Source organism: Mustela erminea, chromosome 8 (genome assembly GCF_009829155.1).
Source record: "Mustela erminea isolate mMusErm1 chromosome 8, mMusErm1.Pri, whole genome shotgun sequence".
Lineage (NCBI taxonomy): Eukaryota > Metazoa > Chordata > Mammalia > Carnivora > Mustelidae > Mustela > Mustela erminea.
In genome coordinates this window covers 31,240,009-31,312,097 of record NC_045621.1, presented here as the reverse complement: position 1 = coordinate 31,312,097, position 72,089 = coordinate 31,240,009, and the positions used below count along the sequence as shown (strand labels likewise).

General features: G+C 38.9%; 1 protein-coding gene and 2 long non-coding RNA genes across 3 annotated transcripts in view; 1 reads left to right on the top strand and 2 right to left on the bottom strand.

Annotated features, from left to right (window-relative positions):
- LOC116597047 (centrosomal protein of 57 kDa-like) overlaps nucleotides 1-8,282 on the bottom strand; it is a 16,050-nt gene extending 7,768 nt beyond the window's left edge. The window contains exon 1 of the mRNA XM_032354322.1: nucleotides 8,171-8,282. Coding sequence (XP_032210213.1) covers nucleotides 8,171-8,282 — 112 coding nt within the window. The remainder of the gene's footprint in view (nucleotides 1-8,170) is intronic.
- A 24,148-nt stretch (nucleotides 8,283-32,430) lies between these two features.
- LOC116597632 lies at nucleotides 32,431-49,290 on the bottom strand. The gene is made up of 4 exons (XR_004288701.1): nucleotides 49,001-49,290; nucleotides 38,125-38,166; nucleotides 35,796-36,253; nucleotides 32,431-33,039 (listed from the first exon to the last, which is right to left on the bottom strand). It is a non-coding gene; the product is annotated as an uncharacterized LOC116597632 (long non-coding RNA).
- LOC116597633 lies at nucleotides 48,194-66,511 on the top strand. Its single transcript, XR_004288702.1, has 3 exons — nucleotides 48,194-48,252; nucleotides 63,743-63,889; nucleotides 66,462-66,511. It is a non-coding gene; the product is annotated as an uncharacterized LOC116597633 (long non-coding RNA).
- The last annotated feature ends 5,578 nt before the right edge of the window (nucleotides 66,512-72,089 follow it).

Here is a 72,089-nt window from a genome sequence, read left to right as displayed (position 1 = left end):
TGCAGCATCTTTTGCTCCACTGTAGTGACTCTGTATGGATCCTTATCAATCTCTGATGGACTGGCTGTTATCCTCTATCATTAGTCATGTACTGATAGCTGAGAGTTTTCATTCCCTGGTGTGCAAAGCAAGGGTCTTGAACCTGTCAAGATCTATCAACTATATTTATTTTGTGCTAATGCTCTTGGCCCTACCATTATTGAATAGTTTCTTCTAACACATACAGGGTCTACCAACCTCCCCATTAAAATGAATGCTTGAAAACTGCCTTCTGTTACTAAGCGGTAGGGTGTTTTATGAGATTATCTTATTTCAGTGCTTTTTGCTTAGACAACCTTTCTTCTGTTTGCTTCCATCTTCAGACTCTTTGAAGTCCCCATTGGCTATAGCAGCTGGAGTCAAATCCAGCTTGTCTCCTTGGGTTTCCTCTTAAAATTTACTTACACTTGGATGACGTTTATATAGAGATTCCCTTTGACAAGTGTCACATTGCTGAAATAGTTGTCTCTGCACACCCCAGGGGACAGGATAGCCCATTAATTATTAATTTGGTTACCTCTAATCAGGAGTGTGATGCGTAGTGAAGGAGCATGGAGATTGGATGTAGGTAAACTGGGTTTAAATTTTTACTTTGCCACTTCCTAGGTTTCTGACCTCGGACACTTGACATAATATCTCTGAAACCTAGTCTCCTCACTTATAATATGGAGATAATCTTACCTCACCAGGTTAATGTGAATATTAAATAAGATAGTAGTTCTAAAGTGCAAAGTCCTCAGTAGATAGTTATAATTATGAAGAATGCCATCATCAGGGATTCAATGAACACCTTGGCATGGAGGCCTCCCTGTTGGAAGTTATCTCACTCCCCTTATACTGATGGGTTTTCTGGATTCATCCTTGAGCTATCTATCTCACTCCTCAAAGGATTGCCTTAAATGGTGTAAATGTTGCAACCATGCTACATCTATTTTTTTCAAAAGTAAAACCCCACTAAATCTAACAACTCGTTTTCTTCTGTGACTTGAAATGAATTTTTGTATTTAGCGAGGAAGACACTTCTAAAACATTGTCTTGTTGGATAATTGAAAAAGTCCAATATTGAATACTGAATATTAGAAATATTGATTCAAATATCTTATCTATGTTCCATGAAGACCAGCATTTTTCCACATTAATGCCCACATCTAATGCTGTGGGCATTAGATTCTGTAACATCACTAGCCTGGATGTCTCAATAGAGCTTTAATTTTCATTGTCTCATGACATATAACAGGGACTTCTAAATAATTCACTTGTGCTTGAGATCTCCATCATGGAGAGAGCTTTCATTCATGAAGCTGTTAAAAAGCTTAACAGAAATGGGTGAATATTTCTATTTTCTCACACTTTCCTCCTTATAAAAATGAAAAAAAAGTGTCTGGGACAAAAATCTGCCTTTAAAGGATAAAACATTATATCAGATACGTGGAAATATTAGTACATCATTTAGGAATGAATGTTATATTACAGTTCCCACCAAGCATTATTCAAATAATGGTTTATTCTGTCAAGCAGGCATAACATGGACCCCTTTGTATCACAACATGTAAAGACCTTGGCAAGAACAGAGAGTTTATAATACCAGGACCTTCAACTTTTAGAACTAATTTTGCTGACATAAAATTGCTGGTATAAATGTTGGCACTTCCTTAACTGAAGTTGTGATAACAAGTGTTGCTATAATGAAAACAAATGAGATTAATGGTCTTTTCCAGGTTTTTATCTGGCAGCGTCTTGCGAGATTGAAATTCCTTTTGCTTTGCCTCAGACGTGGTTACTCCCTCCACATGCAAGGCCCCCCCACCCAAGTATAAATGAGGTAATACAAAATCTACCTGCTTGTGTTCTTTAGAAAATACACATAGTCTTAGGAGTGCCATAGTATGTATTCATGTTGAGAAGAACTGTACAAATGTAAGGTAATCTTAAAAAAAAAAAAAGGAGCTAACAAATTCAATGGGAAAAAAAAAAGGCATAGATTTTTTCTTATAGAATGAGTATGACTTAATGTGAAGAATAAATTGATAAAAAATTTTTAATCCATTTCTCTAAATATGGTGTGTACTATAGCCAGCATAATTCAGAGTTTTAATGTCAAAGCATAAAATTATTTTAGAAATGTATGTTGACCGACAAATCTTTTTTTTTCAGTAACATAGAGGATATAGATGATAAAATAACAGTGTACAACCGATGTCATAGCTTAATTAAATAATTGTACTTTGGGTATTACAGTGTTGCTTATTTGCAGTAATTAATGCATCACTGCAGCTAATTCAGGTATTAGGTATTAATTAACTTCTAAACTAAGCAGTAGAATTTGCCTACCTGAAAGGTGTGCTTAAACAGAGTTTTCATTAAATAATGGAGAGATCATACGTAATGAAGATATTTTCTCCCATACTAAGAAATGGTACAATCCTTTGTTTTCTTCCAAGAGTGTATCATGAAATAACAAAAATTTTCATTACTGTATTCAAGAACAATATTGAAGAGTAAATATTTGCACTAATATGTTGCCATTTTAGGGTTTCCTGAGGTGTTTGGAGTCTCAAAAGGTAAATAATTAAAGGATCTGCCTTCTTGGGTAGCACAAGGCAGTGCTTGATATAGGTTTGATGATTTCACTTGTCTCTTTGATAATCCATAACTGTCTACTGCAATTATTTTCATCATCCAGCCAGGCAAAGATAAAAGATGGAACGTACTCTTTTTGCCTACTCCCAAGGAAATTCCATCATCCTTGAAAGGCCATGTGACTGCACAAAGCCCAATGAGAGTCGAAATAGGCAATCCACAAGGACAGCCTTAGTGTGAGCTGAAAATGAAGTTGTTACCAGACAGCAAACTACAATCCTCGCTTCTTATGAATATTTGAATGAGTAACTAAAAACAGCTCAGTAAACTCCAAGCAACTATGACAGCTGAAACTGTTTGGAAACTAGGAGTCCACCAGGACCATTATGAAAAGATCGACAGTTACCTTGTGCCTCATCCCCAGACTGGGTCTACAGAGGGGGCAGTATCAGATCTATTTTACTCAGATAAAAGTTATGAAGAATCTGATTTATTGTTGCACATTCAGAAGCTAAGCATCCCCCAATCTCTTGTGTTATTTTGACTTCATTAAATGCAATGATTCCTAACAATATTTTCAAGACAAGAGAATGCCGTGTTTTTGCAGACTCTGAAATATTGATGTTGTTGTTGTTCTTACTCATAGAAAATCGGCCCTAGTCAGTCTTCCATGAGTATCTTTTAGCTTGTTCTATGTGGGAAGAAAGACAATGAGAACAGAGTCCTGAAAGGCAAAGTTCTCTGAATAATTCTTCCAAAAGCTCTAATAAAAAATGTTACCGGGTACACAGCCTGACTTATTTATTCCCACACTAGTTGTTGCTTTCCTTTTTTAAAAAAATCAGATAAATAACTCTTTTTTGTTGAAGGAGAAAACTCAGAACAGATTTTGTCACATGGAAGAGTTCTAGAAAGTATTTGTAGAAGAAAAATTTCAAAAGACAATGAAAAATGGATTTATTTTTATTTGACCTCCTTGAATATGTAAACAAAAGATGTGTGCCTCAGTTATCATCTGCGGCATACTGGGAAAGTAGTACATAATTTTCAAAGCAGTGACTTTAACTGGAGGGAGAGAGCTAGTTATTTAGCTCCTCTAAGTGTGTATCGTCAATTCTACTTAAATCCACTTAGTTTTGTGCATTTTGATGAACAGTGTAAGTAAAATAGAGCCCTCTCATAGTCCATGAATTCCATATAAAGAAAGAAACTATGCAGGATGTATATCTAACATAGAAAGTGCTGCAATTCAAATCTAGTAGCTAACTGGAAATAAAATGAAATTGAGGGGAACCTCGAGGAAGATGCCATTCATTCAGTGGTTACTTATAAAATCTTTGTGAAATGTGGATTTTCAGTGGGAAAGCCCCTTTAGAAAGTTCCAAAATATATTGGTCACTGCCTTCATTGCCAAAGAGTTTGAGAATACTTTCAACGACAGTGGGGTTTACTGTGCTTGTCGAAGAGGCCACTGCTGGGACCCTCTCCTCACCAATGGAAATGAGAGCCATATTTCCATCTTGATTTTTAAAATACAATTCCAGCTTCTTGGTGTATCTGGACAATTGCAGACATTCCATGGCTCTTTGCTGTGTCCTTTTTCTTTAGCCCTGTGTAGATTTAAGATTGGTATTAGATATTGCCAGATTTTCAATTTTGCTGTAAACATGTTAAGAGACATGCAAAATGCCATTCTGATCTGTGGTTGGCCAGTGGAGAGAAGGAAGGAAGTAGATTGAATTTGCTCACACCCACATGGGAAGCCCAACCCCTCAAGGTGAACAGAAACACAGTCCCTCTGGGGCAGCATGAGAGGATAGAGATCCATTTTAAATATTCAGAATTAGTCAGATTTAGTGCCAGTTGCAAAAGCTCACTAAATCCATCAGAGCTGTGGGAAGAATCTTGAATCAGAGGTCAGAAGTATAGTTAGCTATACGGCCTTCAGAAAGTCACTTCTATGCGCTGGACCCTTCTCTTAGCTGTGTGGGGTGATGAGACCAGAATGCAACAGAATGAGCATAGCTTTTAGAGTCAGAAGATAGGGGATCACATCCCCTATCCGTCACTCACTAGTTATGGTGACTTCCCGAATAATCTAGGTTTCCATTTAGGAGACACGAATGGCTCCCCTCTTGTACAATTGCTTGAGAAAACCAATGATATGAGACAGGGAGAACTCTGTCAGTTTTTCCTCTCTCCTCATGCTCAAGTTTTTCTCCAGTTTTAAATTCTGCAGAATATTAATTGAATAAGATAAAGTCCTTTCTGCAGTGTATTTGAATAGAATTGGGGTTCGGTTTGTCACTGCTGGTGTCTTGGTATATCCTACCCACGGCACATGTGAGAGATTTAAAATTTAGTGGTTGGGATGCCTGGGAAATGTCAAGAGAGGAGTAGATGGTGAAGAAGGACAAGGTCAGTTGAAATCACTAAATATAATAATTTTGATACTTTCCAAACCTTTCATCTTATGGCCTGTGGTACAAAACTGTTATATATCAAATGTAATATTTTAATTTCAAAGGTCATAACTGGGTCAGTTTAAAATGGAAGTATCTCCAAAGACTTACACAGTAAATAAGTATTTGGGCAATAAATATGCATTGACATGTACTCATTTTTTCTTGCATTATAGTGATTTTCAAAATTAATGGAAAAAAAGAAGCAACGTTATAATCAAGTGATCTTAAAAGTGGTCTCAGAAGACGAGAGCTTTCGTCCAGCAGGAGTGCAATCAGAACTAGCAGTAGCAGATTCTTCAAACTTTTACTTGAATTCATGGGAAAAATCTCCACCTAAAAAAAACCCTATTTTAAGTCCTGTTAATTCTCAAATATAAGACCCAGTAATCCTACTTTTAGATATTTGGCCTGAAGAAATACCACTATAATACAAGGAGTGGAGTTTACACAGTTACGGCAGCATTTTCTCTTAGAATAACTAATTGGAAATGCCCTACTTTTCTCTCCATGGGGGAATAAATAATAGTTCGTACATACCATAAAATACGATATTGTTATTAAAAAGGATGAAGCAGATCTATGCATTTAGCTATGAGAAGGTACCTACAATTTATTGTTGCGTGAAAAGAGAGCAAATTACTGGGCAATATACTTAGTATGTACCCATCTGAAACAAGAAATATATATATGTATTATACAAATGTGTATATGTGTGTGTATTAAGTTAACAGAGAAAAATTCTCGGTATGTGTGTAACTGTTTACAGTGTCTACCCCTGGGTTAAAATTTTTTTTTTTTAATGCAATTCTGTTGTGGTGTAACATGCCACCACAAATGTAATACTTACACAATTAAAAACTAAATTTAAATATGAGTCTAAGTATTAAAATAACTTGAAAAATCAACCTATTCCTTCTGACCTTTTCTTCCCCAGCAACTTAACAGTAATATGCTTTAAAAACCTGAGGTCCGGGGGTGCCTGGGTGGCTCAGTGGGTTAAAGCCTCTGCTTTCAGCTCAGGTCATGATCCCAGGATCCTGGGATCGAGCCCCATATTGGGCTCTCTGCTCAGCGGGGAGCCTGCTCTCTCCTCTCTCTCTGCCTGCCTCTCTGCCTACTTGTGATCTCAGTCTGTCAAATAAATAAATAAAATCTTAAAAAAACCCAAAAAACAAAAAACAACCTGAGGTCTGTATGTGAAATGAATTAGTTGCTGACGTTGGGTCTGTGTTTTTCTGCCCCAAATCTAATCTTAACTCTTCCATTAGATTTCTGTGAATCTCAGAAAAGCTGGTTCATCCTCAGCTTCCTCATCAATAAAACAAAAATATTTGAAATAAATGTAGGGGTTGAGCAGGTCCGAGATATGGTGTTTTTGCTGAAATGAATTTAATGGTCTTTTGTGGTATCATACTTTTGTTCCAGAAGCTTCATCTTTTACTGCAAATAGCCTGTTACTTATTGGAGAAATGGTCAACAAGGATTTCATAATACTCTATTTAGTCCTGATTTTCTGTTCTGAATAAGCTGAGTGTCAATCCAGGGATCAGGAAGATCTTCAGACCTTCATGGTCTTCACGTTAGAATAGTTGAGGACTGACCTTCCATTTAGAAAATGGCGGCCAAGAGCACCCCAGGTGTGGAGTGACAGGTATCGAGGTTACACTATTCTCCCTGGAAATCTTTTGGGTTGCTTGCCTTTCAGGCTTCCAGCCTTTTCTCTCCTCCACAGAGGGCTGTGGTAGGCAGATTTTTGTGGAACACTGTGTCACGAACCCTTGTTGATTTTATTGTTCATCTGGTCCACAGCATGTATGTGCAGTGAGCCGGCCTTTGGAGAGAATGCATTCTGAATAAAGGCCACCACAATTTGTTTGACACCATTGAAGTTACTTTGTTTTTTCTGACCACAGTGAGATCATGAATTATTCTCCTTCTCCGAAGACCCAAGTAAACATGACTCCAAGGATCATCCGCTGTGTACAGGGGAATGAGAGGCACAGGAGTCATTGTGCCTGCCCTTGGAAGTTTAAATTTGTACTGAGGGAGACAGAAGGAAAACAAAATAAATCCACAACATAGAACACAATGTGCTGCTTAAAAAAAAAAAAAAAAAAGAAAGAAAGAAAAGAAAAAAAAAAACACCAAAGATAAGTGTTCTGAACAAAGAGATAAGGAACTATGCTTCAAGGAAGTCCTGAAGTGGCCTCTTGAGAGCTTGATAGCACTTTACCTAGAAACATGTAAGAGAGAAAAGTCAGAGATTTTTTTATTATATCACTATTATAAAGGGATTTCTATGACAATTTTTTTTAAAGATATCTTGGGCCACAGTGGATGGATTTGTACTTACCAAGCTAAAGTAAGGTTATCACTTTTATATTTCCAGTGGATTAGTATTAGATAGGAACTCAGACAGATAGAAATTGAAGAGGTGCTCTCCATGGCAGGTGTCCTCAAGTGGGGTCGGCGCAGGACCATCTGCTGGAATAAAGAACTGAAAATACTCCATCTTTATAAGTTCCTTTTTAATTTTATTCTTTAAAATACTCTACCTTTGTTTTTGTTTTGTAATAGTGTGACATACCAGGTAAGTATTGCCAAGAAGGTAATTTATAAATAAATATTCATGGTTGGGGCTGCTTAATTAGACATTTTACTTCTTGAAGTACAGATTTGTTCAATTCTACTTTAACTCAGTCATTTTGTACATTTTGGTGACTAGTTCATATGATGTTTATAGGAATATATTAGTCCACCAAATCTAGAAATCAATGCTTTTGAGAAAACAGAAAAACTAATTCAGTTTGTATTATAAATTGTAGATTTCTTTTACAAGGAAACTTATGAAAAGCAAATCTAGTGTTTCTTCTGGATTTCTTACATACCAGTGAAAATGTTCAGTTTGAGCAAGTTGGTAGGAAGATCAGTGATTAATAGATAGCTTTCACTCCTCTCAGATACTCCTCTGGCTTTTGAGCTAAGCCATTAGGGATTTTCGTGTGGGTAAAGAGTTCCCAAGGTAAGAGGCTTGTCTTTTGTTCTTATGGTTTGAAGGCAAAGCTTTCAGGGTTTCTGTGATTTACCAGCAGTAAAGTAACTGTGGTAGGCTAAGGTGATTGACACTTCCTTGTCATTGTACTGGTAGGAATGCAGTGGAGTCCTCTCTGACTTCTGAGTCCCTCCCCCGCCCGCCATGTAGACTGCGGTCACTGTGTCACCAGCTTTGTCTCCTTATTCTGTCAGATGCCCTGCCTCGTTCTGCAGGTGGATTACTCTTGTTGATTTTCCACCTAATTATGTCACATTTCTTGAGCACCAATATGACTTTTTTTTTTTTTTTTAAAGATTTTATTTATTTGACAAAGAGAGAGCACAAGCAGTGGGAATAGCAGGGAGAAGGACAGGGAGAAGCAGACTCCCCGCTGAGCAGGGAGCCTGATGGAGGGTTCAATCCCAGGACTCTGGGATCATGACCTGAGCCGAAGGCAGACTCCCAACTGACTGAGTCACCCAGGTACCCCAACATTTGGTTTTGATCGAGGGATTATCTGCTGACTGTGTGGCTCATGGGAGGGAGGACTGAGATATCTGTTTTATTTTAAAAGTACCCATAAACAAGGAAGAGTAAGTAGGGGTATGGAAAAGCCATTGCAGTTATAAACTGGCACAACCTTTGATTTATAAAATGACTTTTTTCTCCATTAAATAAAAAGTAAGAATAGAATTTTATCAATAAAATAAGCATGGTTCAGGAGATTCTTAATAGTTGTATTAGACTATTAGGTCTCTTAGGTCTATTAGGTCTCTAGAAAAACAGGACCAATAGAAGATATCTATATTTATATTGGTATAGATATAGATATATCAGTCTTTTTTATATTAAGGCCCTTGTCCTAGTGGTTAAAGCTCACCCACATTTTGGAGGGTAATCTGCTTTATTCAAAGTCTACTGATTTAAATATTAATCTCATCCAAAAATATATATCTTCACAGAAACATCTAGAATAATATTTGACCAAATATCTGGGTACAGTAGTCTAGCCAAGTTGACACATAAAATGAACCATTACAATATGCTAACAAGGTCTTGGACTACTTGATGAATTACTACTCTACTGTACATATTTTACAAAATGCTTCCTCATGCACTGTGTGTGCTAGAAATAATTATAGTTCCGTGATGTCACTTTCAACAAAAGCACTGGAGCTATTTCCTTTGCAGAGAAGTCAGAAATAAGCTCTGGTTACTGAAGGCATGAACCCACTGCCTAAAACTGAATTGTTAATCAGGTCCTGTCTAAAGAGTCAAAAAGCATGATACAGGTTAAAATGTTGGTGTGGTACCCAGAAAAGGGCATCAAGCCAGTGGAAGTTGCCCCTAAGAATGTTCCTGTGAAGAAAGTAATCATTCTACTTTGACTAGATCTACACATTTCCCCCAACAATACATTTTTGTAAATGTTAGCTCTTTTTATTTTTTTAAATTTTTGAAAAATATTTTATTTATTTATTTATTTATTTGACAGAGAGAGAGAGTGAGCACAAGTAGACAGAGCAGCACGCAGAGGGAGAGGGAGAAGCAGTCTCTCTGCTGAGCCGGGACCCTGATGTGGGGCTCAACTCCAGGACCCTGGGATCATGACCTGAGCTGAAGGCAGCCGCTTAACCGACTGAGCCACCCAGGCGCCCCTGAATTTTTAAAAAATATTTATTTATTTATTTAGTAATCACTACACAACATGGGTCATGAACTCTTGACCCCAAGATCAAGTCGCATGCTTTACTGACAGCCGGGTAATCCAATGTTAGCCCTTTTTAAATCAGAAAGCACTTGACTTCTGTGAGAAATCAATATTATTAAAGTCGTTACTGACACTTGCCTCCAAAATACCTTCAAGAGTTCACCTCCCAAATTGCATCTCCCAAAGGGCTCACATTTCCCTTCCCTGAATTGGATGTGTCTTAACATAAGCAGAGAAAGAATAGTTCCTTTATTTAACATCACTAGGATAAAACGTCCTTACCCTCAAGTTGCTTTGCTGATGTGCCTAGAAGTGCCAAATGCTGTTCTATTCTTCTGCTGGAGTTAGTCAAGCGTCAACTGCCCACTTTGTACAGTGGTCACCTCCCCTCGTATGTGTTGGGGAATCTAGTAGTGAATTCTCGCCTCTCCTGAGTCGTCTCCTGGGAGCTGCTTATCCACACTTCATTCACTAACTCGTGGCTCCCAGCTCTGCAGGGGGGTTGCTGCCTGGTTCTGTCTACTTCTTGGCTCAGAACGGCCATCTGGGTCCTGCCAGTGACCCTTGGGGAGGGCTGCTTTCCTTCTTGGGTCTAGCAGAGAGGGGAATAGGCGGGTAGAACCTACTTGCCTTTCCTGTCTTCCTCTTCTTTCCTCATGTTGCACTATGCGCAGACGGTTACATGGCTCTTTCGTATGCTGTTTGGCAGGGGAAAGTCAAAAGGAATGAAGACACGGGTGGGGAAAATGGTGAGGGAAACTGAGTCCCTACCAAAACAAAGCCAGCGTGTAGGTCCGCCAGAGTTCCCAGCTTTCCTGTCTCCCCAGTGCCTGGTTTTCCTCTGGAAGAGAGGAAAGAAAGCTTTCTTGAGCTTCATCCATTTTTGGAAACGCCTCTCTTAACCAACGATTGATCTCACTCCAGGATTTCCTCCCTCATCAGTCTTTTCCTCAAGTTAGAGCTAACGAGTCTAAAATAATGTCCTGGAGGCTCCACTAGGACTGATCAAGGATCTTTGATACTCTGGTCTCGTGCCATGGTACAGGTGCGTGTGGATGTTTAAGTTTCGTCTCTTCTAAAGTTTCCACCTGTGTGAGTTGCAAATATATTTCCTAATTCTTCTGGCATCAAGTGGGTAACTGTTGGCAGGCATGTGAGCACACACTCACTTGCACTCGTATCAAGGACCAACTTAATTCTCACAGATAGTGAAATCTAAATATACATAGAAATGACATTTTTCTAGCTGTTTCATACTAAAGCTTGGCTCAGAAATGATGCCAACTTTTTTCTTCCATATTTTTCAGAACAGACACAGTTACTCTTTATTTTCCATTTCACACCCTGCCCTTGTGCTTCCTGAGCCTTGGGATTGGCTAAAAGATTGTGGCCAGAACTGAGTCATTTTCCTATTGAGAATGCTTCTTAGCACAAAAAGCCCAGTTTTGAAATTACCCCTGGTTTTAAGCTAGGCCAAATCAAATTTCTAAAAAATGCATTGCCATTCCATTTCCTCTGGTTAGTGGAAGAAATATGATAGAAGACTATATGACCATCTCTTACTAAAATGCCATAATGGTATGGGGGTGTTGGGGGAGACTCATCATGTTTTTTCTACCTGCACGGAAAAACGAGGGATTACATTGAGAATCTCAATGTTTTATCTGAAAGAGCTTAGTATTTCAGAGTTTCTTTATATAAGGAAGTTACAAACACATTTTACTGACTGGAAATTTCTTCCCCCCAAGGAAAAGATTATATTTATTTGGAGAAATGCCTTGATAAACTGATCGGGAGTGGAAAGTTAGGCTTTTAGTAACAGATTGGAGGGAGGCAATAGAAACACAGTTACACTTCCTAATTTTTTTTTTAAAGATTTCTATTTATTTATTTGAGAATGAGAGAGAGAGAAAGAGAGAGAGAGAGCACAAGCAGGGGAAGGAACAGAGACACAGGGAGAAGCAGGCTTTCTGCTGAGCAAGGAGCCTGATGCAGGGCTTGATCCCAGGATCCCGGGATCATGACCTGAGCCAAAGGCAGATGCTTAACTGACTGAGCCCTCCAGATGACCCCACAACTAGACTTCCTTTCAAAGAAACGAATTGGTGGGGAGAGAGTCCATGGAGAGCTGATGAGCTATAGTGGTGTAGGAAGGGAAACAAGGGTTTACTGGATCAGTTTGTGAAAATTTGGATCCCAAGTAGACAACAATTATTTTATTTTTTAAAGATTTATTTATTCATTAGAGACAGAGAGAGAAGCAGACTTTCTGCTCATCATGGAACCTGACACAGGGTTTGATCTAACAACCCCGAGACCATGACCTGAGCCAAAATCAAGAGTCAGACGCCTAACCGACTGAGCCACCTAGGAGCCCCTCAAATTGGCAACAAGTATTAAAGAATTGGTTAACAAATAGAAAAGAGAAACGCCGAATTGTAAATTGTCTGCTGAATATTTCCATAGCGTAATTCCCTCTTCCTCAGCAAGTGTCTATCTCTGGAGCCATCTCGTATGAGTAGGATGGGTTTGTATTTGAATGGAGAGGACGGGAGTGAAGTAAAGAGAGGCCCCCAGGAAAAGGAAAAAGTCATGGTCCCAGGCACAAAACACAGAGAGAAAAATGAGCAGAGGCTGAACATTGGAATCAGAGGTGACTAAGGACTAATGGAACTCCTGTAATTTTTAAGTATTCCCTGTGAGAACTTTGGATTTCCTACAGCATGTGAGACAGTGGTTGAAAATCATCTTAAAGATTTTAAATGGCAGGGTGACCCCACGATACCTTGTTTACAGTTAGCAAAGACTGAGTTTTTGTCACTGAGAAGGAATAATTCAGGAGCACTCATTAAAAGAAATGCAAAATCTCATGAGCATAATAGGACAAAACAGGTGGTGTGAAGCAGTGACTGGGGTGTGCATTTTGTGTGTTTCATTTGGTTGAATGGAGCAGAGGTGTATTCCAGTAATCATAGGTCAGTGTTTTCCAAAATCTTCATTTAATTACTGTTAATTACAACAGAGAGGAAATGTCCTCTCTCAGGAATCTGGAATTCAGCCTCCTGCAGACAATTGCAGTCCCTTCTCCTCCCCAAGCCTTTGAAGGCTCATGTTTTATCCTGAACAGTCATTAGATATTTGTATAATGCTCTATCATACTTCCTTTAGTTTTCACATGAAAAGTCCCCCACCCCCGCACACAGCATTTATGGTAAAACCAACGCTAAGAAAATTTCCCATCCTTGGGTGGAAAAAATTAGCCCCCTTTCCAGCTTTAAAATTATTATTATTATTATTATTATTTTATCTAGTTATTTATTGACTGTCTCCTTAGGTAGAATGCAAAGTTTGGAAGAACAAAAAGCCTTTTTAAAATTTGTTTATCAGAAGTTTAATACAGATCAGAAGTTTAATACACATTTATTGAACATATGAGTAATGTGGCATCCATACCCCCAGGTGTGCTTTGCTTGATATCCCCTAAAATGTATATAAAGTAGTCAGAGAAGTCTCAGGGAGGGGAGTTTATGGAGAAAAATCTCAGGTCTTCTGTTCTAGTTCTCAGTCATTCTGTAATCTCTCCTAGGCCATAGCTGGCATAGAAGGAGTCTTGGTACAAATTAGAAAAACTCTGTCACTAAACAGGTGAATTTTTGGAGGTGTCTCTTTGTCTAGGCTGATGAAACTGCTGCTAGGTCCTGTGGCTTGGCAGAATGAGCTAGGTGTGCGTGTCACTTGAGAGTCTGGGTTCTCTCTGCACCCCTCCAGGTGTCCTGCATGGTCTCTGCCCCCTGTCTCCAGTATCCTCAAACGAGGAGGACTCTGACTGGTTCACTCAGCCACGACTCGATGTGACACTGCTGTACTGGGCTGTCCCTGACTTAGACTCCTCTGGTCCTGTCAAGGAAGACCTCTTGGTAGGATTGCCTGGTTTCCTCAAAAAAGGACGGTAGCTATCTATGTGATTTACAGGATGGATCTACGGTGGCTTTGTGGTGGATAGAGCTTTGGGATATAAACCCAGGTCAATAGGTGAGAGAAAAAACCATGGTGCCCTCAGATGTTGCCAAAGATAAGGAAAAAATTGTCATGGAATTATTAGCCAAAAGAGGCTGGAAGCTTACTTTGGACTGGCTTGCCTTCGACTACTTTCATTTTTGTTCACAAACACTGTGTTGTGGCATTATCCCTATTTGGTGGCTAATGAAACAGGCCCAGAAAGGGTCAATGTACCTCAAGTCACATAGCTATCAAATAGACTCAACAGTTAGACCCAGGCATCTTGCTTTCTCATTTCCGTCTGTTTTTGTATTTCACCATAGTGCTTTCATTCCAAGAACAGCCCCACTGGGTAAAGATGTTAGAGATCATGACAGAAATGATCCATTTTTCTTGTATCTACAAAGGTGTGTTTATTTTTAAAACACCTGATCAACTGCCTATAATTACTTAACACCACTTGCGTGCTTCGAATTCAGATATTCATTTATTTTTATTCTTTAGTACTCACTGAATTCCCTCATTGTGACAGACCGACCTTGCAAAGACTTTTCCAAAACCATTAGATTTGTTAAAGAGAGAGAGAGAGAAAATCTCTTCTGGGAGAAAACAAAACAAAACAAAACAAAAACCATTTTAAACCTGATGACATTTATTTATTCTGTCACTCTACCATCTTTTCCTCCTTTTCTGCCCCTAATATCAAAGCAACAAATACATAGAAATACTCTCCAAGGTCTTCCTTAATTTTTGTTCTCAAGAAGAAAAGTGAAGTAAATGTGACTGATATATGTTTTAAAGATTTGTTGATGGGTTCTCAGTACTGCCATAGAAATATCTTTATATCCTGGATACAGAAGTCTAGCTCTTCATTTAAAGCAATTTTCTATGTGGCACAGAATAAAATGGTCACAGGAAATGCTTAAAGCCCTATAGCTTTCAACTCCTCAGATATGATGGGCATATCACATTTGCAATATGCACATCATATATCTTTTTGGTTTTATTTTTAATAAAAATAATTAGCTTATTTATAAATTTGTTCATTAGCTGCTTTCATATTGTCATTTTGACCATTTTTATTAGCTTCAGAGGTAGAATTTAATGACTCATCAGTTGCATATAACACGCAGTGCTCATTCTATCACGTGCCCTCCTTAATGCCCATCACCCAATTATCCCTTCTCCCCACCCACCACCCCTTCAGCAACCTTCAGTTTATCTCCTAGGGCTCAGCATGACCATTTTCCAACCTAAAAAAATGTCCTTTTATCCTAAGGATTCGACATAATGGAAGGCCCACCCCACTGAGACAGCCAACTGCATTCTCCTTCAGATTTACCTGATTCAGTTCTTCTGTCCTCCACTTAACTGGCAGGAAAGTTGTAAAGATAAAGGAGACAGTGTTTCTAAAATGCTTTTAGATCTTCTGAAGGCAGATCTGTGAGATACACAGTGATGATGATGATGTGTTAATGATTATACTGAAGAAGGAAGAAAGTGGCTTAAAAATAAGTTAATAACCTTAGATAACACTGACAGACAAAAGAAAAGTACTATTTCTTATAAAACTGTATAATATAATATTTCCTCACAATTGCTAAACACTGTGTCTTCATTTTTGGGAAGTCAAGAGATCTCCTGCTTGTGAAGGGACCACCATTTTAGGAAATGGATAGTTTAGGTGGCTCAATAAAACCAATAAAAAATTGACCAATGCCTCCTGTTTCCCCTCAGCTGACTTTTGCAGTTGAATGGAAATGAATTTGGAGTCTGAGAGGGTAAGGGAACTCAGGTTTGTTGAGAATCCGAATTATAGAGAGAATATTTGTGTCCCCTCAAAATTCGTATGTTGATGCCCTAATCCCCATTGTAGCTGTATTTGGGGATGTGGCCTCTAAGGGTTAATTGGGACCATAAAAGTAGAGTCCTGATCCAAGAGAGTGAGTGGCCCTGTAAGGAGAGACACCGGAGAGCTTTCTGTCCGTCTCCTTTGTGCAGAGAGGAAAGGCCGTGTGGAGACAGAGTGAGAAGGAGACAATCTAAAATCAGGAGGAGAGCCTCACCAGATCCTGAACCCTGCTGGAAACTGGTCCTGGACTTTCTAGCTTCCAGAATGGCAAGAAAATACATTTCTGTTGTTTCAGCCCCCTAGTTTGGAATTTTGTGAAGGTGGCCCAAGCAGACTACCACGGTCTGCTGTTGTCAATACTTGCAAACAAAAGTGAGGTGTCCTCAAGAACTTAGGGATGATAGAAACAAGACTGTGCCTATGGCTTCCAGGCCACCAACACCAGATTAAACAGTGTCAATAATGTCAGTGACACAGTTATTCTATTTACTTAACACCTATTAGATGCCAGGCACGAGCATGGCACTTCACAAGTGTTCAATCATTTAATCATTCCAAGCTTCTATTAATAAGTCTCTTTTTTGATTTGCTCCTTTTAAATATAGTCATAGAGTCTTAGAGTGATTAGGTCACACTCAAAGTCATAGAGTCTTAGAGTGATTATGTCACACTCAAAGTCACTCAGAGAAGAAGGGATTAAAGCCTGGGCTGTCTAATCCCCAACGTCAAGGGCTTAATCTTGTTCACACTGCCACTCAAAGGATGCCTTTAATACTTAAGGAAAGAGTGTGGCTATCAGAAGAGTAGTTAGTTAGCAGGAAAGCACAGGAAATGAAAATTATAGACTAAAAGCTGGCATAATTCATCTTGGAACATCTGAGATCTCTGTCTTCTCAAATGAGTTTCCAAAACTGTGAAAATCAAGCGTAAGCTTATAATTAACAAAAGTCAGTCTGCCCTCTATTCTACTTTACTCACATTTGTTGTGTATCTTCAACTAGCTAATGAGCTTTTAAGACCTAGAGCTAGGATGTGATTTGGACTTCTTCAGGATTGTCCTTAGCTGAAAGCAATGTTGAGAAAAAGCAAGTGCTCAATAGATGCTGATTGAATCCTACCAATCTGACCGCTCACAACATCAGGTCTACTGGAGAGATCCAGAGACTTCCTTGGTTACTGCTTCTTGCTCTTCAAGCCCCACTCCCTGGTCTGTAGCTCAGCCCAGTCATGCCAACACTTCCTACTCTATTCTGAAGATTTTCTGGATTTCTGTAGGCATTCTGCAAGTAAGAAACAAGCAATTTTTGTCCCTGAGGCCCTTGGAAAACAGTGTCTTGTACGTCCTATTTCTATGGAGCATCAAAATTTCACAAACTTATTGAAAATTATAATAAAATAAATTTCAATTTTGAAAAATACGTATTCACAAAGATTTCTTTTGACATCATGTTTTTACCCCTCTTTTATCAGCCTGTACCTTCTAAATGACCCTTCCTCTTTATTTCTTCACTCTGAGCCAGAATAAGTGTCCCAAAGGCATTACCTTGCTGAAATTTTCCATTTTTAAAGGTCAAATGCATGTATTTCTTTTATTCATTAGGCTTTTAAGTAAATATGCCCATGACTTGATTCTGGTAAGAGAAGTGAGTCTTTGAAAGATACGCCAGAAGTATGCAAAGCGATCTCAAAAATGGGAGGTTTACTATGTCAAAAAAATTTGAAGATGGTCCATATTCATTTTTATGGATTCATTTTTATGGAAGCTTGATCATGCGGATGGAAAGGAAAATTATCCAGTACTTACAGATTGGAGTGCAGTCTAGAATATTAATATCACAATGATTATTTGCTATCACCTTATAGATTTAGAGTTTATGAGGCAAATATTTGAGCAAACTTTATCTCTTAGATATTGGGTCTGCCATTTTAGTAGACTCCCGTTGTGGATTCAAGTTCCCAGTGCAAACAGTGGGTATTTTATTGGTTAAACTAATAGGGTAGAAGAGATTGTACACAGTTTTTTTTTTTTTATTGACTATATTCCCTATGCCGTTTGTTTTATCTCTGTGACTTATTTATTTTATACCTGAAAGTTTGTACCTCTTAATCCCCATCATCTATTTCACTCATCTCTCCCATCACCTGACCTTCCCTCTGGCAGTCACCAGGTTAGACTCTGTATTTAAAAGTTGATATTTTTTCCCTTTGTTTGTTTGTTCATTTGTTTTGTTTTCTAGATTCCACATGTAAGTGAAATCATATGGTATTTGTCTTTGTCTGACTTATTTCCTTAGCATATACATAGATTTCTGATGAATGTTTTCTCTAACAGTTGTTAAGTGTTTATCCATATCCTCTTGGCCTACTTCTAAGTTCATTGGTGGCTGTGGTGGGCAGTTTCTGTACACACTGTTTTCTATTGGAAGCTCTCCAGTGTGACAGGAGATGCTCATTTCTCATGAAGGCAAAGCCACCTATGGTGTGGGGTGGGGGGAGTCGATGTTCTTCAGTGGGAGAATTCTGCAAAGTGAAACTCAAGGTAGCTCAGGTCCTAGAGCATTAAGCCTCAGTTTCCTGCAGTTGTATCACACTCAGTAATATACCCTTAATTAGGTTTTCTCTCTTGAAGATTAGATAAAGCAATAGAGATAACACATGCCTGATTTTGATCTTTGTTCTGTCTCTAACGGGAATTTTGTCAATGTCTTAACAAATGTGACCATTTTGTTCTTTGCTTCTGTTACTCTTTGTATTCTTCTTTGGAAATACATCTTCCCCTTAAGACTGCCCTTGGATGGATAAAGAAGTTGTGAGATATATATATATATACACACACAGACACATATATGTATATATGCAATGGAATATTACTCAGCCATCAAAAAGAATGAAATGTTGCCATTTGCAGGGATGTGGATGGAACTATAGTATATTATACTAAGAGAATTAAGTCAGAGAAAGATAAATACCATGTTTTTTCACTCATTTGTGGAATTTAGGAAAGAAATAAGCTGAACATGTGAGAAGGGGAAAAAAGAGAGAGAGAAAGAGAGAGGGAGAGGCAAACCATTGCCTATTAAGAGACAAACTCTTAACAAAAGAGAAAAAAACTGAGGATTGATGGTGAGGAGGAGGGGGGAGGATGGGCTAGATGGGCGATGGGCATTAAGGAGGATACTTGTTATGATGAGCACTGTGTGTGGTATGTTAAGTGCAGAATCCCTAAATTCTATTCCTGAAACCAATACTACACTATTGGTGTAGTAATTACTACACCATTACTAATGTTATTTAACTAGAATTTAAATAAAAATTTGGACCAAAAAAAAAAAAAAAAGACTGCTATTGGGGGCAGGAGCCATAGCTATTTTGTTTGTGTCTGTATTTCCAGCAAGTAACAAAAGACTTAGCACATGGTGAGCCCTTAATAAGTATGCTTCATGTGGAAACTTATGTATGTAGGTGTTATGGAATTATTTTTTTTGTAAAATTCAATAGGTTTTATTATATTCATAAAGTTGTACAGTCATTTCCTAATTATAGAACATTTCTGTCACCCTCCCAAAACCCTATACCACCAAATTCCTTCCTTCCCTAATACTCTGGCAACCACTGATTTACTTTCTGTCTCAGTGGATTTCCTTATTGTGGACATTTATTATAAATGGAATCATAAAGTATGTGGCCTCTTGTGTTTGGCTTCAGGGTTTGTTCAAGATGTAGTATAGATTAGTACTTCATTCCTTTTTAAAGCTGAATAATAGTCCCTTGCATGTATATACCACATTTGTTTATCGATTACTCAGTTAATGGACATTTGGGTTGCTTCTACTTTTTGGTTATTATGAATAATGCTGCTAAGAATATTCATGCACAAGCAGCTGTATCATTTTATATTTCCATCAGCAAAGCATGAAGGTGCAAAGACATCTACATCCTCACCACTTGTTATAATTTTCATGTTTCTTATAGCCTTCCCAGTGCCAGATTAAATTTGATTTGGAAAGAGTGGTCTTTGGAGGACTTCTTAGCATTCCTTTTTTATCTGGTTATTTACTTTCCTGTGAGACTTCTCCCATTTTGCAGCAGCACAGAAAAGAAACTCCACAAAGCAGCCAAAATTGTTGACTTGTAAGAAGGCTGTGATTATTTTTCAACATTGAACTTTTTCCCTGGCAGCTTCCTTTCCAAATCTAATAAAATCACAAGTAGTTCAGCATCATATAAAGTGCACCTCTGAGCCTATCAGGTTGTGTGGCCAAGGAAAAGTCACTTTCCTCTCCGGACCTCAGGTATTTTACCTGTATACTGAATAAGATGTGTTCAGTGTCTTTTTTTTTTTTAATTTATTTTCAGCATAACAATATTCATTATTTTTGCACCACACCCAGTGCTCCATGCAATCCGTGCCCTCTCTAATACGCACCATCTGGTTCTCCCAACCTCCCACCCTCCCGCCACTTCAAACCCTTCAGATTGTTTTTCAGAGTCCATAGTCTCTCATGGTTCACCTCCCCTTCCAATTTCCCCCAACTCCCTTCTCCTCTCTAACTCCCCATGTCCTCCATACTATTTGTTATGCTCCACAAATAAGTGAAACCATATGATAATTGACTCTCTCTGCTTGACTTACTTCACTCAGCATAATCTCTTCCAGTCCCGTCCATGTTGCTACAAAAGTTGGGTATTCATCCTTTCTGATGGAGGCATAATACTCCATAGTGTATATGGACCACATCTTCCTTATCCATTCATCCTTTGAAGGGCATCTTGGTTCTTTCTACAGTTTGGTGACTGTGGCCTTTGCTGCTATAAACATTGGGGTACAGATGGCCCTTCTTTTCAACATCTGTATCTTTGGGGTAAATACCCAGTAGTGCAATTGCAGGGTCATAGGGAGTACTATTTTTAAGTTCTTGAGGAATCTCCACACTGTTCTCCAAAGAGGCTGCACCAACTTGCATTCTCACCAACAGTGTAAGAGGGTTCCCCTTTCTCCACATCCCCTCCAACACATGTTGTTTCCTGTCTTGCTAATTTTGGCCATTCTAACTGGTGTAAGGTGATATCTCAATGTAGTTTTAATTTGAATCTCCCTGATGGCTAGTGATGATGAACATTTTTTCATGTGTCTGATAGCCATTTGTATGTCTTCATTGGAGAAGTGTCTGTTCATGTCTTCTGCCCATTTTTTGATATGATTATCTGTTTTGTGTGTGTTGGGTTTGAGGAGTTCTTTATAGATCCTGGATATCAACCTTTTGTCTGTACTGTCATTTGCAAATATCTTCTCCCATTCCGTGTGTTGCCTCTTTGTTTTCTTGACTGTTTCGTTTGCTGTGCAGAAGCTTTTGATTTTGATGAAGTGTCAAAAGTTCATCTTCACTTTTGTTTCCTTTGCCTTTGGAGACATATCTTGAAAGAAGTTGCTGTGGCTGATATCGAAGAGATTACTGCCTACATTCTCCCCTAGGATTCTGATGGATTCCTGTCTCATGTTGAGGTCTTTTATCCATTTTGAGTTTATCTTTGTGTACGGTGTAAGAGAATGGTCGAGTTTCATTCTTCTACATACAGCTGCCCAGTTTTTTCAGCACCATTTATTGAAAAGAGTGTTCAGTGTCTTACTGGAATGTTGGAATAAACCCTCTCAGAGCTTTTAGTTTTGAAATTCAACACAAGGCAGTAATAGATGTCTGCTTAATTTTTACACCATAATTCTTATCCCTTTCTTTTGGGAATTATTCCTCATTTCTGGCAACTGATTCTTTTGGGAATCTCAGAGTCAATAACCCTCATTCCAGGAGTGGACCTAGCTAAATACTTCTTCCTGGAAAAGTGATCAGTTCAAGCATAGGTATAGGGTGCAAGCTAGGGAAACTGGAGTCTTTCCTGGGATCTCTGAGCTCAAGCTATCAAGGTGGATGCCATCTGCTGCTGTGAATACTAGCTAAAGGAATATATCTCCTGTGCTGCTGGTGGCTTTCATGCCCTCCACATGGAACATAGAAATGATGGGAGAGATTGTGCCTTTTGAGGTCCTTGATCCATCTGGGCCTGCAGTCAGATCAACCTCTACATTTTCTGTTCTTTCTTTCATGTGTGTGTGTAACTTATTTTAAGTTGGATTTCAGTCACTTCTATAAATCAAAAGTGTCTGACTTACAGTTATGCAAACATTTATTGTCTATCCTGGATATTCTGGAGTAAACAAAGAAATATACGTTCATATTCTCAGGGAGTTTACAGGCTAGTTTAATGGCCCAGAGGCAGAAATAGGAAAGCCAGCTGAACAATCAACCTTTTCTATCTGAGGAAAGTTGCTTCGGCTGTCCACTTTACTGATCAGTATTTTAACTAATGTGCCATTTCAGTGATTACCATTTAATGGCACATAGTCCCACATAGTTTTAGGATCTGATGGTCCTGAGTGCTCTACCACATATTAGCTACATAACTTTGGACATGTTTTCTTCCCCCACCCCTTTTTTTGCTGTGTTGTTTTTAATCATTTATTTATTTATTTATTTTTTACATGTTTTCTAATGCTCAGAGCCTCATTTTCTTTTTGTCATTCACAAAGTAGGGATAATATTATTTAGCTCATGCGCTGTCTTGAAAATGAAATAAAACAATTCAGCTAACACAGTTCCCAATACCTAATACATCTTCACAACTTTACTCCCTTTCTCTGTCCAGAACCCCCTCCAGTCTTGAAAAATCAAACTGTCAGAATTGGTCTTTAAAAAATACCTTTAAACAAGAGAAAGCTTTTTTTTGAAGCAGTGATAAAAAATAGTTATTCATATACATCTTAAAATAGTAAGCGTTTATTTGGGATAATGAATTCACAAACACATTTAAACAACATAGTTTAATGGTTTGCCCAGGTGTTGGCAGAGTTCAGGAAAGCTAGCATGCAGAGACTGATATTCCCCAAATGTAACTATCCCTCATACAGAATGAAGAGGATTACTAGAAATTAAACAACAACCAAAAGGTACTTAGTAAGAATTATTTTGCATGAAAGTCATGGGTTTTCAGATTCTGAGTTGTAATTGTAAAAATCTCCGTATGACATTGGTAACATAACCAATACATCCAATTGTCATTGACCCCAGGACTTGTTGACGCATGAATAAGAAATGAAAGTAATGTAATAACCCAAAGGGCATCCCTGTGAACCACCCTCTATTCTTATTATTGTTTAATGAGCACACACGATAAATTAATATTATGCTAATGGATGATCCGTTTATCTTCTGCTGGGTCAGGGCATGTATAACACATTCACTTGACTTTTAGTTACATTTCTAGTTTTTCCAAACATTAGTTACTCTTTTCAAAACTTTAGTTGCCCTTGTCTTTAATAACCTGACCTTAACTACAGGGCGACCAATATTTGCTAAAGTACTGAAGAAGCAATTGAAAATATTTAAAGATATTTCCTGAAAATAATTATTCATTACTGTACTGTATAAACTAGAAATATAAAATGGCACAAGGGGTGCTGTTACAGTCTAAAATAATGGCAAGTTTGTTTACAGAACAATCATCTTTTGAATCAATTATTTTTTCTGATTAGATTATACTCATAAGGAAATGAATGCAGTGCCCTTTAGAAATGCAATATAGTTATGGGGCGGGGGGAAGCCCACCCTCTCCCTGTACATTTTAATGATTAGCAAAGCTATCTCATGGTTTGGATGGAGGCCCAGGAAGTGATCCAAATGGGATTATATTTTCTTAATCTATTAGGATAATGTACAACTTGCTTCCATTCTCCACCCCACCCCATCTAACTTGGCAAGTATGGTTAGCAGACTCTGAAATAGTTATATTCAAGAGACAGACTCACATAGAGTTTATCATCTCCAGACGCTGTGTCTGTCATAGCCTGAAATCTTAAGAAGATAGTATTGCTGACTAGAAGAGAATTCTTGTATTTTAGAATTTGATTGATTATGGGCACCCAGTTAATAGTCAGTGTGATCAGCATTATGCAAACATATAAGAGTCATGGCTTCTGTTCCCTAAAAGTAATTGTCTTTCATACACACCCCTTAAAAAGCAACTATCAAGTTCCAAATTCAAAATCATAGTTCAGGAAAATCTGGGTGAAAACAAGGGTGATTTAAGGGAGTCAGTGTTTCTTAGCACCTGTTTCTTAATCTACACGCATAGGCCAATATAAGCATAACCACTGGGGAGGAGAGAGATGCTGTTTATATAGGGATCTGGTGGCTTAAAGTTAGGTAACCATCTGAACCACTTTCAGAATTAAAGAGCTCTGAAAGAAAAAGTGGTGAGCCCTGCATGGAGAACACATTGAGACCTTGCTTTCTGCTAAGCTGATTTTATCTAGACATGATTATGATCATTGAGAGACTCAGGGATAAGAGCAAAAGTTGCCAGCCACATCAGAGAAAGGGAACACTGCTCTTTCTTCTTCCTATAGATACTTATGGTTCCCATGGGACATTGCAGAGTCTTGGGTTCTGGGAGTTAATACCAAAAGCTTGGAAGAAATCCTTATTTGGTGTCTCATTTGGAGTGGACTGCTGAGAAGACCATGCCAACTATCTGGAGACAGCTCCATCTGCAGACCTTTCACATCTGTAGAACTCAGTGAGTCAAGCTGATGGTCAGAAGTGCAAGGAATCCAGGAAAGAGAGATCCTTCGGTCGCTCTTGTGCCATTTTGCACCTTTGTGGGTCTTTGAGAGACCATGGCATTATGGGTAATTAACGTGTACCATTGCGTTGTTGATTGTGCTTTACCTCAGTTTAAAACTCTTGCAGAATATTTTGGTCAGAGAATTGACCAGCAGGAATATTTGTCCAACATGGCATAGACTACTTGTTTTCTGGGTGGAATTTAAGTGAAGGAGCATTTAATACTCCCCTGCCTGCTCCCCAAATAACTATGTCTTTTATTTCAGACAAGTCATTGAATTATGCTCAAGTGGAATCTTATTTTGGCTCTTCATTTTATGCATATAAAAGTAGCTCCAAAGAATAGGATATGGTGTGGTTGAAGAAAACTCCCTCCCTTTTATGTTAAACACCTCTGTCTTCATTTATTTAAATTAATCAAGCATTAGCTTGGGCTAAGATTTTAGAATTAAGAAATGGAGAAAAATTAGCCCCACTGCCCAAATAAGAGCTTTTCTTTGCCCATGATAGAGAAGCTCTATATGTGGAGGAGAAGATCATTAGAGTGAATCTCTGAGGCCTGGCCTCATGAAAATAGGTTAAATTTAGTAAGTCTCTTGAATGTAGTAAAAAGGAATTATTTGAGGTGGACTGAAGCAAAGTGACTTGGGAATCAATTTGGCATTCATTCATTTATTCATTCAGTAAACATTTATAGGAGATCTAATTTGGCTTCTAACCAAGAACAAGACAGAGTTCCTACTCTCATGTAGCTTACTATCAACAGATTTCTAAATGTGAATTGAGTACATCTCACAGGCAAAGCAATGAGATGTCCTGGGTGTGGTGTGCAGAAGAATTTACGGTTTAATGGTGAAGTTGGATCTTAACATTAATCATCAGTCCAAGCTGTGTTTGATTAGGGCTCTATTAAAGGTATAGGTCAAGGACCAGAGTGTGTAATGTTCTTTTAATCCCTTCTTTGTACTAACTTTTTATTTTTGTAGAGCTTTCCTCTGGAAAATATTGGTTTTGTAAATATTAATTCCATTAGAAAAAAGCTGTAGAAAGCAATGGAAAGGACACTTTGACTTTAGGTTTGGTGTTGATGGAGATATAGCTCCGTTAATCTCGTATAATACTTCCCTGTGAATAGAATTCCTGAAGTTTCCTTTTGTCTTTGAACATACAAATGGAATTTACTTATCACAGGGTTAGCTTTGCATGAGCCAGTGCCTGTAGGCTTCGGAGACCCCCTGGATGACAAGCCAATGCAACAGCTCACTGAACTTTGAGGTTCCTGCACTGCCTGCAGAACTCATGGTTTGAAACCACTGCTTATGAGCTAAATTTTCTTGTCCTGTCCACTTACTCACAAAGCTATGACCAAGTTATCCAATAATTCTTAGAATGTCAGCGGAATCAACTCATTTATTTATTGGATTTCTTATTGTGTGAAGAAGCAGGTTAATAGCTAGTCTTGAGACACTGTACAAAATAAAGAAGGCTCTAATGGAGCTAAAAGTTTCTAACATCCCTACCAGTTACATTTTCTATTGTTGCTCTATTCAATATTGCAGTATTTCTGGGAGTTTATGTAGCTACTAAGCCAGCTATTTAAAAGCCTGGAGGTGGGGTTGTCTAAATTATTATTCTATGAGGGGTGATGTGTGCTTTCAAATATATGTTTGTCTTTAGATCCTTAACCTTTAGCCAATTCCATGTTTGTCATGATTTATTTTCTATATATGTTTTTGACCTTCTCTTGGCAGATGACTTCAACATTATCTTTGTTGAGAATGATTCTGACACTGGCTAGAGAGATACAATTGTGTTCTGTTTATGCAATATAAAAAGCCAGAGCACTTTTTCTAAGCTGTCGTCATACATCACTGTCAGTATTTTGAACCACTAAATTGTTATTAAAAATTCAGGGACAATAATCCATTTTAAGAATATCATGAGAAAAGCAAATACTGTAATGACTGATTGACATTTCAAGAATAACATCATTCAAGACATGCTAATTTTTCTGCAACCCATTTCCCTGGATAAGTGTCTATTGTATAAATAAATTTGGTTTCCAACCCCTTCCCAGCATTGCTTTTGATGAGGGAGTCTTGATATTAAAAAATAAAATAATCTGAAATGAAATTTGCTTATGTTCTCCATGCTTTACAGTAAAAAAAACAAAACAAAACAAAACAAAAAAACCCAGCCTGCTTCATGGCTAGAATAAATGACTTTCTTTACCAGCAAGGGTTTTGTGTCACATGGTTTCCACTATTTTTCAAGGAAAAAAAAAAATCCTGCTATAATAAGCACCTAAATTGGCTTGTGCATGGGTTCAGGAGTGATGAAGTATGATGAGAAACATCCTGGATAGAGAGTTAGGAGATGGGAGGGTTCTGGTTCTGAACAAGCTATGACAAAGCTGTGACCATAACCTTGAATATAAGAATTAATTTCTCATAGCTGTAGTTGGCTTTGGGATTTTGTTTCTTTGCTTCTTCTTCTTCTTCTTTTTCTTGATTAAGCATGTTTTGGTGTGTTCTGGTTCTGGTAGACTATGACAGGATGCACGGATAAAAATGTAAGAGAATGTCTCATGGATACCCTTTCTCATATTCTTTATGGAGGAAATTTTTTTTCCAGCCAAGAGTGGGAAACTGACCTTCCAAACTATTGTTTTCAAATACTTTCATCCACTTTGGCAGGACAAAAGGATCATGGACAATTTATAACTTTCACTTGTCACTACAGTAGAAAATAAGTGGCTTTTTTCAATTAGATGCTAATGACACTGATAAAAGAAAACTGTTAGTGCTTTTTTGTACCAGAAAGTACAGATCCCAATATCATAAGATGATCAATAATAATAATTTGCATTTATGTAGTGTCCAGGTTTATAAGACAGTTGCATTAAAAAAACCTCTTGTTTGACCCTCCAAAAATAAGAGTGTTATCTTTTCTGTTTGATAGATGGGAAAATTGACGTTGGGTTATGAGGGGTAGAACCAGATCAACGTCCCTGTCTTCCATTTCTTACTTCAGTTTGCTTTGCATTACAGCATGCTTCCTCCATAATCTCACAGCAGGGCAATATAAACCATGATTTATCAAGTGCTTCCAACATTATTTTGGGATACTGGGATGACACGTTCTTGATGATAAAGTGGGCATTTGAAACAAACCATTGGGAGAGAATAGTCTTAGTACTGGAGGGATAATTGCGATAACAAAAAGTACCTAGTACTTGTACAGAAATACACAGTATACTGAGTACTGCTTTTAGGGTATCTTGAAAGAATAATCTGACATGAGCTCTATTATCCTTTGGTTACCGTTGTGGAATCCAGTGATGTGAGGCTGAGGGCATGCCTTACAAGACTGGCATTGTGCAGGGACAGGCCTGTCTGTGAAGTTTATGTCCAACGACACCACATAAGTTTAGAAGTCACCAGGGAACCCAGTTGGCTGTTCTTAATAATTGGAACTTTTCAAAAAACAACACAATTATCTCTTTACCAGTAATCATTCTTTCATGGAGAAGGGGAGATGCAGAAGAAACATGCAGTGTAAAATACTTATTAAAAATATGGGCTCTGGAATGAGATAAAATTCAACATCTTGCTGACCTACTAATATTAGGATAATAGATAATATTACCCACCTGCGTCCTTTGATACACAACTACTCCTTTAAGGAGGAACTGCCTCTCTAGAATGGGCTTTGTTATTGTGTCCTATTCAATTGTAAGGGAATTAAGTTCTGATCCTATTACTTGATACGCCCCCTCACTTTCCAATGAGATGGATTTCGCCTTCATAAGTTTTTCAAAGCAAAAGTCATCACCACTTGTCACTTCAGCAAACATCCTTATCCCCTTAATATCTGGAATACATTAATATCAGAGATGATAAAGTATCAGTGTGGGGGCCTGGCCCCCTCTTCAGCCATGATTATTTGTGTCTCAATTAAGAATAGTCCAGAATCTGATCTCCAGAATGAGTTACAAGGGCACTCAAGGACTGGGACTATGATGGGTTGAATTGACATCTGCAGATTAGAAAGACTCTAAACATTTTCAACGTTTTGTGTCATTTTTATGTGTACTGCATAATTAAAAGTCTCCCATTCTAAATGACAGGGGAATTATTGATTGGTCATTCTAAGCAGATGACCCTCTTGTTCCTCCTATTGCTAGCAAATCACAAAAGAGACGTGTAGACAGAAGGGAACGTCTGGAATTGGCCACTCCATGTGCAATATTGATTGGCATCATGGGAGAAAAAGAAAGGGGGAAGTTAGAAAGTGTCCACAAGGACAAACTGGGTTTAGAAGAATGATACGTGTTCTTCTTTGTCACTTTCTAAGGCATTCCTTATCCCTTGGATGAAATCCAAAATACTTTCCAGTTTTAAACACGAACTTATAAAGCTGAAGGGCAAGAAATTAATGACACAGATCTAGTTTCTGTGTGGATGGACATGTATGCACTTGAAATACATTTAAAATGCATTAGTAGACCACTACATACATCCATAAGGTGCGTGACAATTAAATGAGACATTACCTCTAAGGCACTCCATATTGCATTCAGTGCTGGACAACTGCTTCTTCTTTACAATGATGATAACAGTTAAGGCATGGCAATAATAATTATTGTTCAGATATTGAGACCCATACGGCACAGCTAGGAAAATGCACTATCGAAGATAGAGAAGGAGGCTTGCATTGTTACTTGGCATTCTGGCCCATATTAGGTCTGAGGTGTGGGTTCTCTCCTTGACGGCCACTGTTAGCCTTTATGATTTAATGCTTGTGTGGTTTCATGGCCTCACACGAAAACCAGAACAATATCTCCTCCCACTAAATGCCAGGAGGATCTTTTGAATGAGATACGTACGGCGAGGTCAGAGCCGGGGTCCAGCAATACAAATTGTGGTTGCTGGCATTATGAAGGCTAAAAACGCAGAGCCGAAAATCAGAAACTTCTGGAGGATGGGAATCAAAGACAGTAGCCTTACATTGATTTCCATTACCTCTTCAGCTAGAGAGTGTCAATGTTTCGTTTCAGTGGCCTAGAGACAGACATGCCTGGAACCAATGGTCCTTCTCTAATGGGCCATCAATACAAAGAAATGCTTGTCATTTGGGGTCTGCAGTGAAGGTTCACTGAAAAATGTTTGTTAGTATTCTATAGGAGAGTTCTAGAAATGGAAAATATTCACAAAATGTCTTCCTGCTCTCAAATAATGGTCCCTGCCCCCCAACTCATTTGTCTTAAGCACAGTAGATTATTCAATTAACTTAGGTAAGAGAAGAACCCATTCTTTGTCACTTTTCTGCCCCCAGAGAAAAAAGCTTTTGAAATTGCCATCTGCTCCTGGGCATCTCTGTGCTTGCCTCTGTTCAGTGTGATTTTGGCCAAACCCCACAGGAGGACAGAGGGCTCAGAGGTAGGTAGGTGTCTGATAAGTGTCACAGAACCAGGACAATAAAACGTTTTCCAATGCCCAGAGCCAATGCATTCCCCTGGTTCATTGTGCATCACTAGCAAAGGGAACACTGGTCACCTTTAACCTGGGGCACCCAAGAATGTATCTCTAAAAGACTATTTTGCTTGCCAAAAATATAAGTGTGTTCAAGATAGAAACTGTGTTTTTTTTTTCCTTTTCTCCTAAATACAACTTAATGATTGGGGTGATTTGAGAACTGCCTAGGAAAACAAATCAATTCTTTTTGGTTTTTAAAAACTAACAAGAAATGCTGAGTGAGTAAAAGGCAATGAGGCAGCGTTCAGTAAATGCACCCGCATCAGGAAGGAGGTCAGGTTAAAATTGTGTTTGACTGTTGGAGTTTACTAAAAAAATTTAAGTACCATTACTGGAGATAAAATATTGTATGTGTGCATTAGCTCTTGGCTGGCTAGCCAAGACTCATGCACATGGTACCATTTTTATATATAAATGGACACGCTACAAATCAATGTTCTCTAATCTCAGCTGCACCCTCAATGATGCTTAGAAACCCCGTTATTCATCTGATTTCTTATCATATTCTCCTTCGGGGCCAGCACAAGCCTTGTGTAACTCTGACCGGCTCTGCTCCCCAACACACTCCAGCTCATGGCTCCTTTTCCAGAGGCTCCCTGTATTTTCCCCTTCTCCCAAGCAAGACCCTTCATGTGCAACCTTGATTTTATCCCCTTCCATCCTTTTGGTGTCTGGGATCTAAAATCTCACTGTCCAAGTCCTCCAGCACAGACTGCTTCAGAGCTTTGCAACGTTCTTGCTCTCCCTTTGCTTCTCTTTACAGGCTTTGGACCCAGCCAAAGTTCTTGGTTTATTGCGCTTCCTAGACTTCTGGCAAGTGGGACCACTGATTTTAAGGATCCCCACGGTAGCGCCTGACCTAGCCTCATGCAAGAGTACATTCTGTCTCCTTGTTTCCCTCTCTTGTTCTGTAGGTGGACCTTATTTATGGAATTCTATTTCAAAAACACCTTCTTTTAAACTTGATAGGCCCTCTGGCTACTGACCATCTCTCTTTTCTTTTACTAAATTTCTGAAAAAGGAATTTTTACACCATTGCTTCTGCTTTCTTTCCTCCTGCTCCCTTCTCAAGCCCTTAAACACTGGCAAAAAAAGAAAAAAAAGATGTTACTTTGGTCTCTGGGTTACTGCATTTTCCTGTTTGTTTGTTTGTTTGTTTTTCTTTCTTGGTGGGTCCTTCTCATTCTCCTCATTTTTCTCCTATTCTCCCATTCCATATTTAATATTTAATTTATTTCCAAATTTTTTGCTTGCTATCATAGTCACTGATATTTTATTACTTACACTACCATTATTTTTAATCACTTAATTAACATATAGTATATAGATAGTTACAGAAGTAGAGTTTGGCGATTCATCAGTTGCATTTAACACCCAGTGCTCATTATATCAAGTGTCCTCCTTAATGCCCATCACCCAGTTAGCTCATTCGCCAACCCCTGCAACCTGCAATTTGTTTCCTATAGTTAAGAGTTTCTTATGGTTTCCTTTAATTTTTGTCTCATTTTATTTTCCCAAGTTTCCTTACGACAGTCATCTGCAAACCTGAGTCCCTGCCCTTCCTCTCTCCAGAGCTCCAACTTCCTGCTCTGAACCCCATTGGTAACTTCCACTTATGTGTCCTTTCATATTCTTCTCATTTAAAAAAAAAAAAATTCGGCCCAGTTATCTCCTCTTCAAAACCCCTTTTCTTATCTTTCCTAATTCTGTTAATAACGCCATCACAAAATCATCATTGAAATCTTGGAGTTCTCTTCATTTTCTCCTCCTTTCTCTTGCTACCCGAATTGATCAGTATGGGAAGAAACTCCTTCCGTTCTGTCCCCTGTCTGTCCCCACTTCTTTGTTTCCTGTTCCTGCCACCTTCATCCAGACCCTCCCCTTCTCTCACCTACACCCCCTGAGTTCTCCTCACTGACTTCTCTCACGACCCGTATCTCTCCAGCACTCTGTCCCCCACACTGCTCTTAGAGCTTTCCTTCTCAAACCCAGCTGCTATCACACCGAGTCTCCATGTTTAAGAATGTTCTACACTCTTCTGCCTAAAGAGTTGAATTTAAAAAACATTTTATATAATTTCAAGTCTTCTCCCTGGACCTATTCTCTTTTCCCTTCTACCTTCCTTTTTTTTTTTTTCTCTTATACTCCTCCTATGATCAGTCTGCTTCCTCTGCCATTTTGATTTGTTGATGTGGTTCCCGTATTTCAATGATCAGTCCAAGACTCAAAAGACCATCAGACAAACCTTCCCTGGACATTCTATTAATAGACGCTTATTCCTTCTAGCTTCTTCTGCGGAGTCTTCCATAGCCCTTTTCTCTGTCTTGCATTGCTGTCAGGGGAGTAACTCAAGAGTCTATGTTTATCTTGACCTCTCCAAGGACCTGGCACCTGGAGGAGGCACTCACCTCTTCATGGCTCTAAACGCAGCTGAAGCTTGACAATGATGGAAACAAGAACCTGGTGCTTATTACTTAGAAATCATTTAAAACGATGAACACTTTCAAAGATTTTATTCAGCACTGTTCAAATAAGGGAACTGTTTTCTTTTTCATGGTTTATAATTTATTCTATCAGACAGGTGTAAAATGGCTGTGGAAAGGCACAGATGCAAATTAATTATCCATTTAACCTCTGACAAAAGAAAATAATCTGACTCCCTTTGAAGCGTCTTTCCAACCGCCCCCCCCCCGCTCCTCCCCCCCAATCAGGATAATAATGTAAAATTTTACTGATATCTTTCAAGGACAGTGTCACGTTTATGGCCCCTTGTCACAGAGTCTCCGGTAGCTGAGCAGACTGTGGGAGGTGATAAGGGTGGGTAAACAGAGCTCTTCGGAGAGGGAGGCAGGTTTATACGCGGCTCATGGTGATTAAGGAAAGAGCTGGGTGATACCCGGTGGGACTCACATGTGCATTAACAAACTGGGGGAGAGCAGGGTTAATGATTCTGTATGAGAAGAATGAGTAAACATAGATTAGGATTGCCTTTCTGGAAACCACCATAGAAAATTAGCCGAAGCAGCACTCCACCGTCTGATTGTGATTCCGAAGAACTTCCTCCCTGAATTGCAGAAGTTTCCACTGGGTGGATTAATACGCAGAGAACTTTGAAGGGGTTTCTTCTCTAGGTCTTCAGCTTCTTTGCTAGGAAAGAAAAACAGTCAAAACAAGTCATTCATTTTTAAAGATTGCTTTAACAATATTTACCATAGAACCACATTCGCTTCCTATCAAGGCAACATTTCTCGGGGCTTTTTTTTTTTTTTTTAAGAAAGAGAAAAGGAGAGTGTCCCTCAAGTGGGTTTTGAAGCATTATAAAAATGTGGCATGTCAACTATTTGCACAAAAATTCAATCACTTTAAAGACTGAGAGTGACCGACTTCAAGCACAGCATCTTGAGAAATTATCTCTTAAATGGAGTAGCTTTATGTCTAAGTTAACTTTTTAAATAGTCATTTATTCAGCAGGAAGACATTTGTAGTTTTCCTTTTTTTTTTTAAAAAAGAGCAACTGATGACATATAAGTCATCTCTTCTGTATGGTACTAATTAGGCAGTTTAAAAAAAAATATTGAAGTCCTACTCTCTTTTCCTACTGAGTATGCACCAGCTAATGGGAAATCAGAATGTCTGTACGTCTCCTGAATTCAAACAAAATTAAGGTGAACTGAAACTTAATGCAGGTAACAGAAGGAAAGGGCATGAGAGGTGGAAGGCTGGTTGAGATGTGGCCCTCATCCCATGCCCCTACTGCCCTGGTCTTCCTAAACAAACACCAGCAGGGGTTTCAGAAGAAGAGAAAAACATCAGAATTGCCCTCTACAGGAGAAATAGCGCCCCCCTCCCCCACATACCCAACAAGGACTCTGGGTGAGTCCCAGTATCTGGTGATGTCTTCGAAGTGGAATTGCTAGGACAGAGGGGATGCACATTTCCCGTTCCGATACCTGTTGCCACTTGGGAATGGTTGTACATATATTCAAATATTTAAGTATGAAATGTGTAACTATGCAAAGATCCATCTTTTTCCCTTTCCCCATAGTTGGGAGTCATTACACCGATTTGAACAAATCATTTTCATAACTGTTCTTGGAAATCATCTCCAGATCTAATTTTGAAGGGGTTTAGAAACCATCCCTTTCTGTTCAACTTACAACTTATTCTTAAATAAAACCAGTATTACTCAGCCTAACCACCTCTCCATCTCCAGACTTCCTTTCAAAGGACTTTTGATTACTTTTCAGAAATGAAAATCCATTTTCATGTGTTGAAGTTCCTTTATTTTGGAAGATAGTCAAAACGATAGAGTGCGCTCCCTGAAGGCTTAACCAGAAAAGTCAGAAACACTTTCAAGAAATTGCTGCAGCCTTATTTAAAGCTTATAGCTTCCTAAGGTAACCCCTTCCCCTCCACGAGGGTGTAGGGGGGTGTAGGGGAGTGGGGGGGAAGCCCTATTTATTGAGAAGTGTGGAGTTTGGTGTATTTGTTTTAAAACTCATTTGCTTTACGTTGTTGAGAAATGTTCGTTAGTGGCAGGTCGCCTCTACCTGTAATTCCTTTAATCAAAGTATTTTGTCAAAAGGGCTGTAAAACATTTATTTGGCTTGGTTTCATCAATAGAGTGACAGAACGATCTCTGTATTAAGTGTCTCATCTTTCACCTGGAATTGTTCTGACTGAAAACAATGTGTCTTCTAAGTACACAGTAAATCAACGGCTTGATTTCAAAAGATAGGCCACCCTTCAAAGAGCTTGGGGTCATTCCATTTTGCACGCTCTGTCCAAGATAATTTCTAATTTGCCTTTTTCAAGGCGAGCATGGAAAAACGCTCTCATAAGGTTGAGAATTTTCTCTTTCTTTTCTGCCCAAGAATGTCACGCAACTTTCAAATCATCGCAAAGCAAACAAAAACAGCCTCCCACCTCCCCTCTGGTGAAAATCGTTCAGTTTAAAGGCGAGGTCTGGTTTCAGTAATATGAAATTCTTTGTTAGCCTTAGAAATGGGAGATCAATGACTTATTCTTGTAATCCCTTAACTCTTAAACAGTCTCCCAGAAAGCTGGTTTCAAAAAAATAAGACCAGGCTTTGCATTTAGATAGACACTCAAGTGAGTCACGGGGAATGTGTGAGCTCCTTTTGGTGCTGTGTTTTCTTCCCGTCAGACCAATAAATTCCTACAGGTCTCAGCTCTTTAATTCCCTTTAGGGAGGGCTGGGATAAAGAATATCAGCCCATTCTAAAAAATCCTGCTGTTTTTATGACATACAGAAATAGCTACAAGAAATACCTTAATCATTTTTACTTGCAAGGCCATGTAACTTATTTTTTTTCCTCCAGAGTTAATGATCACTAAGGGCCCGCACACATGCACGCAGAACCCTGGCCCTTGGGTCTCCCTAAGTCACGTTTATGGTTCGGCCCCCAAATAAAACTATGTTGAGTTCTCTGAATCTGCGTTCCTGCTCTAGCCTTCAGGGTTTATAGGCTTCCACTTCATTTCCTCTGCTAGCCATGTTGCAGCTATAATATTTCAGTTCCTGAGCATTTACTTAGCAGGGCCAGACTAATCCAGCTTAAATTTGCACTCATGGTGTAAAACTGATTGAGGCCTGTCTCCATTCATCAGCATCCTCAAGATGGGACCCCGTATTCTGGCCTCAGTACTTTTGTACAGTCTTATGTCTGGAATGACCTTTCTCCAATCCATTTAACGCTATTCTTTCTTCCATCAGAGCTCAGACAAGTCCCACTGCCTCCCATGAGCCTTCCCCAGCTTTGGAAATGATCAGAGCTTCACAACTCTTCTTTCTTCTTGGAAATCCTATAATATAAAATACAATGTTTAAAACTTATTATTTTTCCTTTGTTGGGAATTATTTTCTGAAAGGGACTACCTACCTCAGGGGCATTGCATATCTCCTGGCAGCCCTCTTCCCCAATGCTTCCCAACACAAGGCCTGGGGCAGGAGTCAAACTGGGTCCTCACACACTCTAATTATCTTGTATTGTAGTTCAGTCTGCATGCAGGAAAAGATGTGAAAGCACAGGGATTTTATTTGAGCTGTACAAACAGAGGCTTGATGCCAGTAACAGTTTTGCACGTTTTCATTGTTTGGATGAGTAATTACATCAAATGTGTAATATCCTTCTTGTGAATTTTATGTGCATTATGTTTAACACAAGCCTCCTCTTTTTCATTGTTTCCAGTTTTCAAAAATGTAAGCCAACCACCTCTTTGGAAAATTTCCATTTCTGTTTTTCTTCTTAACGATTTGTTCTTTTCTAAGCTTTTTTTCTGAGCCTTCCTTTTATATTTTTCATTTCTATCATGTTCTCAGTTTGTCATTCTCAAGAATCTAAAGGATTAAAAAAGAACATGTATGTTAAATACATACCTAAAATATCTGAAAAAGAACATGTCTGTGTACACTCACTGCTTACAAAACTTGAAAACATTTTCATCAGTGATGTAAATTCAAGTAAAAGTAACATTTTTAACATCGGAAATTATTACTTACACTTTTCAAAGCTGTAATTTTTTTCTCTAAATTATTTGAAATTATCTACAAAGTTAAAAGGGAAATGTGTTATTAAAAAGTATCAACATTCTTAACAAAATTGTTACACTGAATCACAAAATTTTATTTAAAAATCCTTTTCTTTGTTTTCTTGGAAACTTTTTATTATGGAGAAATTCAAACATACTAAAATAGGCAGAATAATATAATAAACTCCCACAGACTTATTACCTAGCTTCCATGAATTGCTCAGTCCTGGCCAATCTTATTTCATCTTCCTATCCCCACCCTTCTCCCATTATTTTGAAGGAAATCCCACATGTCGTATAATCTGACCTGTGAATATGTCAGCAACACGTCTAAAAGATGAGATTTTTAACCAATCACATTATCATCATCATGTCTTAAAGATAACAATAATTCCTTAGTATCAACAAATAACTAGCAATTGTTCAATATTTCAGTGTGTCAAATGTCACATACATATCTTATGGTTGGGATCAAAACACAAATAAACCTCATACATTGTGACTTGCTGAAATATCTATTAAGTCTCAATGTTTTGGTTTTCTTTTCCTTTCTGTCTCTTTGTTTCTCTTTCTCTCTGTCTTTATTGCTATCTCTCTCTCTCCTTTTCATTTTAATTATTGAGAGAACTGCCTTGTTTGTTCTATAGAGTTTTGTCCAGTCTGAGTTTGGTGATTACAACCCTATTGTACTATTGAACATTTTTGATACTAATATTCAATTGCAGCATTAGTTACAATAGCCAAGTTATGGAAGCAACCTAACTGCCCATTGATAGATGAATGGATAAAGAAGATATGGTAGAGATAGACAATGGAATACTACTCAGCTCTGAAAAAGAATGAGATCTTGCCATCTGCAACAACAAGAATGGACCTTGAGGGTATTATGCCAAGTGAAATACGTCGAACAGAGAAAACAAACACTATATAACTTTATTTACATGTAGAATCTGAAAAATAAAACAAATGAACAAACAAGACAAGACAAAACAAAACATAAACAGAGTCCTAGACACAGAGAACCAATAGGTGGTTGCCAGAGGGGAGTGGTGATAGAAAAAAACAGCAAAATTGGTGAAGGCCATCAAGAAGTCCAAACTTCTACTTGTAAGATAAGTAAGTCACTGGGATATAAGATATAGCCTCAGGAATATAGTTAATAATATTATAATAACTTTGTATAGGGATGCCTGGGTGGCTCAATCAGTTAAGTGTCTGCCTTTGGCTTGGGTCATGATCCCAGGACCTTGAGATTAAGTCCTGCATTGGGCTCTTTTCTCAGTGGGGAGCCTGCTTCTCCCTCTAATTTCCTTTCTCTCTCTCCCTCTCTCTGATAAAACAGAGAAACTAAAAAACCCCCCAAGACCCCCAGCTTTGTATAATGACAACAGGTAACTAGATCTATTGAGATGATCATTTCATAATGTATGAAAATATCAAATCACAGCATTGAATACCTAAAACTAACAGAATTCTATATGTCAATCGTAATTCAATAAAAACACTTAGTTACACTTTATTTAATGCTTTGTAAAATTATAAATATTTGCAGTTTTGCATCCAACATCCAATTAGTTGTCAATGCAAAAAACTTGTGTGTGTACACCTACATGTTTAAGAGTGAAGCAAACTCTATAATACAAAATCTTCCACCAGCCACTGTGTAACTTCCATACTTACCCTGCACATTCTCTAGTACTCCCCAGAATCACAAATTGGAACCTGAAGAGAAGCAAGAAAATAGATACTTGACTTGACTGAAAAATTATACTTTGTTTTGTTGGAGCTATTGTGTTGGTGTTGAGAGGAAGATTACACAATGTATTTGATTTGTCTCTTACCTAAGCTTCCCCCACTCCATCCTATTTGCATCGTCCACCTCTGTTACTGGGGACAGTACAATACTCCTGGCCCCACAGCCCTCACGTTTGGTTTCCTAGGCCATTGGGAGATAGAGAGGTGAAAACATTTCCTTGGGCCTGACTGGTATTAGTCACGAGAACAGATGTTGAGAAGTACAGATTGTACTAGGCTAACACTGAGTGTTGGACCCCAAGTGAGGAGCTTGGCAGGCATTTAAAAATAAGACTCAGTGGGTCTCCTATCAACCATCAGATAAGTGACTTCCAGGGCGACAAGAAATCTACACAGTGGTCCAAACAGAGACGTGGCTTCTCTCCAACATGTTTCTCTGCTGATTTTATGTGAAGCTAAAGGCTTTTGGACAGTGATTAAAGGCTGGGTTAGGCAACTGATCAGATTCATAGATTGTTCTTTGAGATAGGAAGGGTTTCAAGTGCCACAAAGATTAGCCAGGAGACTAGTCAAGTCCTCAGAGATAGGCCCGTCACCACTCATTTTAGCTTCTCTTCAGGAGATACACACAGACCTCAGGTACTAATTAGATCGCTATGATACCGAGCAAGGGACTGAACATTCTGGTCTACAGGTTCCTGGGTTGTAAACTGAGGAGGCCAAACCATAGGATCTCTAGGAAGCATTCTGACAGTTTTGCATCCTGAATTCGTCCCAGAAGTGTGAGCACCACTCGGTTTGGTGTGACCCAGTCTTTTATTTGATCCATGCCTGCACATGGGGCCACTTGCACTAACTCATAGCTAGCCTATGGAAATAGGTAGGAACGAGAAGCCCCTGCAACAACACCTCACACATTGCTGTTTCTAATCTTTATTTATGGATTGAATAAAATGTCCTTTGCTACGTGACCCTAGATAACTCCTGTGAGTTCCCAAATCCGTCCTTTACCTGCAGTTCCTGTGGTCTCACTGTTGACCCCATTCTTTCCCCATTCTTCGTTGCCATTTTGAGACCATTGGTACCCACTGGCTTGGCCAAAGGCAGAAGGAAGCAGCACGTCTTGTGTGGGGAGGCATTTGATAAAGATATTAAAGTAATACATGCATCAACTCTTATGCAAAGCGGTATGCAAATTCAGTTAAAGGGAGCATCATAATGGTAGTTTGTCAAAGCTTTGACTGTGTCAGCCTGGAAAAAGTTGAGAAGTGCTGTGTTAAGCTAATATTTCTGGTCTGTGCAGGCTTTTTCAGAGTAAAAATACATCGCTATTAACCCATCAAAATGTTGTTTATGAAAATAAATAAAGCAGCAGCATCACCTGCTTCCATTAATAATGGAGGTTTAATAATTATAGAAATATTTTGGTAAAATTATTTGAGTCTTCTATGTCAAAATAAATATGTTTTATTCTCTTCCTATTTCACTACCTTCTACAAAGGCTTTATTCTCATGGGCTTTTGTTCTCTGGATTTATATGGCATCTATTCCTGTGAATACCATTGTCTGGCTATACGAATTTTTTTTTTTTTTTAAGTAACTTGTTTTTTATTGAAGTGTGGCATATATATGTACCTACAGAAAGGCATGTAACCACACTCAGAGCACTATGTTAAGTCCCAATAGCTTAACGAATGCCCCTTCCCAGTCATTTGGTCCTGCTCAAAGGTAATCATTCTTGACATCTATCATGAATTATTTTTGACTGGGTTTGAGCTCTGAATACATGAAGTCGTGCAGTAGGTGCACTTCCCTTCCACCCACCTTCTGCTCCTTCTTCCTCCCCTCCCTCTTTCTCTCTCTCTCTCTTTCTTTCTTTGCCCAATATTGTATTTGTAAGATCTTCCCATGTTGTATTTTGTGATAGATCGTCTATTTATACTGGTTTACAGCGCTCCATTGTAGAGCAGCCATGGCGGGGTGCGTGTCAGACCGAGGAATGGTGATCTATAACCTCCAGCTACAGTGCTTTGGATCCACTGATGCAGTCGAACCTCGGGGACCTGCTTTCTGGGAGCAGCATCCAGCCGGTGACTCAACATGGCTGGCCTTAAGGTCTGAGTATTGGTGCTCAGTGGGGACTCCTCTGTGGGCAGAATTTGCATGGACACTCCCCACCAGACCAGCTGCGACATTCTCAGAGCCACCCCACGTCGAAGCTGCTCTCCGACTCTCCCGTCCTTCCCTCTTCCTTCTACAGGTCCACAGGACCTGCATTGCCTTCTGAAGACGTACTCTACGTTCTCATGCTCTGTCCATCAGTAAATATTGTGCACTCCTAACTGCATCTGATTATGTGCTTCCCAGAGAGGGTGAACTAACACATAACACAATTATACCACCAGTTATTCATCCGTTCTCTTGTGGGCAAACATTTTAGTTATTTCTAGTCCTGAAGAGCCATGAAAAGTGTTTCTTAAAACATTCCTGTACATGCTTTGGGGGCACATTTGTATGCAAATCAGTTGGATCACTGTGGAATTGCTGGTTACAGGTTATGTGTGGTTTTAACTGCAGTAGATCCTATCTGAGCTTAACCAAATGATTATCAGTCTACATTGCCACCAATACAATATGAAAGTTCTAATTGTTCCACATACTTTCCTACACTCAGTATGGTTTTCAGACTTCTCAGTACCTTGTTTCTCCAATGTCTAATAACGTTGAGCACATTTTAATATCTGTTTATCATTTATATATCCTTTTATGTAAAGCATCTATTCATATGTGATTATTTTTCTAATACTTACCCCATATTTTCTTTATTGACTTACAGGAGTTTTTATATGTTTTGGATATGACTCTCGAATACCTTTCTCCGCTCTGAGCCATGCTTTCTTTTCTTCTTTTTTTTAATTCTTTTTTTTTTTATTAAATTGATTTATTTATTTTCAGAAAAACAGTATTCATTATTTTTTCACCACACCCAGTGCTCCATGCAATCCGTGCCCTCTATAATACCCATCACCTGGTACCCCGACCTCCCACCCCCCCAGCCACTTCAAACCCCTCAGATTGTTTTTCTGAGCCATGCTTTCTTAATGATGATTCTGATACACAGAACTACTTAATTAACAAAGTGTAATTTATCAATCTTTGCTCCTTTTTAAGAACTTTCTTTTGACCCTTTAAGAAATCTTTATTTTTCTAAAGTTCATAAATACAGTTGCCAATATTTTTTTCTAGAAGCTTTTCCTTTCCACAGTTAAGAACATACCTGGAGTTGATTTTTGTGTGTAATGTGTAGTAGGGATCATTACTAATTTTTTAAATATATAAATATCCATTTGACTCAGCTTCATTTATTAAAAAGGCCACCGTCCCTTCACTGCATAGCACTGTTGCTTTTTGCCACAAATCATGCGGTCCGTTTCTTTATTTTCTCTTTTGTTCCAATGATCTATTTGTGTATCTTTGAATTAATGCTATACTCCCCTAATAACTTGACTTTATGATAATTTTGGCTATCTAGTGCTTAATTCTTGCAATATTCTCCTTTACCTTAGATTGTCTTGGCTATTCTAGCATTTTCATATGGAGTTTGTAATCAGATTGTCAAGCTATGCAGATATACTGTTGGGATTTTGACTGGGATTTGCTGATCCTCAGATCAATGTGAAGAAACGGACCACACTGAATGCTCCAATCCAAGAATGTGGTGTATCTCTCCATTAGTCTAGATATTCTGTAATTAAGCTCAGTAATACTTTCTGATTTATAGACAGGTTTTGTTTGATTTATTCCTAAATTCCAATTTATGCACTGATTTTGTTTGATTTATTCTTAAATAGATGATTATTCTTGATAGCATTATGAAGTTTTATTTTCAAATTTTATATTCTAAATATTTGTTTCTGTTGTATGAAGATGAACTTAATTTTGTATATTGATCTTGAAGGTAACAACTTTTGTTGTTTATTGGTTCTTTGTCATTTTCTATTCACACATTTATATTTTCCATGAATAATGAGCGTTTTATGTTTTCAAATCCTTATACTTTTTTTTCTTATTATATTGCATTGGCTAAGATATTCCTTACAATGTTGAATAAAATTGTGATGTCAGATATCCTTGATGCATTCTTGATCTTGGAAATGACAAGGGGTATCCTTTTAATCTTTCACTATTAGCTATTGTTTTGGGGAAAGCTGTTCTTTGTTAGACTGAAAACAATTTCTTATTCCTGGTTTACTCAACGTTTTGTTTTTATCATAAATGTGTGCTGATTTTTATCAAATGCTTCCCTACATCTACTGAGAAGTGTTTCTCTTTTATTTTGTTAATATGGTGAATTACATTAATTTATTTTTAAATGTTACTTATCTTAAAAAAAATCCTGGAATAAATCCCACTTAGCAATGATATATCATCCTTATTATACTTTTACTGAGTACAATTAGCTAATATTTGTTTAAAATTACTATACCTAAACTTATAAGAGAAATTTTCCTATAATTTTCCTTTCTTCTAATATTCTTGTCAGGTTTTGGTATCAAGGTTAATCTTGCATTATAGAAAAAAGGTGTAAAGTTCTTCTTTTTAAATATTTTTCTGTTCTCCAATTTAATATTGGCATAGTTTCCTCTTTAGATATTTAGGATATTTCACCAATGAAGCTATCTAGACCAGTAATCTTCTTTATAAAATAAGTTTTGAAATTACCCAATAAATTTCTTTAGTATAACCTATTCAGATTTTTTATTTTTGTTGTGTGTTAGTTTTGTTAAATAAAACTTTTCAAGGATGCTTATGTTTTATTTAAGACTTTAAATTTATGGGCATAAAATTGTGCATCATACCCTTTTACTGTTTTTTAAGTTTCCAAAAGATCTGCAATACTGTCCCCTTTTACTGTCCTGATATTATCTGTGCCATTTGATTTATCAATTCTATTAACATTTTTGAAAAAAACTCTTCTGTTTTGTTCTATTGTATATTTACCTTCCATCTAATTAATTGCTGCCCTTGTCCTCCTTCCTTGAGATTAATTATATCCTTTTTTTTGAGAAAAAAACTTAGATAATTGTTTTTCAAATTATATATATTTATAATATATAACATTATATTATATATAATTACATTATATATTTTGCGTGTGTGTGTGTATTCCTATATATTCTCCAGGAAGGATTTATTTGATTTCTTACAGGGAGTTAGCCTAAGTATAATCATCTTGATTTAATTAGGTATTGAGATACTTTGAGACTGAAGTTTAAGTTTTGTGAGGGGTTGTCTATTTTCATTTTTCTCTAATACCTAAAATGTTACCATTCAGGAATCTCAATTAAGACTTGGAATGTTAATCAGCGCTCCTTCTGCTTGGCAGGTCCTGAATGCTGATTTCTTTTCTTTCTTTCTTTCTTTCTTTTTTTTTTTTTTTTCTCCTCAGCTCCATGGTACAGATGAAAGCTCATCATAGCTTTTTTTTTTTTTAAACTAATAAATGACTTTTTAAAGCAGTTTTAGATTCATAGCAGAGTAGAAAGTACAGAGAGTTCCCACATGCTCCATGTCCCCCCAACCCCCATTCAACCTTCCCTACTATCAACATGCTGCACAATGAGACACATTTGTTACAACTGACACATTACTGACATTGACACATCATTATCACTCAAAGTTCATAGTTTCCATTATAGTTCACTCTTGGCCTTGGGTAGTCTCTGGGTGCTGAAAATCTATAAGGACACATATCCACTACTATAATATTGTACAGAATATTTTCACTGCCTTTTAAGTCCTTTGTGCAAAGCCTGTTCTTTTTAGTGGCGTCAAAGTTGAACATTCTTCCTAATTTACTGGCCTCTTTCTTCTGAAATCTTAGGATCGATCAAATGCTGAAAGTTTAGAAGCTCAATATTATGTTAGGCTTCCTTCTCTTAGAGTCTCTTTTTCTTTGATCTCGCTGTTCTTAAGTCTTAGAAACTTAGTGGTTTGTTTTCCAAAACCTTAAGTAGCTGCTGTTTTAGTTCAATTTTGTTTTATATTGTGTTCAGCTTTTATGTTTTTTTCTTAGGGAGTGGTTTTATCTGATAGAAGCTAGTCCTCTAGCCACGTTAACTTTATAGAACTGCTAATATAATTGGTTTCATCTGAGCTAATTATTTTGTTGACATGTGAAGACTACAAAGTTGTCAGAATAGAGAAAAAACTATTCTTGTTGAATGTATCTTTTCCCCCAATAGAACACACCTACTCATTCATTCACTTATTTATTCATGCCTCAGCAAATATTTATTAAGCATACCTTGTGTCCTTCTGTGAAATGTAAAATATGTTAGTCTCTGGGGATATAGAAGTAAATTTATCAATGGTTCCTGGATTTGAGGGGCTTTCCATGTACTAGATTACATGAGTGGAAAGATTAAGAGGAAAAAGATATTGGATTTTGGATTAAGATTATTTATTAGTTGTGACCTTGAACAAGTTTTTCAGCTATATCCAAGTTTCAGCTGGGCAAAATATTGAGTGTTATAAGATTAGACAAAAAGTATGTGATATATCTATCACTATGTCTGCAACATAGTTAAGATATAAATATTTTGTATTTCTTAATTGTTATTCCAGGTGGAGAGACATATGAAGTACAAAGTCCCTCGGAGTGTTTATGGAGGACAAGGAATGATTTTATAGAGGTTAAAATATAGAAGAAATATAGGAGATCACCATCCACAGTTGGTGGTGATAGTAGGGCTAACATGTGAGTGGGGTGGGGCAAAATAGGTTTGAAAGATAGGAAGAAGGAAGTCTTTGGTATGGAGGGAATTATACAGGGCTTTACTTTTGTTTTAGGCCTTTTTTTTTTTAATATTACAAAATGGACATTTGTAATGTTTGGCACAGAGTTCCATGAGGAAACAATGTGAATAAGATAGATGTGGTCCATTGACCTACTTTTACAAAGTTTACTGATGATCTGGGGCGCCTGGGTGGCTCCGTGGGTTAAGCCTCTGCCTTCGGCTCAGGTCATGATCCCAGGGTGCTGGGATTGAGCCCCACCTCGGGCTCTCTGCTCAGCGGGGAGCCTGCTTCCTCCTCTCTCTCTGTCTGCCTCTCTGCCTACTTGTGACCTCTCTGTCCAATAAATAAATAAAAATCTTTAAATAAGGAAAAAAAAAACTCTTTACAAAGTTTACTGATGATCAAGTATGTAGACATGCAAGTAGGCAGTTGTGAATGTTATGGTACTCTAGATATTTTGGAATAACAGGTCATCCCATAGCCATTGTTCTCTTCTCTAAAATGGGCCCTCAGCTAGAAGCCTAACTTAAATAGGGCCCATAAGATTATGGCAGAAATTTGGGGCTGTCATTCAGGGACATTGTGTTTTCTGCTTTGGCTAGAGCCACCTGCCATGTTCTTCCATATGGTTAGAGAGCAGAGAAAGCTGTTTTACAGAAACCAATAGAAAGGAAGTAGATATGCAGAAATTAGCCAAAACACAAGGGAGAAAGAATAACAACTTTCAATTTCTAGTGCTAGTCCTTCCCTAAGGCCTGGATTATGAAAGGTAACACCACATCTGTATATTACTTATGGTCCCTTAAGCTGATTTTCACATCTTGCAACCAAAAGTCTTATCAAATAAACTTATGATAGACGCTAAGATAGAAGATCTATACTTTGCTAGAAAATTACATATGGAAGGCACATAATGCTACTTAGTTGGTATGGCAGGGAAGGACCTTGTTGGAAGAGATGACTAAACTCAGATTAAAAGGAAAAGCAGATGTCACAAGAAAAGGGGCAAGGTTGCTGTGAGCAGAGGGAAACACATGTGTGAACTGGAGGAGTAACTATAGGTTCGGTCTGTTGTGGTACAGTATTGGGATGCTGGGAAGGAAAGGGTAGAAAGATATCAAATTGGAGAGAGGGACAGCTTTAGGTCATCCGACCTCCTTGCTAAGATGTAGACCCTCATCCCCACACTCCCTAGAGACAGAGTCCCTGTCTGTTACTCACGTCTCTGCAGAGGAAAACCAAGGCATCTGCTGGGTGCATGGTAGCCATAATTCCACATATCTTGATAGAATGAGCTCTAGATGAAGAGCTGGATATTTGGTCTCGTTACATCCCTCTCTGCCTTGCTTTCTAACTTGCTCTTCAGAAAACACAGGGACACCTGGGTGGTGCGGTGGGTTAAGCATCTGACTCGTGGTTTTGGCTCAGGTCGTGATCTCAGGGTTGTGAGATCGAACCCTGAGTATGCTCCGTATTGAGCACAGAGTCTGCTTCACATTCTCTCTCCATCTCCCTCTGCCCTCCTGCTCTCCCTCTCTCCCTCCCTCTCTCTCAAAGAAAGAAAGAAAGAAAGGAAGGAAGAAAGAAGAAAGAAAGAAAGAAAGAAAGAAAGAAAGAAAGAAAGAAAGGAAGGAAGGAAGGAAGAAAGAAAGAAAGAAAGAAAGAAAGAAAGAAAGAAAGAAAATACAGTTCGTTCCTTTACAATGGTGGTGACCATTCCTCTGATGGGTAATGAAGGGAGATTTAGAGACTCCTTTCATGATGTGGGGAGTCTAAATACGGTACATTGGTTAAGACTTTGGTCAAAGACCCTGTTCGTCCTCTGAGGACGCCTTAGCACTGATTTATTCTCAAGAATACCAGGCCAAATCAGAGAAGTGAGTGAAAAGTTAGCAATAAAACAACTTGGGTTTTATCAGAGTATAATATTCTCTTTGGTGTTTTTAGACTGTTTATAAACAACTTGAGTTATTTGGAGAAATGTGTTAAATAATTATGCAGTTACTAAATACTTCATTTTTGTAATTGACACTTCTCTTAGGTTGCTATTAAAGAGTGTGCCTGTTATTTTTGTAATTTGGGGTGTGGGAGAAAGCGCTGTACTCTGCTCTTTCCCCTGGGCTCCACAGAAATAGTCTTTCTGGAACAGGACTGCAATGTCAATGAGTGTTAAGAGACTACGTCCCCACTGCTTCCTTCGAACAAGAGGCACCATATTCCTCCAACAATTAGAGACCTTCCCCTTTAGGCTGCTTAATCAGAGACAAGAAAAGACTGGCTCTGGTGTGTTTCCATTTTATCTTGGAACTCTGTAATGGACCAGACTCAGACCCAGACGATTCATCCCTCATTACAGATGGCCTTGATTGTTTATCCCAGGCTAATACCAGTTTCATCAGGAGCAGCCATTTTCTCTCCCATTGGCATTTAATATCAAATGACAGCTAGCGTGAGAAGGCTTTGGAGGATGATAAATTCAACGGAAAAATCAAGGAAGACGGGGAGTTAGGAATCTGCGGAATCAATGCAGATGCATGGGAATGCTGAGAGCTCTCTGCAGGAGATCCCCCACACGTGAAAGCAGGAGTCAGGGAAGCCTACGCATTGGATGGGCGGCAGTGGTGGTGCCAGGCTGCCCTTAACACACCAAGGAATGCCAGAGACCATTTTTTCGTGTGCTTACTATGTGACCGACATTGGGTAGAGCGCTTTTTGTGGTTTGTCTTATTGAATATAGGCAAGCTGAGGACCTGGATGCTACCACTGGCTCCACTTAACAGAGAAGTAACTCACTGAAGTTCCCAGAGAACAGGAAAGGGCCTGGAAAACTGAACCCTGAGCTGTGTTGTAGGATTCCCGGACCTACGCCCTTCGTGATCTACTGCACCATCCCCTTAGGCTGACCACTTTGTCTTGTTCCGCTTGCCCTTTGACCTTGTGTTTCTTTGAGCTAGATGGACATTGACACCTTATAACATTCCCAAAGTCTTGCGTGGTCACGTTAGTATTTGCTACCTTATTATTCCCTAGTATTATCACGATCTGGACGCCAGATACTACCCCTGTAAAATCCTCGGGTAGGAATAGCTCTACCCCAGGAGGCAAGGCGGCAGAGCGCCTGCACTTTGCTCTGCGTGGTTCCTGCGCTGAGGCTGCTCCTTGGGCTTGGCTTGCTTAATAAACAGCGTTAACAGGACCCGCCTTTGTTCTTGGCTCCAGCTACTCAGCAGTCGGCGCCTACCCCTCAGCCAGGTGACAGCCCTCTCCGTTAGGCTGTCCCTGAGGTCGGCTTTCTCTGCCTCTGGTGACTTCTCCCACCTGCCTCTTGGTGGAGCTTTAGCGCGGCCATCACCTTGTCCCTCCCGAGGGCCCTGCAGGGGGCGCTGTGATGGCGGGCGGGGGGCGCTGTGATGGCGGGCGGGGGGCGTTGTGATAGAGGGCAGGGGGCGCTGTGGTGGCGGGCGGGGGGCGCTGTGATAGAGGGCAGGGGGCGCTGTGGTGGCGGGCGGGGGGCGCTGTGATGGCGGGCGGGGGGCGCTGTGATAGAGGGCAGGGGGCGCTGTGGTGGCGGGCGGGGGGCGCTGTGATAGAGGGCAGGGGGCGCTGTGATGGCGGGCGGGGGGCGCTGTGATAGAGGGCAGGGGGAGCTGTGATGGCGGGCGGGGGGCGCTGTGATAGAGGGCAGGGGGCGCTGTGATGGCGGGCGGGGGGCGCTGTGATAGAGGGCAGGGGGCGCTGTGGTGGCGGGCGGAGGGCGCTGTGATGGCGGGCGGGGGGCGCTGTGATGGCAGGCGGTGGGCGCTGTGATAGAGGGCAGGGGGCGCTGTGATGATGGGCAGGGGCCGCTCTGATGCCGGGGCGAGCTGTCCGTCCTCCGTCCATTCCTCGGGTGACCATTTCAATGTATTCGCAGCAATGCCGTTGGAATTTTCTCAAGGTTTAGAGAACATTTCTGAAACCCACAATTTCCCAGCAGCTTGAAGACCTCTTAGAACATTACCTTCAATCTGCTGCTGGTGATGAGTGGCTGTCGAGCGCTCACGGGTGCCGCGTCACGCCGGTTAGTCATGCGCTGCCTTCCCTGGCTCTTTGGCTCACCCACCCGCGAGCCTGCAAACCCGCGAGGCTCCCTTCGGTTTCTCGGAAGCACAAGCCGCTTCTCAGAAAGCAGATTCCTACGGAGACTCGACGGAGGAAGAATTCGCTAAATGCATCAGGGATGCTCATCTAAATAGGGAACCAGAAAGCGGGATTAGGGGGTGGAGGGTCAAAGCGAAGCACAGAGAGGGCGTTTCTCCTTCCGCTGCTCCCCTGGGGGTACGGCGGAGGTTGATACCTTGGCTGTGACCGATCTCTGGCAACAGAGTCATTTTTATTTAGGGTGAATGAGGCCGCTGTGCGGGCTTCAGTGAGAGCTCCATTGTCGATTCCGCATTAAAGGACCATTAAAATAAAGTGTTCCTGTAAGAAGCTCTCTCTGCTAGACATTTCTCAGAAGAGATTTGTGCCTTTTCGGAGGGCTGCTTGCTGCTTCTTCCATGGTCTGGAGGGGGAAAACTGCCCCTAACGAACCAAGCCTTTTTAATTGATTATAAAAACAGAAGAGAACACAGCAGTGGGAATTGTTGGCAGGGCTGTACAGCAAGCGGCGAATCGCTGCATATTCATTTGTTCCTCATTGGCCAAGACGAATCCTCTTTTGGTATTCAAGCAAATGTGCTGTGAAGTTGCAGAGGACAGGGTTTAACAACTTTTCCTGGCTGGAGGCCTGGGTGGTTTTTTTGGTGGAATGGTGGGAGGGCCAGGAAGTGGTGGGGGTGGGAAGCTGGGGAGGGGGGAGTGAAGTGGAGGAGTGTGTCAGTGAAGGCAGGCGCGGCGGAGCGCTGAGGGATAGTCTCCGAAGTAGCTGCAAAGAATGGCTTTATCCTCGTGGGTGTAAAGTGGGGGAGTTGGATTACGCTGGGGTAACTAGGGGAATAATCTGACAGCAGGGTGGCCATTCTTGGCATATAACACAATAATTTTGGTAGTGCAGAAAATAAGATGGAGTTGGATTCTTTCATGGCGGAAGAGAGGAAGTAGTTCACCTGACCTCAGTTTCTTTATGTCGTGGGACTACCTGGGTTCTCAAGGGCTTGGAAGGGAAGGGATGACATCTTACAGAACTGAGTTCTACAGAACAGATTCTGCTTTCTCCCCCTCTCTTACTGCCCTCTGTATCAATCTCTGATCCTCTTTCTCTTCCGTCTCATGTCTTTGCCTCTCAGTGTTCCCCTTCTGCTCCAGTCGGTCTGGACTCACATAAACCATTTGGTTTCTTTAAAAGGTTAGTTTCTTCCTGCCTCAGGACCTTTGCACATGCTAGTCCATCTACTTGAATTGTTCTTTTCCAATACCTGGCTTTTTCCCAAGGGCCAGGCTGGCTTCTACTCATCCTTCCTGCCATAACTTAACACTGCCTCTGAAGGGGAAGTGTTCCATGGACATCTTTACCAGCATGAGTGCTCTTGCTAGGAGAACCTTTCACACTGGGCCTTTTCTTTAAAGATTTTATTTATTTATTTATTTGAGGGGGGAGGGGCAAAAAAGGAGGGAGAGGGAGAGGGAGAATCTCAAGCAGACTCCTACTGTCCATTGAGCTCAATGTGTGGCTTGATCTGACAACCCTGAGATCACAACCTGAACCAACACCAAGAATTGGATGCCTAAATGACTAAGCCACCAGGTGCCCCATTATGCTTTTTCTTTAAAGCAAGAACTATAACTATAATCAACTAATAACTAGCTGACCCAGTGTAATATGCATATTTCTAGCAGATTCAACACTTATGAATACAGAATTCACAAATTATATGCTTCCCTTTATATATTTCATCATGAGAAATGAGCAACAGTCCTGAGGTTTGGACAGAGACATGGAGTTCTCCCTGCCTGATTCTGGGAAGTATTAGAAATAGAAGTCTGTTTTTGTAACCAATTCAGGAGCTCATAACTTCATAAAAACTCTTTTGTGAATTACATTAAGTTTCAAATAGGTGATGTGTGTTAAATGGTATATGTGGTAAACATTTTAAGAAAAATTTCAAAAGATTTAAATGAGAATATTCTTAAAATATTAGGCAACTTTTATAATTAGTTTGTTACTTTTTACCTATACACCTGCAAGCCAGCTTCCTCCCAATCACTGAATGTCTATGTGTTCTTTGGAGGGACTGCCTGGAGAAAAATCATATCCAGTTTAACCTCAGAAACATGTACAGCAAGCATTTCATACTCAAGGGACGTGCTTTCATCTAAGACTGGTAGTTGATTAATCAAGTCTTTTAAAGCAGTGAATTTGGAGGGGGGAGAATGAAACATATATTTAAATATTTCATGTTAAGTTAAAACAAAATATTCATCTATTTTCTAATCTTATGATGTAGAACCAGGCCTTTTTCTTGAGTTTGAGTCTACTAACTAAAGTCCTCCATTACCTTTCTATTTTTTTTTTTTTAAGATTTATTTATTTGAGGGAGAGAGAAAAAAAAAATGTGTGTGAGTGGGGAAGGGGCAGAGGGAGAGAAAATCTCAAGCAGACTCCTCGCTGAATATGGAACGCATCTCCATACTCATCTCCATCGAGGAGGGCTCGATCTCATGACCCTAAGACCAGGACCTGAGCTGAAATCAAGAGTCAGATCCTCAGCCAACTGAGCCACCTAGGCACCTAGGTGCCCCCCCTCCATCACCTTTCTTGTATCAATCACACATAAAAATGCAATATTTACATTTTCTATTTTTTTTTAATTAGAGAGAACTAAAAGACATTTGAGAGGCAATCTGAAATGAGAATCGTTTATATTTTGTGTTTTTCTTGCCAGTCATTTACAGTTGCCTCACCCACACTTAATTTAATAAACTTTTAAAGTAGCTTGTCCTGATTGCAGCTTTCTATAGCATTTGTATAGTTTTCATAGAAAAACTCTTTTCACACTCTTGCTTCCTAGCTTTGAATAATATGTATCCAAGTTATTTAATTACAATAAATTATACAACTGGCATCAATGGGTTTGGGAACAAATACAGCTGAGTCCTGGAAAGCATAGACCATAATCAGTGGGATCAGGGGAGCTGAGCCTTCTGGCAAAGAGTGGTCTGCAGGCTGAGAGCATCAGTCAGGAAGTTTTATAGCGTGAGTGGAGAGTGTTGGTTAATCCCTCAAACTGACAAGTAGTGGGTAGTTAAGAGAATTTCTTCTATGTCTAAATGTGTTTATTATTTTATTAAGGCCGGTCTCTCTGGACAGACAGAAAGTTCCATGAAGGCAAGAACAGTTGCTGTGTGTAGTTGGTACTCATCCATAACTTGTTGTACTCTCTAGTCCCTGCTTTGGCTGATCGTTTCCTTCAGGTCATTTCCTATCCCCACCATGTTTTGTGAAATCAACTTTGTGGTTTTATTGACTGATTCATTATCTTGTAAGACCAAGAACCACAGGAGGCGCTATGGTAAACTTAAATTAAGGCAAGCCATTTTAGCTTTCTTTTTTCAACCAAATAAATAACAGAGAAAGGATTGATTGCCAGCTCAGAGATTTTCATTTTTATTAAAAAGTGTCAAATAGTCCCTTGTATTAACAATTATATAATAAATAAATGTAATCACAATTAAAACTACAAAAAATATTTGCCCAAGGGGTGGATATTTATAATACAGCTAGAAATACCAGAATCAAAACTAAAAATTTATAATGTTTGATCATTTCTAAGTTCTTCTGCAGCTCTAAATACTGATATCAGAGGAATGATTCCTGTTGCATGCCTCTGAAATTCTGAGCAGATATTTCACGAGAACTTGCAGCTTGCCAATGTCTTGGCTGCGTCAAGGACTCTGATGGTTACAGGTGACTAAGTTATAGCCTGTTTCTGAGAAAATTATCAGCCACTGTACCAGACTGGATGGAAGATAATCATCTTATACAACAGATAAAAAAAAAAAAAAGCCATGGTAGGGGAGCATGGAGGAATGAGACATTCTATCTAACTCGAGAGACTAAAAGAGATATCTAAAGCTATGCGATGATTAGCAACAGGAAAAAAAAATATCACATTTGACCTGCTTGGGAATATTACCACAGGCGTTGGCTTGAGTGGGCACAGGTTTCTGGGACACAGAGGAGAGAGATCCAAACACCCTGGAAAGCCTCAGTCCAACTCCCATCCCTACCCTTTGTCAGGACCAGAATCTAATTTCTCTTATAAAGAATAACAATAATGTCAAGACAGTCACACTCTATGCCCAAGGTCAAGAGTTTTTCCTGATTAGTAGTAGAGGCTGAAGTGTGGACAGATGGGTGGTGGGAGGCCTCCATGCAGAAGCAGCAAATGAAAAACTGGAGGCTTCAAAATCTGCCATAACTTCCAGTGTACTGTCAATAGTCGAGGTTTTTCCAGGCCATCTGTGGGAATGACATTCACTGTGTCTCCTTCCCTGTGGTCTGAGTTCGTGTGGTGAGGACCAATAATACCAGGCTTCCCTCTTCAGTGAGGTGATAGGCGTATTCCCCAGAAAGTCATGAGAAATGTCAGAGATGTTTGTGGTAGAAGAAAATAAATATAATAAGAGGTTTTATTGACAGTAGGAATAGAAGAATTTCTACCAGAGGGCAAATGATAAAAGCTTCTTTCTTAACTCCCGAATGAGCATTGGCGGTGGTGGAAATTTGGCTTGTGTAATTAAAACCAGCAGCCCGGTGTCCCAGGATGTGGATTTTGAGCTAAGATTATCAGCAAGTGTCTTCCATATTGCTCTCCATAGATTTCCCGAGTATAGTAAGGAGACAAATTGAGAGACTCTTCATTTACTTACTGGTTCCACTCCCTTTTTGGTTGTATGTTATTTAGTTACCTATAAAGTTTTATTGGTGAACAAAGTGAGCAACTTTACTTTTAGGGAGAATACGTTTTTGGCTTTTTTTGTTCTTGTTTTGGGGGTTTGTGTTTTGTTCATTTATTTATTTATTTATTTATTTTTGCATAAGTTCCTTATAATATATCTCTGGCTATAAGAACGTTTTTTCTTTTTTAAGAAAATGTTTTTTAAAATTTTTTATTTATTTATTTGAGCGAGAAAGCATGTGAGAGCAAGAGAGAGCAGGAGCAGGGAGAGGGGAAGTAGGAGAGGAAGAAGCAGACTCCCTGCTGAGCAGGGAGCCTGACCTGGGGCTCCATTCCGGGCTCCTGGGATCATGACCTGAGTGGAAGTCAAATGCTCAACTGACTGGACCACCCTGGCACCTCTATAAGAAAACCTTCTAAGATCATGGTGACTCTTCAAGAATGTAAGCGATGTAAAATGGGAAGTGTGAGGGAATCTATTACTCTGATAGGTCCTGGTTTCCTAAGATTGTGCTGGTTGGGTAGCAATAGTTAATTTTCTTGTTTCCACAAGATATTGGCCAAACACCAACCTTTGCCTAGATACATCTATCAATATTCTTCAGATGAAGGCCTCATAGGTTGGTAAATTGCCAGGGAGTCCAGACGCATTTACCTTCAATTTTGAGGGAGATCCAATTTTTATGAAACACCTAGGGGAATATTTCAAGGAACCACAAACCTCAAGTTTATTAATATTTCAATTCTAGAAAACTCTGCCTATACTTCTGTTTAACTAATGGCCATGTCATGGTCACCGAAAAAACCCTAAAGAAATAGCATCTTTGTGATGAATAGCCTGAGAAATTATCCATGTATTTTAAATATGCTACAATATTATAAAGCAGATAAGGATCCTCTTAGGTACTCTGTTTTTCTTCCCCACACTTTCCTTTCTAGTGGGTCACCCCTTATCTCACTTTTTCAGACATTCAGAATTCTCAAGACTTGCCTCTCTGTTCCCTCTACCTATACTTCCACCTCTCACAGAATCTTCTTATGAAAGAATCTAATCTTTTTTTCATGATTATTTTATTATGTTATGTTAGTCACCATACAGTACATCATTTGTTTTTTTGATGTAGTGTTCCATGATTCATTGTTTGCATATAACACCCAGTGCTACATGAGATATGTTCCCTCCTTAATACCGATCACTGGGCTTAGCCATCTCTCCACCCCTCTGCCCTCCGAAACCCTCAGTTTGTTTCCCAGAGTCCATAGTCTCTCATGGTTCATCTCTCCCTCTGATTGCCCCTCCCCCATCATTTTTCTCTTCCTTCTCCTAATGTCCTCCATGCTATTCCTTACGTTCCATAAATAAGTGAAGCCATATGATGATTAACTTTCTCTGCTTGACTTATTTAACTTAGTATAATCTCCTCCAGTTTCATCCATGCTGATGCAAAAGTTCGGTAATCATCCTTTCTGATGGCTGAGTAATATTCCATTGTATATATGGACCATATCTTCTTTATCCATTCATCTGTTGAAGGGCATCTCACTCTTTTCATAGTTTGGCTATTGTGGACATTGCTGCTATGAACACTGGGGTGCATGTGGCACTTCTTTTCACTACATTTGTATCTTTGGGTATATACCCAGTAGTGCAATTACAGGGTCATAGGATAGCTCTATTTTTAACTTTTTGAGGAATCTCCACACTGTTTTCCAAAGTGGCTGTACCACCTTGCATTCCCACCAACAGTGTACGAGGGTTCCCCTTTCTTCACAACCTTTCCAACATTTGTTTCTTACCACGTCAATGTTTGCCATTCTAACTAGTGTAAAGTGGTATCTCAGTGTGGTTTTGATTAGAATTTTCCTGATGGCTAATGAAAATGAACACTTTTTCATGTGTCTGTTAGCCATTTGTATGTCTTCTTTGGAAAAGTGTCTGTTCATGCCTTCCGCCCATTTTTTTGACTTGGTTATTTGTTTTTGAGTGTCTTTTGTTTTTTGTTTTTTGTTTTTTTTTTTTTAATTTCTTTTCAGCGTAACAGTATTCATTGTTTTTGCACCACACCCAGTTGCTCCATGCAATCCGTGCCCTCTTTAATACCCACCACCTGGTTCCCCCAACCTCCCACCTCCCGCCCCTTCAGAACCCTCAGATTGTTTTTCAGAGTCCATAGTCTCTCATGGTTCACTTGCCCTTCCAATTTCCTTCAACTCCCTTCTCCTCTCCATCTCCCCTTGTCCTTCATGCTATTTGTTATGCTCCACAAATAAGTGAAACCATATGATAATTGACTCTCTCTGCTTGACTTATTTCACTCAGCATAATCTCTTCCAGTCCCATCCATGTTGCTACAAAAGTTGGGTATTCATCCTTTCTGATAGAGGCATAATACTCCATAGTGTATATGGACCATATCTTCCATATCCATTGGTCCGTTGAAGGGCATCTTGGTTCTTTCCACAGTTCGGTGACTGTGGCCATTGATGCTATAAACATCGGGGTACAGATGGCCCTTCTTTTCACTACATCTGTATCTTTGGGGTAAATACCCAGGAGTGCAATGGCAGGGTCATAGGGAAGTTCTATTTTTAATTTCTTGAGGAATCTCCACACTGTTCTCCAAAGAGGCTGCACCAACTTGCATTCCCACCAACAGTGTAAGAGGGTTCCCCTTTCTCCACATCCTCTCTAACATATGTTGTTTCCTGTCTTGTTAATTTTGGCCATTCTAACTGGTGTAAGGTGATAACTCAATGTAGTTTTAATTTGAATCTCCCTGATGGCTAGTGATGTTGAACATTTTTTTCATGTGTCTGATAGCCATTTGTATGTCTTCATTGGAGAAGTGTATCTTGAAAGAAGTTGCTGTGGCTGATATCAAAGAGGTTACTACCTATGTTCTCCTCTAGGATTCTGATGGATTCCTGTCTCACATTGAGGTCTTGTATCCATTCTGAGTTTATCTTTGTGTATGGTGTAAGAGAATGGTTGAGTTTCATTCTTCTACATGTAGCTGTCCAGTTTTCCCAGCACCATTTATTGAAGAGACTGTTTTTTTTTTTCCACTGTATATTTTTCCTGTTTTGTCGAAGATTATTTGACCATAGAGTTGTGGGTTCATATCTGGGATCTCTAGTCTGTTCCACTGGTCTATGTGTCTGTTTTTATGCCAGTACCATGCTGTCTTGGTGATCACAGCTTTGTAGCAAAGCTTGAAATCAGGTAACGTGATGCCCCCAGTTTTATTTTTGTTTTTCAACATTTCTTGAGAAGTTCTTTAGAGAATTTGGTTATTATCCCTTTATCTGTAGTGTCATTTGCAAATATCTTCTCCCATTCTGAGGGTTGCCTATTTGTTTTATTGACTGTTTCCTTTGCTGTGCAGAAGCTTTTTATCTTGATGAAGTCCCAGAAGTTCAGTTTTGCTTTTGTTTCCCTTGCCTTTGGAGACATGTCTTGAAAGAAGTTGCTGTGGCCAATGTTGAAGAGGTTACTGTCTATGTTTTCCTCTAGGACTTTGATGGATTCCCGTATCAGACTGAGGTCTTTCATCCATTTAGAACTTATTTTTGTGTATGGTATAAGACAATGATTGAGTTTCATTCTTCTGTATGTAGCTGTCCAATTTTTCCAGCACCATTTACTGAAGAGACTATCTTTTTTCCATGGATATTTTTTGGTGCTTTGTTGAAGATTAGTTGACCATAGAGCTGAGGGTCTATATCTGGGCTCTGTATTCTGTTCCATTGATCTATGGGTCTGTTTTTGTGCCAATACTATACCGACTTGGTGATCACAGAAAGAATCTAATCTAATCTTATATGAGTCTTGAGGCAAATTTAAGTTAGTATGTTACTTGGGACTCAGGGAAAAAGAAATAAGGATGAAAGTGAGAGAGTGTTTTACATTTTTTTTTAATAATTTTTTTTTTTTAATTTTAGAGAGAGAGATTGAGAGCATGCAATGGGGGTATGGGGGTGGGAGAGGCAGAGGGAGAGACAGAGTCCTAAGCAGACTGCATGCCCAACACGGGGCTCAATGTCAAGACCCTGAGTTCATGACCTAAGCTGAAATCAACCTGAGTCAGATGCTTAACACACTGAGCCACCCAGGCACACCTACATGTTAAACAATTGTAGGAAAAGATGGTAATTTTAGTTTAATTTTTGAATAGGTAATACTGTCATATGATTTAAGGACATTTCTTATTTCTTTTGTGTGGTTCCAGAATTTTTATGCATCAGAAAGAAAATATAAATATAATTTCAGATCTCCTTTTTTACTTAAAAGGTCACATATTATGTACAGTATTCACATTTTACTTTCTTTACTTCATACATCTTGAAGATCTTTATCAATCCATAGGAAGTATGTTTTTTTCTTTTTTTATTTTTACACTCACACAGAATTCCATTTTATGATACACCATAAATTACTTAATCAGTTTCCTGTTTAGGAACATTTGAGTTTCAATCTTTTGCAGTTAAAAACAAGGCTGCAACGGGGAACTCTTTCAGAAACCATTTTGAAGATGTACATGTATATCTTTGGAACACTTCTCAGAAATGGAATCTGGGTCCAAGGGTATGTGCACTTGTAATTTTAACAGATCCTGCCAAATCACCCTCAGTTGAATTTGTACTCACTCACACTTCCATTGGCAATGTCCAACAGTGCCCATTTCCCCACAGCCTCAACAATCAAGTGTGTTACAATGAAAGATTTTTAATCTTCATTGAACAAATTTCCAGGATTAGAGAGCTTTTAAAGAGCAAAAGAAGCTTGTTTTATACCTAAGAACTTTCTCAGTCTTCTGAAACCCCTTCCCTTGGGCAGAAACAAGAAAGCTTGCTAAGTTCCAGGCATCAGGCCAATGATCAGGAAAACAAAGGTAAATGGGTATAGTTCTTACACTCCCTTATCCTTCCCCTCCTAGCTCCCTTCAAAGCTGCAAAGCTTATTGATTTTATATTTCAAAGTAGAAGGCTTAGTCATTAAACTTACCTTCTCTCCATCCTTATGTGTGCAATTATAAGAGCTTCTTAACTGCTCACTCTCTCTCCCTCCCAGCTGCAGTCTACATTCTCTCTTTGCCTAAAGCATCCTTCTAAGATATGACTTGAACCTTGTCACTCTGGCACAACCTCAGATGGCTTGGCTTCTGGGACAAGGTCTCGGTTTCTTAGTCCAATCCTTAAAGTCTCTCACAATCTCACAATAAGCTGTCCCTTCTGCAGATCCCTTGGACCTCAGCTGATGGATGGTGTGATTTCCTTCTTTCATAATTCTCTTTCTTTTCTTTTTTGCGTGGAGAATTCTCTCTCAGTCTCTAACTGTGATTTCAAGTGCCATCTCTTTTTCATGTTTCCCCAGAACTCACCTCCAAACTCTACCATGCTGATTAGGATTAATTATCACCCCCTCCTCAGGTACCTGTAAGATTGTCCTATACTTTTGTTTCCCCCTCACAAGTGTGAGGTCACTGAGGACAGGGGCCACTTCTTATTTATCTTTAGGTAGTGAGTGCTCAGGACCATGGTCAGAAAGGCTTGATAACTTGGATTAATTATTTGATAATGGTTGGTAAAGGTTTTGGACCAGTCCCAAGATCATATTCGAAAGATAAATAACTTTAGTCTTATGGCTGATAGAAATAGAAATGAATAACCTTGAATTCAGTGAACCTTTGCATCTGTTTTATCACAAAGCTGTGTTGAATTTCTAAGTTCAGATTCATGAATCTAGCCAACATCTGGGTAAGAATGCAGCTTTTCACACAGTGGCAGAGAATGGTTAGACACTCACCCAACCATTCCTCTTCTTAGACACAGAGCTGACAGCTGTTCCCATCTGCTCTTGAAGTTAGGTGAGGCCATGGACTGAGTTCAGGCCAATGGAATATGGATGGAAGCAATGAATGCCTTTTCCAGGTGTGACATCTTAAAAATACCTGTGAAATGTTCCACACACATTCTCTTCTCTCATTCCCTGCCTTGATGCAGTAGGTCTTAGTGAAAAACACAGAGGCCCTAGAAAATTGTGGAGTTCTGTATATTAGAACCATGGTTAGTAGTGTATATAATGGACAGTGTATATTAGAATTACATGGAAGGGCACTCATCAAATATCCAATTGGATTGTGATCAAATTAAATAATAAACCTTCTATTGTGTTCAGTCACTAAGGTCATACAGCTGTTTGTTTCTGCATTTAGCTTATCCTGAAAATACACGATAGGAAACACACGTACATATTCATGTTATTTAATTGACCTGCCACTCAGGTCCTTCACCAGGGGAAGGGTGATTTGCACATGGGCAAATGGAACCAAATTAGAGTGGAGATATCACCTGTTCTCCTTCAGAGGGAGCTCTAGAAAGAAGTCTGTGGATCTTGCCCTGTGGCTGTATGGTCAGCGCATGAGCAAAGCAGATGACAGGTCTTAGTCAGGATTCAAATGCCAAGATGCTTGACAGTGACGGATGGTGTCATTTTGATAAATGTCTTCTCTTCTCATCAGTAATTGTTGCTCTTTATGTGCAGACACTACTTTGATTGTTCTCCGCACACAGACACTGTAGTCCCACATAAACATCTTCACGTAACTTCTTTTTAGGCTTGTCCTAATTCGCTGGTGAAAACTCATTACTCTGAAACCACTGTCACCATAAATCCTGCCTCAGCTTCAGAATACTGAAGAGAAGAGGCTCTGCCAAAGTATTTTTCAGCATAGCTTTTGTCTGCTTTTTCTTACATGAGGTTTATCAGCCTAAGTTGACCTAACACCATTTCTAGACTCTGTATTCATTTTCACTAAGCATCATATGTATAGGATTCCTTTTTCTTCTGTAATACTCATCCTCTGGGAAACCTTACTTAGTCTCATGACTAAAATAATCTATGTGCTGGTAGCGCTCAAGTATATACCACAAGCCGTTTCTCCAGAAGCTTATTTCCAACTGCTTACTTGATATCCTTCCTCTGAGTGAGTAATATGTATCTCTAATGTCAAACTTAGTTCCTGGTCTTTTCCCTTCTTTCAGCCTTCCCAGCTCATTTGATGGCAACTACACCCGTCTTTTCTCAGAGTCTCTCTGTGCTCATGCCTTATTGTCAGTCTGTCAGCAACATACTTGGAATTCGACCACCTCTTACCACTATGACCAATATGAACCTTGCCCAACCACCACTATCTCCATCTGGACCAGTGCAGTGGACTCCTACTGCATCCCTCTCCCTCCCCCTTTCCCCTCACCCCTAACCTCATAGACTATCCTCAACATGGCAGCTGGAGTCATCTTGTTAAATGTGAGGTAGATAATGTCAGTCTTCTGTTCAAAACTATTCTAATAGCTTCACATCTGTATTAGGCAGGCCAAGCTCTGCTGCTGAAATAAATGTCCCTTAACAATTTCCGTGACATGTGGTAGCAAAAGCTTTATTTTTCATTCAGGTGATGTCTGACATGGGTCAGATGGTTCTAACTGTTTCCGTTTAGAACACTTGAATTTAAAGGTTATGGTAGTAGAGCAGGAGGATATGAAGGAAGCAGAATGTCTCTTTAATGCCTTGACCCAGAAGTGATACACATCATTTCTGCTCAGAGCTGGGACCTGGCATATCCCCAGCTGCAATGGAGACTGGGATATGTAGAAGAACATATGGTTATTCTGTGAGTACTGACTCTGGTCACATCATTTATCTCAGAGACTAGCCAGAGTCCTGCTATGAACTATAAGACCTTACAAGGTCTTATAGACCCCCTGCTTCTCACATTTATAACCCCCTCCACCCCATGACTCTCTAACTCCATTCTTGCTGTTCTCTTTGTCATTACCATTTTCGCAGCCTCACTGGCTTCCTTGCTGTTCTTTGAACAATTCAGGTACACTCTGGCTACAGAGCCATTCACCTGCTATTTACTCTTCCTGGAATGTTCTTCCCCCAGACATCTGCATACCTCACTCCCTCACTTCAGGTTCTAATTCAGAATTCATCTTTCAGCACCTGCCCTGACATTTTATATCCCCTTTCCTTACAGTACTTTTCTGTGTTTTCTTTTATATTCCTTACCTTACAGTACTTTTCTGTAGTATTATCCAACACACATATTTTTAATTATTTGGTGTATTAATTATTTCACCTACTGAAATATAAGCTCTGTGAGGTCAGACCTTTTCGTGCCAGCATCTAGGATGAGTCTTGCACATGACTGGCATGTAAATAATTTGTTCAATGAGTGAATGAATGAATGATTTTTTTTCTAAACTGTCCTATCATTCCTCTATTATCGTTTCCCTCACTCTGAAATGATATAATCCTAGACTTCTCTAGCTTTAGCTACCTTCATGCCAGACTTGAGCAAACAACCTACAACATATGTCTGTGACAAAAAAAGATAAGAAAATCAATTCAGCAGATGTACCTTGTTAATGATAGAAGTAATGATATGCTGTATGCAGACAACAACATATTAACTACTTCTACCTATCTGTATGCCTGTCTCTGTTGAAATGTAAAAACTGTCAGCACTGGTCTTTCCAACATATATTTCACTCATATCTGACTCAAATGTTTTTCTAGTTTGCTCCCCTGCAGAATGGCACCACTCTCGAAACAGTGGTCTAAATGTTTGAAGAGTAAGAAACCTTCAATCGTATGGCTCTGTATTATGCTACACAAGTCCTCTGATCTTCCTCATAGGTTCAATTTCATATTCCTAAAATTATTTTTAATCATTTCTGCTGCTTGTTATTGGGGAATAAAAGCATACATGTGGACAGAGCCAGTTGGAGGTAGGAAGTGAAATCACGGTCTAGGCTCTTCCACAAAAAGAATTATTCTGCTGGGAGCTGCCCTCATTTAGTGAGGGATGATTAGCACCTACCGTTGGTTTCCTAGCAACACAAACTTCTCCTGTAGCTAGGATGGAGGGTCATTTTTACATCTTCTTTTCATTTCTCCTGGATTCTAGGAGAGGAAATTAGTCTGGAAAATTCCCACCACATCGGATGTATTGCAAAGGTGTGGGGGGGAGAGTCAAGGGGGGCAGGAGATGACCATGAATTTTGAGAGAAAGATGAAGAGGAAAGAGAAGAGGGGAGGAGGGGGTGGAGGATGGATTTGGAGGAAAAATTCTTAATGACTTTAGTCAGAGGGCTCAGAAGAGTTTTGGGAATTTATATGATCCATGTAGGCCTATAGAGGCCAAGAGAAATGATGCTTACTCATCAACTTAAAGCTTCTTTTGTGGGATGAATCGGTTGAACACACAGACCTCTGCCTAGACCTCTGCCTTCCTTTCCTCTTATGTGCCAAAGCTACAGATTTTTGTCCTGTCTAAATTCTGTAGGTCTTTTACACAATAGCTATATTTGAAAGTTGCTTCCTGATTGCCTCTGTTCACCTCCTAGAGAAGCTACATTTTGATGAAATACACCAGTTTTGAGGTCCCAGTTAGGTCTGGCTTCATCCTCTGATATCCACTTATTAGCTATGTGATGTTGACTAAATATTTATCTCTGAAGTTTCAGTCTCCTCATATGAGAATAGGAATAATAATTCCTGCATGGGAAGACACCCCTAGTGACTTTGGCACTAGCCATGTGTCCTTTCTCTTTATTAGTATTTCCTTGATTTGGTTTGGAACAACAGTGTGTCTAGCTTTAAAAGAAAAGATGGTCCAATGTAATTTTCAAGGTTTGCTTATGGGATATTTCTGGACAATTAGATATAAGCAAATATGAGCAGAAGACTATTTAGTAGAAATTCCAGGAAAGATACTGTTTTTCTGATTAAAAAAAGAACTGACCCAGCTGGAATGAATTTTCTGTTCCCTTCTCAATACCCTCCTTCAAAACAGGAGGTCAGACAAGATACCAGAGGTGCAGTACTGATGAGTCACCATGACCATGAGAGCCATCCACAGAGGCAGAGCATGAAGATAGCAAGAGCCCAAATCCTTGTAGATATCCTCCTGTGTCTGGACCTGCTCCCTACCTCCAGATAGGTAAACCTCTATTTTTAAGCTGCTATTTGCTGCTTTTTGTTGAGTTTTCTGCTCTTGGCCATCAAACTGATATGCTGTCTCACAGAGATTGTGAAGATTGATTCAATATGATAATTAGTCAAACTACTTAGAACTAATCGTTCCCTTGTCTATAATTTCTCTGATTCGATCAATTATTTAAAAATATATTGAGTCAACCTCAAAACAAAAGTAGATATTTCTCATTCTTTGTAACTTTTGTCATCTAGGTAGAGTTCACCTGATATAATTCTATGACTAATCATGATTTTCCCTCTTCCCTCTAATAGTTCCTAAACAATGTACAGAAAGTGGAAGAAATTCTGATTTTATTATTTAGTTTTATCAATGGCTTGCTTTTTAGTTTTACATAAATTTCTTTCACAAAGTCTCTTTCTTCACTTTTACTAAGAAGAAACCAAACTAGGTCAGCAATTCCCAACCTGTATTCCAGGAAATGTTCATAGATGTTTCAGGAAGAAAGAATTTGATGATGAAATAATCCTGTGAAATGTTCTCTCATTTCCCCATTCCTTTTCTGGAGTGCTATATACTTTTTATATGGCCCTCTCAGAGGTGGCCTATGCATGTTAGCCCATTAAGGACTAAGAGAAGTGTAACAGAACATAGTTGTGATTTTAGTTTATCTAACCAGTATGTCCAAAATTTATTTGATTGCTTGACCTTTGTATTGGCAAATATTACATAATATCTGTCAACCTAAGATTTTTATGGTCACAATTTCAGAAAGCCACGACCAATTAATCCCCAAATTTCATCTCATTACCAGCATGTTACATTTATCTGGGTTTTTAATTTTCTGGTACTGTTGGGAATTCCCACCAATTCTGATTTTCACCTCCATTTACTCTAAAACATCAAGTTACTTGGCGTTACACATCAATAGGTGGCAAATTTTACTGAACTCAAGGTAACCAATATGTCTACTTTTATCAGTAATTCTATAATGCTTAAAACGGGAGAGTGCTTTAGGCATTCCTTATTAGAGAATTATAAAAGGACAATTGAACAGCAGCTGGCTGTGGTAAGCATAAGTGTTCCTTTAAAAAAAAAAAGATCTGCAACTGTCTTGGTTCTTTAAAAAGAAAGTATTTGCTTGGGTCTTACATCATGGCTTTTGTCAATGTGAAGATTGGAGTAATACTTGGGGGTGGCACACAGAAGCCATCAGGGAAGAGACAGAGCTTAACAACAGTGCAGAAGTGTGGATCAGGGGTTCTGCCTCTCCTCTCAATGATGGCAAGCAGCAGTTACGGTTCTTAACGTTTGTTCTGTCCTAGGAGAGTAAAACACTTCAGGCTTTCACATGCATCTCTTTAGGGAATAGACTGGAAATGTGAGTAGATCAGATATATTCCAATATAAGTGTATGTTTCTCTGCACGTGTGTGTAGAAAATACACCAGTAGTGTAGCCTATGAGTAGACTAGTGGATAAATCCTGCCCATTGTTCTTTTTTTTTTTCCCCTTTTTCTTTTCTTTTTTTTTTCAATTTATTTATTTTCAGAAAAACAGTATTCATTATTTTTTCACCACACCCAGTGCTCCATGCAATCCGTGCCCTCTATAATACCCACCACGTGGTAGGTACCCCAACCTCCCACCCCCCCACCACTTCAAACCCCTCAGATTGTTGTTCTTGGCTGTGGTTTGTAAATGGATTTTTGCTTTAGACTTATTAGGGATCATGGTTTAAACTTGCTTATTCTAGGAAAATGCTCAGCTTTTGTCCTTATCTTATTACTGGTCAGATCTTGGAAAATCAATTGATTTTCACCAAAATCTTAAGAATCCAATATAAACATATTTATTCATTAATATTATAAGATTGACTTGATTCATCCTTTGAGAAAATTAGATTTATCCAAAGACAGTTCTAACAAAGAATTTATTCCTTATGAGGATTCCTTGTGAAGGGCATTAATTCATTTATTCATTAGTTCATTCACACACTAATCAATCAATAATTATTTATTGGGTGACAACCAAATACTCTCCTATACCTACAGAGTCAGAATATTGATCTCTATTAACAGTACCTGAGACCCACAAACAAATACTTAATATCCTGGTCTTTTTCTCTGTTCTCAATTCGATACAAAAATTTCATATTCTGACAATAAAAATCTTATGATTTATTAAAATGTCCAAGGTTTTGGATTCTCCTAAATGATGAGCAATAAAAGTAGCAGAGAATATTTACTTTAAAAATTGTCAGTGTCCAAAACACAATTCAAAGGTAATTAAAACTAATTCTATTTACTAATAGTAATACTAACTTCAAGGTTAGAGAATGATTTTTCTCCAATGATTTTTTCCCCCAGATCCTGGATCTAAAACTCATCTGGCTCCTACAGCTTGTTACACACATATTGTGGATATGTCTTTGAAAAGATTTTTTTTAGAAAAAAATTGAATTATGTTTTTCAATGGTCATATAACATTAGTATAGGGATGCTGCTTTTTAAAATCTCTTATTATTCCATTTAATAACTATTAAGGGATTTTAATTTCTTGGTTTTGTCTTTTCCCAGGTCTCCTAAACCACATCACCTCTACTTTCAATATTGTAGGAGGCTACAGGTAAACAAAGCAAAAGAACGCAACTGTGATGGTTTCTTTTAAGCAGGTAGAAGTCTTTTGTAGAACAAATAATGTATTGATTTAGTAAAATCTTACTTGATTGTTAGGGTTTCTTTAAGATACTCAAGTCTACATTTAGTTATTTGAGAAAAACATCTTGTTAAAAATCATTTTTAATGCTCTGTTTTGGAAATTATAAACCAGGGATGTTGAATTGTCATGTTACCAACATATTTTTGAAAAAAATTCAGGACCTTTTTTTTTTTTTTTTTTTTTTATTTATTTATTTTTTATATATATATATATATATTTTTTTTTTTTATTTCCAGCATAACAGTATTCATTATTTTTGCACCACACCCCGTGCTCCATGCAATCCGTGCCCTCTATAATACCCACCACCTGGTACCCCAACCTCCCACCCCCCGTCCCTTCAAAACCCTCAGATTGTTTTTCAGAGTCCATAGTCTCTCATGGTTCAACTCCCCTTCCAATTTCCCCCAACTCCCTTCTCCACTCTAAGTCCCCATGTCCTCCATGCTGTTTGTTATGCTCCACAAATAAGTGAAACCATATGATAGTTGTCTTTCTCTGCTTGACTTATTTCGCTAAGCATGATACGCTCTAGTTCCATCCATGTTGTTGCAAATGGCAAGATTTCATTTCTTTTGATGGCTGCATAGTATTCCATTGTGTATATATACCACATCTTCTTGATCCATTCATCTGTTGAAGGACATCTAGGTTCTTTCCATAGTTTGGCTATTGTGGACATTGCTGCTATAAACATTCGGGTGCACGTGCCCCTTTGGATCACTACGTTTGTATCTTTAGGGTAAATACCCAATAGTGCAATTGCTGGGTCATAGGGCAGTTCTATTTTCAACATTTTGAGGAACCTCCATGCTGTTTTCCAGAGTGGCTGCACCAGCTTGCATTCCCACCAACAGTGTAGGAGGGTTCCCCTTTCTCCGCATCCTCGCCAGCATCTGTCATTTCCTGACTTGTTTATTTTAGCCATTCTGACTGGTGTGAGGTGATATCTCATTGTGGTTTTGATTTGTATTTCCCTGATGCCGAGTGATATGGAGCACTTTTTCATGTGTCTGTTGGCCATCTGGATGTCTTCTTTGCAGAAATGTCTGTTCATGTCCTCTGCCCATTTCTTGATTGGATTATTTGTTCTTTGGGTGTTGAGTTTGCTAAGTTCTTTATAGATTCTGGACACTAGTCCTTTATCTGATATGTCGTTTGCAAATATCTTCTCCCATTCTGTCAGTTGTCTTTTGATTTTGTTAACTGTTTCCTTTGCTGTGCAAAAGCTTTTGATCTTGATGAAATCCCAATAGTTCATTTTTGCCCTTGCTTCCCTTGCCTTTGGTGTTGTTCCTAGGAAGATATTGCTGCGGCTGAGGTCGAAGAGGTTGCTGCCTGTGTTCTCCTCAAGGATTTTGATGGATTCCTTTCTCACATTGAGGTTCTTTATCCATTTTGAGTCTATTTTTGTGTGTGGTGTTAGGAAATGGTCCAATTTCATTTTTCTGCATGTGGCTGTCCAATTTTCCCAGCACCACTTATTGAAGAGGCTGTCTTTTTTCCATTGGACATTCTTTCCTGCTTTGTCGAAGATTAGTTGACTGTAGAGTTGAGGATCTATTTCTGGGCTCTCTATTCTGTTCCATTGATCTATGGTTCTGTTTTTGTGCCAGTACCATGCTGTCTTGATGATGACAGCTTTGTAATAGAGCTGGAGGTCCGGAATTGTGATGCCACCAACGCTGGCTTTCTTTTTCAATATCCCTTTGGCTATTCGAGGTCTTTTCTGGTTCCATATAAATTTTAGAATTATGTGTTCCATTTCTTTGAAAAAGATGGATGGTACTTTGATAGGAATTGCATTAAATGTGTAGATTGCTTTAGGTAGCATAGACATTTTCACAATATTTATTCTTCCAATCCAGGAGCATGGAACATTTTTCCATTTCTTTGTGTCTTCCTCAATTTCTTTCATGAGTACTTTATAGTTTTCTGAGTATAGATTCTGTGCCTCTTTGGTTAGGTTTATTCCTAGGTATCTTATGGTTTGGGGTGCAATTGTAAATGGGATTGACTCCTTAATTTCTCTTTCTTCTGTCTTGCTGTTGGTGTAGAGAAATGCAACTGATTTCTGTGCATTGATTTTATATCCTGACACTTTACTGAATTCCTGTATAAGTTCTAGCAGTTTTGGAGTGGAGTCTTTTGGGTTTTCCACATATAGTATCATATCATCTGCGAAGAGTGATAATTTGACTTCTTCTTTGCCGATTTGGATGCCTTTAATTTCCTTTTGTTGTCTGATTGCTGAGGCTAGGACCTCTAGTACTATGTTGAATAGCAGTGGTGATAATGGACATCCTTGCCGTGTTCCTGACCTTAGCGGAAAAGCTTTCAGTTTTTCTCCATTGAGAATTATATTTGCGGTGGGCTTTTCATAGATGGCTTTGATGATATTGAGGTATGTGCCCTCGATCCCTACACTTTGAAGAGTTTTGATCAGGAAGGGATGCTGTACTTTGTCAAATGCTTTTTCAGCATCTATTGAGAGTATCATATGGTTCTTGTTCTTTCTTTTATTGATGTGTTGTATCACATTGACTGATTTGCAGATGTTGAACCAACCTTGCAGCCCTGGAATAAATCCCACTTGGTCGTGGTGAATAATCCTTTTAATATACTGTTGAATCCTATTGGCTAGTATTTTGTTGAGTATTTTCGCATCTGTGTTCATCAAGGATATTGGTCTATAGCTCTCTTTTTTGATGGGATCCTTGTCTGGTTTTGGGATCAAGGTGATGCTGGCCTCATAAAATGAGTTTGGAAGTTTTCCTTCCATTTCTATTTTTTGGAACAGTTTCAGGAGAATAGGAATTAGTTCTTCTTTAAATGTTTGGTAGAATTCCCCCGGGAAGCCGTCTGGCCCTGGGCTTTTGTTTGTTTGGAGATTTTTAATGACTGTTTCAATCTCCTTACTGGTTATGGGTCTGTTCAGGCTTTCTATTTCTTCCTGGTTCAGTTGTGGTAGTTTATATGTTTCTAGGAATGCATCCATTTCTTCCAGATTGTCAAATTTATTGGCGTAGAGTTGCTCATAGTATGTTCTTATAATAGTTTGTATTTCTTTGGTGTTAGTTGTGATCTCTCCTCTTTCATTCATGATTTTATTTATTTGGGTCCTTTCTCTTTTCTTTTTGATAAGTCGGGCCAGGGGTTTATCAATTTTATTAATTCTTTCAAAAAACCAGCTCCTAGTTTCATTGATTTGTTCTATTGTTTTTTTGGTTTCTATTTCATTGATTTCTGCTCTGATCTTTATGATTTCTCTTCTCCTGCTGGGCTTAGGGTTTCTTTCTTGTTCTTTCTCCAGCTCCTTTAGGTGTAGGGTTAGGTTGTGTACCTGAGACCTTTCTTGTTTCTTGAGAAAGGCTTGAACCGCTATATATTTTCCTCTCAGGACTGCCTTTGTTGTGTCCCACAGATTTTGAACCGTTGTATTTTCATTATCATTTGTTTCCATGATTTTTTTCAATTCTTCTTTAATTTCCCGGTTGACCCATTCATTCTTTAGAAGGATGCTGTTTAGTCTCCATGTATTTGGGTTCTTTTCAAACTTCCTTTTGTGGTTGAGTTCTAGCTTTAGAGCATTGTGGTCTGAAAATATGCAGGGAATGATCCCAATCTTTTGATACCGGTTGAGTCCTGATTTAGGACCGAGGATGTGATCTATTCTGGAGAATGTTCCATGTGCACTAGAGAAGAATGTGTATTCTGTTGCTTTGGGATGAAATGTTCTGAATATATCTGTGATGTCCATCTGGTCCAGTGTGTCGTTTAAGGCCTTTATTTCCTTGCTGATCTTTTGCTTGGATGACCTGTCCATTTCAGTGAGGGGAGTGTTAAAGTCCCCTACTATTATTGTATTATTGTTTATGTGTTTCTTTGATTTTGTTATTAATTGGTTTATATAGTTGGCTGCTCCCACGTTGGGGGCATAGATATTTAAAATTGTTAGATCTTCTGATAATTTATTTTTTTAAGATTTTATTTATTTATTTGAGAGACAGAGAGCGAGAGCATGGGTGGTGGGGAGGGGCAGAAAGAAAGAGAGAAGCAGACTCCCCACTGAGCAGGGCATCCCACCATGTGATGGAGGCTAGATCCCAGGACCCTGGGATCATGACCTGAGCCTAAGGCAGAGGCCCAACCAAATGAGCCACCCAGGTAGCCCCTGCTTGATAACTTATTTTGAGGATTATTTACTTTTTATCAAAAAATTATTTCTTCACTAATGCTATTTTAGTGCTTTATCATTTCTTTTTTTTGTTTCATTTAATTCTGTTGATGTCACAGGCATGTGAGTATCTCTTGTAATTAAATGAAAGTTAGTAGAAAGTTGGACTCATATAAAATTGTTTTGTCTACTTTCTGACATCACTTCTGGTATGAAATGTGTGGTGTTTTCTGACACGAACCAATTCTATGATTCTCCAATTCTCTGATACCAACTGGGGTCCTACCATTTAATTCAATTTTGACATTAATTTCCTGGAGGTAGCACAGACCCCACAGGTAAGGACTCAGCCCCTCAAGACCACCCCCTCCTCAGATGCCAGCTGTAAGTGAGGGGCAGACAGTTTACTCTTCTACTTGGCTTACTACAAATTCAGAGGTTCCCTGTATATGCAGATATATATATTATGCAGGTATAATAATTCATTAGACAATCCACAGAACTCAGGAAAACACTTCACTTATGTTTATCTGTTTGTTATAAAGGACATACCAGAAACAGCCAATGGAAGTAATGCAAAAAGCAGGGGTTGAGGGTGAAGGAGATGGTGGAGCCACCCTCCCAGCCAAATGTTCACCAAATTGGAAATTCTTCAAACCCTGTCAAGAATTTTTATAGAGGTTCCATTATATAGGTATGATTGATTAAATCAGTGACAATTGGTGATTAAATCTCTAGTTCTCTCCCTAGAGGTTGGGGATAGGACCAAAAGTTCCAGCTCTCTAAACATGGCTTGGTCTTTCTCATCACCTGCTTTCATTCTCAAGCTATCTGGGGTTTCCCACGACCATTCAGCTCATATATAATTCTTATCATTCCAGAGACTAAATGTTTCAGGAGAAAAGCACTAAGTATGTTTTTCTTATTATAACATAAAAATAATTCTCTTTTTAGGCAATTTATAGGAGGGGTACCCTTTGTTCATTAAATGACAAACACTGTAACTTCCAAATTGACAATCATAAGCATGACAGGAATTTAGATTTAAGAAAATATATTGTTAAAAATTTTAAAAACATGTTTAATAAAAATACGATATATGCAATATTTTCCATAACTCCTAAACTATATGGTGAAGGAACATGTATTATTATTTTAAAAAGTCTAATCCATTAAGGATTAACCATTTTGTAAAATACAATAAAAATAGATTACCATAAAAATAAAGTAAAAAAATATTGGACCATACGGGATTTCTGTTTTTAATTTTTTGAGGACCCTCCATACTGGAAATTGAATCTCTATGTTG